Source organism: Salvelinus sp. IW2-2015, linkage group LG23 (genome assembly GCF_002910315.2).
Source record: "Salvelinus sp. IW2-2015 linkage group LG23, ASM291031v2, whole genome shotgun sequence".
NCBI lineage: Eukaryota > Metazoa > Chordata > Actinopteri > Salmoniformes > Salmonidae > Salvelinus > Salvelinus sp. IW2-2015.
Genome location: NC_036863.1, coordinates 31,234,728 through 31,306,816, shown reverse-complemented (window position 1 = coordinate 31,306,816; position 72,089 = coordinate 31,234,728). Strand labels below are relative to the sequence as shown.

The 72,089-nt window shown below is 41.2% G+C and overlaps 2 protein-coding genes across 2 annotated transcripts; both read right to left on the bottom strand.

The window, feature by feature from the left end:
* Window positions 1-3,132: 3,132 nt before the first annotated feature.
* On the bottom strand, window positions 3,133-5,033 carry fdx1b (ferredoxin 1b). Its single transcript, XM_023968977.2, has 4 exons — window positions 4,764-5,033; window positions 4,290-4,417; window positions 4,003-4,132; window positions 3,133-3,722 (listed from the first exon to the last, which is right to left on the bottom strand). The coding sequence occupies exons 1-4, from the start codon at window positions 4,928-4,930 to the stop codon at window positions 3,617-3,619; spliced, it is 531 nt and encodes a 176-aa protein (XP_023824745.1). The 5' UTR covers window positions 4,931-5,033; the 3' UTR covers window positions 3,133-3,616.
* A 13,721-nt stretch (window positions 5,034-18,754) lies between these two features.
* LOC111950434 (moesin-like) lies at window positions 18,755-53,919 on the bottom strand. The gene is given in 14 exon segments (XM_023968016.2): window positions 18,755-19,610; window positions 19,747-19,977; window positions 21,880-21,972; window positions 22,319-22,479; window positions 22,751-22,880; window positions 23,285-23,433; window positions 23,436-23,451; window positions 24,127-24,223; window positions 24,382-24,528; window positions 30,716-30,799; window positions 30,905-31,179; window positions 31,290-31,385; window positions 37,712-37,795; window positions 53,619-53,919. Coding segments are annotated over 14 exon segments (1,740 nt in total). The 5' UTR covers window positions 53,631-53,919; the 3' UTR covers window positions 18,755-19,445.
* Window positions 53,920-72,089: the final 18,170 nt, after the last annotated feature.

Genomic DNA, 72,089 nt, shown 5'->3' with positions numbered 1-72,089 from the left:
AAGTTTGGAACTACCAAGACTCTTCCTAGAGCTGGCCGCCCAGCCAATGTCCTTGAGTAGCCCAGCCAGGGCCCGGACTTGAACCCGATCTAACATCTCTGGAGAGACCTGAAAACAGCTGTACAGCGACACTCCCCATCCAACCTCCCAGAGCTTGAGAGGATCTGCAGAGAAGAATGGGAGAAACTCCCCAAATACAGTGGTGCCAAGCTTGTAGCACCTTGAAGACTCAAGGCTGTAATCGCTGCCAAAGGTGCTTCAACAAAGTACTGAGTAAAGCGTCTGAATACTTATGTAAATATGATATTTCAGTTTTTTCTCTGTTATGCATTTGCAAAGAATTCTAAAAACCTGTTTTTGCTTAGTCATTATGGGGTATTGTYTGAAMATTGYGGGGGGGGATGATTTAATCAATTTTAGAATACAGCTGTAACGTCACAAAATGTGGAAAAAGTCAAGGGGTCTGAGTACTTTCCGAATGCACTGTATAACAGTCTTAAACACACACAGTAATAACTAGGACCCTGTGTTTTGTGTAATCATGTGACATGCCTGGATTTTAACCTTTATTTATAACGCATGTATACTGCACCACTTTAATCATTGTCTGTTTTTATGCATGTTTTATCCTAGAACACTAAGAACAGCAACTGTTAACGAGAATCCAATATGGCGTGAACCTTCATATCACTGTAACAATCAGGGGGGGAAATAATTGCCTTTTCAGATCTTGTAGCAACTGATAATGAAATAACTGCCAATAATGTAATAGCGGTTCATAATTTWTACATTTGTAATGCTGATAATGTAATAAATTGCCAATAAACAAATAAATATGCAGAACGCATAACGTAATAACGTTTTTGCACATAATGTAATCATTATTATCGATTATTACATTATAAAGTGTGTAAAAAAACATCTATATTGTAATAACTTAATACAATACTGTAATAACACACTTGAGGAACAGTTTGTATTTGCATCCATTGCCACAAAAGGGAGGGTGTAACTATTACACTTCCATTCTGACCTTATTAACATCCAATGTCTTCAGAGAGAAAAAACAACAACACTCCTCAATTTGAAGACAAACCTTGCAGTCATGTGATTAGCCAAATTCTAATGATCACAAAAATATTCAACAGGAGTTTCACTCCTCCTTATCCCAGGATTGACCAGGCTACTTTGCCTTACAGAGTGGAGATGGAACCAGACTCATGTCAGACAGACAGACAAACTCACTGATTCACTCACAGACTGACTGACTGACTGGCTGACTGATTCACTCACTTACTCATTCACTCACTCACTCACACATAACCCATTGGACCAAGGCCAAAATCTGTGTTTTTTTCCACTACTTTAATTTATTTACCTTTACAGTCCCCTTATGAGCCACATATGGAAGTGTTACACATTTTTATTTTTCAGGTCAACCAGTACAAGAAACGTTTTAATACAAAGTTACTTTCACAGCTTCATTTTACATGTTCTGGTAGATATGACAACATTTTGGGACTGTATTATCTGCAATATCTAAGTGTGTCAGGATTTAAATACCACGATCTGCCCGTTTATGTCTGTTGAGAAACATGAGTATGAGCTCTCCAACATTAGCCCACTGGTTACATTCCCTTAGTAATATCAAATAACGACTCAGGAATGTGGTTTGGTGTGTAGTCAGCTATTACACATGACACTTGATATGCATGAAAAAGAGTGAATATAGATTTAGTATTTATTTTTAAGGTTGTTATTACATCATTGGTTAAAAGTTATTACACTATTAATGAAAAAACTTTTACCCACTCCATAATGTATTCATCAATGCATAATGTAATAAAAGCTTTTTAGCRATATAACGTTATTAGGTTATTGGCAATTTATTACATTATGAATGCAAAATGTATTACATTATTAGCAGCTATTACATCATTGGCAGTTATTACATTATCAGTTGCTACAAACCTGTATATGCCTATGTTTATTGCACCACCTATAATAAATCACATTTCTCCTCAAAACTCTCTGCATATGTTTTTCCATGCATTCTCAGTCCCAACTTTCTAGACATCATATTTAAAATATGCAGGGTTATTAATTGCAACAACTTATTGTTTTGCACAAAGATTAGTGGGTCAAATTTCACACAATGTAGTTGGATGAAAACACATTTGTTTTACTTACTTAAAGGGAATTTTATGTGGTTTAGAAAGTGCCTTCAAAAAGTATTAATTCCCCTTGACTTAGTCCACATTTTGTTGTGTTACAGCCTAAATTAAAAAGGAATTAAAAATAATAATACTTCTCACCCATCTACACACAATACACCATAATGACAAAGTGAAAGCATGTTTTAATTTTTGAACATTTATTGAAGATGAAATACAGAAATATCGCATTTACCTAATTGCTTTGCCACATTTTTTACAGTATTAATTTAGAACTTGTCGCAAACAGAATGCATATTTTGGATAATTGTTATTCTGTACAAGCTTACTTCCTTTCTCTTTGTCAATTATGTTAGTTTTGTTGAGTAACTAGAATGTTGTTCATCCATCCTCAGTTTTCTCCTATCACAGCCATTAAACTCTGTAATTGTTTTAAAGTCACAATTGACACCATGCTGAAATCCCTGAGCAGTTTCCTTCCTCTCCGGCAACTGAGTTAGGAATGACGCGTGTATCTTTGTAGCAACCGGGTGTATTGATACACCAGTGTAATTAATAACTTCACCATACTCAAAGGGATATTCAATGTCTGCTTTTTTTTATTTTTACCCATCTACTAATAGGTGCCCTTCTTTGCGAGGCATTCAAAAACCTCCCTGTTTTTTTTTGGTTGAATCTGTGTTTGAAATTCACTGCTCGACTGAGGGACCTTACAGATAATTGTATGTGTGGGGTACAAAGATGAGGTAGTGATTCAAAAATCATGTTAAACACTATTATTGAACACAGAGTGAGTCCATGCTACTTATTATGTGACTTGGTAAGCAAATGTTTACTCCTGAACTTATTTAGGCTTGCCATAACAAAGGAATTTAAATACTTATTGACTCATTCAACTTTTAAAAAATGTATTAATTTGTACAATTGTTTTTCAATTAAAAATCATAATGCCACTTTGACATTTTGGGGTATTGGATGTAGGCCAGTGACAAAACATCTCAATTGAATCAATTTTAAATTCAGGCTGTAACACAACACATTTAGGAAAAAGTCAAGGAGTGTGAATACTTTCTGAAGGCACTTTGCAGAGAACTGCTGAATAAAGATAGTCCACTTTAATGTGCTTCCATATTTCCAATGGTTTCCTTTTATAAAGCCAGCATGCTAGGTGACATGTCATTGAACTACAGGCAATGTTTGTAACATTTAATAACTTACTATTTATAATTACAGGAATGTCTTCTTAAGGCCATTTTGTATGCAATGTACAGGTAATATGTAATTGTTACAACCGATTCTCCAACAGAAGCTAGTTGATTGGTAGAGCAAAAGGGTAATACATGTCAGAGTGGTCCTGAGTGATATGTTTCTGGAGATGTTTGATTATGATGATGATTAGACTTGGTACAGTAGGTGAGAGGTGTAGCAGGTTGCATGAAGGATCACTGGCTGCCTTTAGATCCCACAGCATCCCTCACCTCTTGGGGCACTTGGACAGTCATACCATCCATCCACTTCTGCACTGTCACCTGGCAACCAAGACGGGACCTGTCAATCAGAAGCAGATTAGAGGCAGACAGATGATTTCAGAGCATTTATATAAACTACTCCAGATTTGTTTTACTGAACTACCGAATTTCCTGCACTTTGTTGTGTCTATGTCAGTTCAGCAGTGAGGCCCTACCACTTGTTTCTGTTTTGACCGGATTAAATCAACATTTATTGTGTGTGCCTGTTTTGATTGAGCTGTGATTGCGTATGTAAATCATAACATTTCCACAAGRGAAGGACAGCGAAGGACACTTTATCATTTCAAAATGAAACTCACGTCTTGGTAAGCCCGTAAGCTAGATCTAGCATATCCATCTCCTCATCCACCGTTGGTTCCATCTTCTCATAAAATGTCTTGTCAAAAATGAGATGACAGGTGGAGCATGCTAATGTCCCCTCACATGCACCTGAAGAACAACAGACGAGACAATAAAGGGACATATGTGAAAATCCTTAAAGACACCTGGATAGTAGATGGCATTTATACTGTAAATGCAACATACAGTGATACATATTTGCTAAAGATATTCATATTTTACTTGTCTATTTTTCCTGTTTACATACCAAAACCACTTATGTCCAAGTTTTTGTTTACGACAACATCCAACAGGGTCTGTCCTTCAGTAACAGCAGTGGTGGTCTTGATGCCATCTTGGTTAATAAAGTGTATAATGACTTTTTCCTCCGACAAGCTGTAAAAATCAGAGCTTGTTATAAGCCATGACTTTCCAGATAAAGAGTACATATAATTTATCTTAATCAAWATGTTTGAAAAGGTCGAACATTTAGCGGTCTTTCTGGATGTATTGTATCAAAGCCTATTAAAATATTTTAATCTTCAGCCAACTGAATTAACATTTATCAGCAGTTATTATATTATCACCCATATAATATGGCTCTGGGTAAGAACAGAGAAAGAACAGTATGAATACATAATTAAAATGTACAGTAGATGATAAAATATATGGTTTCAAGAGACCTATAAACTAACCTTAGCAGATAATGTTATGGTCCTACAAGCAATTTCAAATCACTTACCTGTTATTTTCAGAGTCGGAGTGTATGGCCGAGTGGATGCTGATGGCTTTGCCTTGGCTGTGTGGGGTCCAGATTTTAATGAGGCAAGTTTTGACTCCCATTGAGATACGGGGTGTATTGACCATCTTAGTGAAAAGGAAGGAGCCGAGATGCAAACACCTTGCCATGTTGGCCTGTGGCGTGTCGATTGTGGACTGAGTGGTAAGGGGGCCTCTGGTGAATACCACCAGCCTTGAGTAGAACTCAGCCCACAAGAAGGGCCAAGGCCTAGCATAGATAACCTAACCTCAGCTCTGCAGGTGGCAGAGAATGGTTTAGCTAACATCTATAAGAATTACACATCTCATCAACCCTAAGGTCAAACTGTAAGTCATCGTAGATCTTCAAGTATGCCTCCTCAATGACTTATGATGAGAGCTATTTGTTCCTCATAAGAATATGCTGTTGTTTTTCATTGAAAAAAGAATGCCATCTCTGTCCAGAAAACTTAGTTATAAACCTAATTTAATTTCATTTGGAGCAGCCACCTGTATGTGACTATATGGATAACCTATAAGACGTTATTACCTACAAGATGTTGAYCATCTGTCTCATCTACTGTCTGTATAATGATGTGTGGCCATTGTAAACCTGCTTTAAGTTTTAGAATGTCTTACAAAAATGTAACGTTTTATAATTTCATTTAGTTCTACTCTTGTTGCTGGAGGGAACACATTTTTACAGGAGCTCACAGAAAACTGGCCCACATATCATCCTCTAGGAATGTATATACAAGTACATTATGTGCACATTAGGTTGTACAATGGTCAGGGTTAGCTCTTAATGTTTGTTAAGGCTAGACAATATACACACATCCACACAAAGGTTGGAGCAGGGTCAGCCATAGGGTCAACCACAGTGCAGCACCCCTGGAGGAGTTTAGGGGTTAAGTGCCTTGAGCAAGTACACAGTGGCAGGAGAAGGCAACTAGAATCTCAAACAACTAAACAAATTACCTTATTGTTCTTTAACTTACGAGGTCAAGAAATGTTTTATTATGGTCCTCACACCGAGGGTGTCTCTGACCTTTACGAGCTCACAGCAAATCTGACCACATCATTTTAGAAAATGCATGTCTAACAACAAAGTTATTCCACTAAGCCAACTGCTTTGTGAGTGGATGAACATGTCATGCTCAATGTGAGAGCAGTATTGTGTCAATACATTTTGTCTAAGGACAGGTTTGCATGGCAACCAATGATGTATACAAACCCTGAATTGCTGATGTTATGTTTTGGCCATGGAGAGGCTTTGAAGCCACCGGTCAGCCATATTGGTACTGCCCGGAYCGGTCCTCCATAGGAATGAATGGAATTCTACAGTTTTTCAATTAAATGTTTCAAGGACAGAATTACATATATTTAAGTATTTTTTGTTGTCACGGGGACAGTAACATTTGTACTTTCAAAACATTATACTTTAAGGAAAATATTTTTATATATATAAAAAAAAATATTGGTATGTTTAGCATATCATTTAAAAGTATGCATTAAGGTGTCTGTAATAGAATAAARMTTGCAAAAACAAATGTAGCCATTAATAAGTTAATTTCTATAATATTATTTACAATAGTGGGGGAGTGCCAAGATGGAGGCGCAGTGGCTTCAAAACAGCAAACCCTAACAGTCATCTAGTATATACAGTACCAGTCAAAAGTTTGGACACATTTATTCATTCAAGAGTTTTTCTTTATTTTTACTATTTTCTACATTGTAGAATAATAGTTAAGACATTAAAACTATGAAGTACACATATAGATTCATGTAGTAACCAAAAAAAGTGTTAAACAAATCAAAATATATTTTATATTTGAGATTCTTCAAAGTAGCCACTCTTTGCCTTGATGACAGCTTTGCACACTCTTGGCATTCTCTCAACCAGCTTCACCTGGAATAATTTTCCAACAGTCTTGAAGGAGTTCCCACATATGTTGAGCACTTCTTGGCTGCTTTTCCTTCACTCTACGGTCCAACTCATCCCAAACCATCTCAATTTGGTTGAGGTCAGATGATTGTGGAGGCCAGGTCATCTGATGCAGCACTCCATCACTCTCCTTCTTGGTCTCCTACTTGGTCAAATAGCCCTGTTTTGGGTCATTGTCCTGTTGAAAAACAAATGATACTCCCACTAAGCGCAAACCAGATGGGATGACGTATCGCTGCAGAATGCTGTGGTAGTCATGCTGGTTAAGTGGGCCTTGAATTCMAAATAAATCACAGACAGTGTCACCAGCAAAGCACCCCCACACCATCACACCTCCTCCTCCATGCTTCACGGTGGGAACCACACATGCGGAGATCCTCCGTTCACCTACAAAGACACTGCGGTGGAACCAAAAATCTCAAATTTGGACTCCAGACCACTGGTCTAATGTCCATTGCTTGTGTTTCTTGGCCCAGGCAAGTCTCTTCTTATTATTGGTGTCTTTTAGTAGTGGTTTATTTGCAGCATTTCGACCATGAAGGCCTGATTCACGCAGTCTCKTCTGAACAGTTGATGTTGTGATGTGTCTGTTACTTGAACTCTGTGAATAATTTATTTGGGCTGCAATTTCTGAGGCTGGTAACTCTATAATGAACTTATCCTCTTCAGCAGAGGTAACTCTGGGTCTTCCTTTCCTGTGGCGGTCTTCATGAGAGCCAGTTTCATCATAGCGCTTGTTTTTGTGACTGCACTTGAAGAAACTTTCAAAGTTCTTGAAATGTTCCGGATTGACTGACCTTCATATCTTAAAGTAATGATGGGCTGTCGTTTCTCTTTGCTTATTTGAGCTGTTCTTGCCTTAATATGGACTTGGTCTTTTACCAAATAGGGTTATCTTCTGTATATCACCCCTACCTTGTCACAACAGAACTGATTGGCTCAAATGCATTAAAAAGGAAAGAAATTCCACAAATTAACTTTGAACAAGGCACAGCTGTTAATTGAAATGCATTCCAGGTGACCACCTCATGAAGCTGGTTGAGAGAATGTCAAGAGTGTGCAAAGCGGTCATCAAGGTAAAGGGTGGCTACTTAAAATAATATATTTTGATTTGTTTAACACTTTTTTGGTTACTACATGATTCCATATGTGTTATTTCATAGTTTTGACGTCTTCACTATTATTCTACAATGTAGAAAATAGTCCAAATAAAGAAAAACCCTTGAATGAGTAGGTGTGTCCTAACTTTTGACTGGTACTGTATATAAATCATTGATGGCCACTGGTGTCCTTGTTACCATGCAACCCTGTCCTTCATGACCAAGGTCTCTGGAGTTCTCAGTATCCCTGACAAACTTGCTCAATGATAACAACATCCTAACAAAACATTGATTTTACACTTCATTAGGTAATTATAGTTGAGTACAGTCTTTATATTTTGACTTTGCGGGACATCAACTGTAGGCGGTGATTTTAATAAATTGGCAAAGCATGGACTTTTAATAGAAGTATGTTTATGTTTTTCACCTCTCCCCTCTCATAAATAGGAGACTCATTACAGCAAGATTTGCTAAAGGTTAACAACACGAGGCAGCATAAGCAAAACATAATTTACGTACAAATTACAGCTGTGTATATGTGATGCCCAATGACGTGTGGAAATATGCACATGCTACCATATATGCTACAACAGGCTGCGATGCAGGATATTGAATGCAATAACCTTCAAAGACAGACATCAGATAACACAGCCCTGTGTTTCAGCTTGTTGAAAAATGATCTCCAGTTATGTTTTTCCATTCAACTCACTGCAAAACAAAAAATAACTACAGGAGAGTATCTTTCTGGGTGCAGATCTTATGCACACATCTTATGCACACATCTTATGCACCTATATACCAGTGTCTGTAACACTGGATCAACTACTCTCATCCTACCAGGTAAAAATGCATGATTGAATCAACATTCTCTGTGTCATATTTAATTTCCCCCCCAACATACGGATGTTTACCATCCATTGAAGAAGTAGTAAACGTACATAGTTTGTGTTGTTATGTTGCTTTGATGATAACACTTTATATGAAGTGTATCCATAAGTTATTCACAACATTTTTATAAAACCAGTCATGATACCTTTATGAATGTTGCAGTATCATTCATGCATTTATTCAACATAATTCATAKGTTTTTAAAKTAAAAGTCCCTTTTCATTATAGTGCAACAACAAAAAACCTGGTTGATGGTGGTACAGGAGATGGTTGCTAGGTTACTGACTAGGTGGGTTCAAGCTCAGGTCTTCTGCGTACCACAAGACTGTGTTCGCCGGCTGAGCTAGGGGCTAGGCATTCGTTTGTGGAGCTAGTGTATGTCTTCAGGTCTCAGCTAAGGTTGTATACTACCACATTACAATGGCAAATAATTGCTCTGTTGCCACCCAGACGTTGGTTCAAATAGTACTTGAAATCTTTCAAATACTTTTAGCGTTTGCTTGAGCCTGCCTGGATTGCCAGATGGGCGGGTGGGGTTTGCACTTTTGGGACTTATCAATTGATCCATTGTGCCAAGCAAGCTCAATCAAGCCCAGCTAGCTAATGTATGTAAAAGATCTACACCCAGGGCTGGTGCCATTCCATACCACCCTTGTGGCCTTGAGCAAGGCATTTAACACCTACACTACTACAAGGGTTATGCTATAAGGCCTACCCTGTGCTTCTCCCAGCCTCCCAGCCTTCTCCCAACCGTAAGTCAACAAGTCATCTGTCCAAGTGTTAAAACAGGATTTGATTTAGGGGTTTAACGTATTCTGGTAGCCTACATGCAAACAAGAGAAGACTTTTCTGAGATTCCACAGCGTGCTGAGAATTAAACACTTTCTGAAGTTTTGAATACAATTCTTGGTCAACCAAGGACCTCTAGTGTCCCTGCAGGATATTGCATTCCTTGAAGAATATTGCATCTACACTGAACAAAAATATAAATTGAACATGTAAAGTGTTGGTCCCATGTTTCATGAGCTGAAATAAAAGATGTCATAAATGTTCCATACGCACAAAAAGCTTATTTCTCTCAAATGTTGTGCACAAATTTATTTACGTCCTTGTTAGTGAACATTTCTCCTTTGCCAAGATAATCCATCCACCTGACAGGTGTGGCATATCAAGAAGCTGATTAAACCGCATGATCATTACACAGGTGCACCTTGTGCGGGGGACAATAAAAGACCACGCTTAAATGTGCAGTTTTGTCACACAAAACAATGCCACAGATGTCTCAAATTTTGAGGGAGCATGCAAATTGGTATGCTGACTGCAGGAATGTCCACCAGAGCTGTTGCCAGATAATWAAATTTCTCTACCATAAGCTGTCTTCAATTTTGTTTTAGAGAATTTGGCAGTACATCCAACCAGCCTCACAACTGCAGACCACATGTATGGTGTTGTGTGGACGAGCGGTTTGATGATGTCAAAGTTGTGAACAGAGTGCCCCACGGTGGCGGTGGGGTTATGGTATGGGAAGGCATAAGCTACAGACAACGAACACAATTGCATTTTATCGATGGCAATTTGAATGCACAAAAATACCGCAATGAGATCCTGAGGCCCATTGTGAGGTATTTTTTTAATACACATCTGTATTCCCAGTCATGTGAAATCCATAGATTAAGACCTAATTAATTTACTTAAATTGACAGATTTCCTCATATGAACTGTAACACAGTAAAATCTTTGAAATTGTTGCATTGCGTTTATATTTTTGTTCAGTTTATTTCAAGGGCTTTCTTACATGCAGGCCAAAATGAAAGCAGACAGGGACGGACTGGGACCAGAAATCGGTCCGGACATTTCTAAGGGCATTTRCACACATAGTTCTGAGCTATAATTCAAATCAGAGTTTGATAATATGTTACATTGTATTGGTTTCACATTGCCATTGATTCAACCAAACCCCCAACTCCACGCTACTTAAACACACAGGTAGTAAGGCTACTGACACATAACATAGGCAGTACACTATAGTACAGCGTTTATCAACTTTTACTGTACCAGGGACCGGTGAAACATAGTCCTCCTCTTTTTTTAACCACTTATTTTTGACCAGCTCCTGTTTTAAGACAAATACAACAGGTAAAAACACAGCTGGAGATACAACTCACAACTATAACTGTGTCTCTGTTGCCTCCCTGTAGTGTAATCTGTCTCTGCATCTTCTCTGCAGTCACTCTGTCTCTATCTGTCTGTGCTTCTCCTTGTGCTCTTCTGTTGTCACTCTTTGACACTGTCATGCTGTCTGTCTCACTCTGTCTGTCACTCCTAAGTGTTCATTGCTATTACATATAGAGCCAACATTTTAAGGAACTGGCAGTACATCTGTGTCTATGTTTTTTCCTACACTCTTAGAAAAAAAGGGTTTCAAAAAGGTTCTTCAGCTGTCCCCATAGGAGAACTAGTTTTTTGGTTCCAGATAGAACCCTCCATGGAAAGGTTCTACATAGAACCCAAAAGGGTTCTACATGGAACCAAATATTGTTCTTCAAAGGGTTATCCTATGGGGACAGCCAAAATAACCCTTTTAGGTTCTAGATAGCACCTTTTTTTCAATACAACTTAATTGCAGTTCACCTGTGGTAAYTTCAATTGATTGGACATGATTTGGAAAGACACACACCTGTCTATATAAGGTCCCACAGTTGACAGTGCATGTCAGAGCAAAAACCAAGTCATGAGGTCGAAGGAATTGGTTGTAGAGCTCCGAGACAGGATTGTGATTGGAGGAAGTGTACCACAGAAATGTCTACAACATTGAAGGTCCGCAAGAACACAGTGGCCTCCATCATTCTTAAATGGAAGAAGTTTGGAACCACCAAGACTCTTCCTAGAGCTGGCCGSCGGCCAAACTGAGGAATCGGAGGACAAAGGCCTTAGTCAGGGAGGTGACCAGAAACCCGATGGTCACTCTGACAGAGCTCCGGAGTTCTTCTGAGGAGATGGAAGAGCCTTCCAGAAGGACACCCATCTCTGCAGCACTCCACCTATCAGGCCTTATGCTAGAGTGGCCAAACAGAAGCCACACCTCAGTAAAAGGCACATGACAGCCCGCTTGGAGTTTGCCAAAAGGCACCTAAATACTCTCAGACCATGAGAAACAACATTCTCTGGTCTGATGAAAAAAATTAACTCTTTGGCCTGAATGCCAAGCGTCACGTCTGGAGGAAACCTGGCACCATCACTACGGTGAAGCATGATAGAGGCAGCATCATGCTGTGGGAATGTTTTTCAGTGACATGGACTGGGAGACTAGATAGGATCGAGGGAAAGATGAATGGAGCAAAGTWCAGAGAGATCCTTGATGAAAACCTGCACCAGAGCGCTCAGGACCTCAGACTGGGGRGAAGGTTCACCTTCCAACAGGACACCGACCCTAAGCACATAGCCAAGACAACACAGGAGAGGCTTTGGGACAAGTCTCTGAATATACTTGAGTGGCCCAGCCAGAGCCCAGACTTGAACCCAATCGAACATCTCTGGAGAGACCTGAAAATAGCTGTGCAGCGACGCTCCCCATCCAACGTGACAAAGCTTGAGAGGATCTGCAGAGAAAAATGGGAGAAACTCCCCAAATACACGTGTGCCAAGCTTGTAGCGTCATACCCAAGAAAACTCGAGGCTGTAATTGCTGCCAAAGGTGCTTCAACAAAGTACTGAATAAAGGGTTTGATACTTATGTAAATGTGATATTTCAGTGTTTTATTTTTAATACATTTGCTAAAATTCCTAAAAAGCTGATTTTGCTTTGTCATTATGGAGTATTGTGTGTAGATTGATGAGAAAAAAACGATTTAATACATTTTAGAATAAGGCTGTAACGTAACAAAATGTGGAAAATGTCTGAATACTTTCTGAATGTACTGTACTTCCATGGCATAAGGGAATGATGAGCGGATAAGAGGCTATCCGTAATTTCAATTAAGACATTAATGAGCGTGCTAGGYTGGACGTAGGCAATATAACTATTTGTTTAGCACTTTTGAAATGTACAGCGAAAGAATCCAAAACATGGGCCGTTCTTACAGTATTCTCCATCTACAGCAAGTCAGAACCATAGGATAAATAAAGGGGTKWTGTAAGCAGATAATAAAAGCTCTCAATGATTACATTTCTCTGAAACAGGCTATAGACTACATGTGCACCACCAAGTCAGAACAGTAGGCTAAGTTAAGAGGGGGAAAGGGATCAAATGATTAGGGTGAGGCACATGGGCTACTAACAGCTTACTACACAACATACACTTAGTATTACTTTCTTAGCTACAGTATATCTTGTTATGGCTGCAGGGGCGTATTGAAAAACTGGAAAATATGTGCCAATTTTCAAACGGCCTCTTAATCAATTTTTGCTCTTACAATATGCATATTATTATTACTATTGGATAGAAAACAGTCTCTAGTTTCTAAAACCGTTTTAATTATTTCTCTAAGTGGAACAGAACTATTTTTACAGCCCATTTCCTATCCGGAAGTGAGATTTCCAAAATCGATGTCGCTCTTCAAGACCTTGTCTATAAAAGGGCATGTCACTTAGGACTGTAGAAACACGTCATACGCCTTCCTCTGGGTGTCATGCGGAAGTGAGAGCAGAAATGACTTGATTATCTCGTCCTGGGATTGAACACAACCTCTTGGAGTGAGACTTGCGCACCTAATTTTTTTTTCTGGGCGCGAAGTAGGACCTGGACTCGGCTCCTGGAAAACACTCGTTAAAGGTGAATATGATCTCTGGCTTCGATTTATTTGATACATGTCACAATATCATCCTAAAGTATGTTTTTTCAATATAGTTTCATTATATATTGAAATTTATTCTGGACTTTAGACGTGATGCGACGCAAGAATTGGTTCAAGAACGAGAGGTTAGAACGCACGGCCAGTGTGCTTGCTAATTCAAGAGGGAAATCGTTCGTTCTGGATCGAAATAAAGACGTTTCTGAACAAAGACCCCTTGGAGAACATTCTGAGGAAAGATCAACAAAGATAAGGACCCAATTTGGGATGCTTTTCATATATCTGTCGAACTGTGCTATGCTACCGTTTGACTAGAATCAATGCTGCTGTGTGCTAGCTATTGTAGTAAGCTATATAACGATATATGTGTTTTCGCTGTAAAACACTTCAAAAAACGGAAAATATGGCTCTATTCACAAGATCTTTGTCTTTCTTTAGCTATCCACATATATTGTTCTGAAATGTTTTATGATTGTTAATTAGTAGTTGACGTGGTGTCTGTATTTTCTCTGGCTACTCCCTGCGATTTCTGACTGTAGCTATGATGGTAGCAGTAATGTAAAACTGATTTATAGCTAAATATGCACATTTTTTGAACAAAACATAGATTTATTGTGTAACATGTATAGAGACTGTCATCTGAGGTAGTTTTTTCTAGGTATTTAGGTTGGTTCTAGTTAGTTAGGTTGGCTTGTGCAGCTACTTGATCCACTTGTGCTGTGAAAAATGTCTGTCCTCTTTTTATTTGGTGGTGAGCTAACATAAATATATGTGGTGTTTTCTCTGTAAAACATTTAAAAAAATCGGACATGTTGGCTGGATTGACAAGATGTTTATCTTTCAAATGCTGTATTGGACTTGTTAATGTGTGAAAGTTAAATATAAAAAAAATAGATTTTGAATTTCGCGCCCTGCACTTGAGCTGGATGTTGTCATAGGTGTACCGGCGACGGGCTGCAGCCATAACAGGATATATATCTCCCTGGCATATTACATAATTTATGCAGCAGAATACAATACCTTTTTGGACTCACCTTGTTGTGCTGTGCTCACTTGAATAGGAAGGTGGTGTGGCGGTCCTTTGTGCACAAACTTTGTCTTCAAAGTCTGGCATTCTCAAGATTTATGGTGCTTTCAAGACAACTGGGAACTATGAAAAACAAGGTCAAATCATGACGTCAGTGATCTTCAGGTCTGAGCTCTAGAAATAGGCCCAAGTTCACGACTTGGAATTCTGAGCTGGATGACTGTTCAAAACGTATTTTCCCAGTTGGAGCTCATTTTCCCAGTTGTCTTGAACTAACTGAAGTCTGAGATTTCGCAGTTCCGAATTTTCAGTTGTTTTGAACGCTGCAGAAGTCATCCTGGATTGACAGCGTGCCCAATGTATTCAACCTTTTCTAATGTAAATCTATGGCAGCACCCAAGGGAGTTGAATTCTTTAGCTATCCCCGTAGATTTTGCGGTGACGTAGTGTCCCCATGAGTGACAGAACACTGACCTAATCACGGCGCAACTAGAGAACATTACCAACCCTTACGCTCCGTATTTTCCACCACCACAAAAAGCACTGAGCTAGGCTGAAACACCTGCATTTCGGAGCTGCCTTACTCAAGAAAGCAAAAAAGAGACCATGTCGGCTTTATTAACTTTATTAACTCAATTTTTTTACATTGTTTGCAAAGTMATATGTGAAATGTATGAATGCCAAAATAAAATGGAAAGCAGGCAACAAAAATACAAAAAACAGGCTCTGCCCCACCTGTCCTGAATGATGGGTTGCCACTGCTTGTATTTAATAAAAAGCAGTAGCACCGTATATAATGTATAAAAGATGGCTATTGGCTTATGTGATATTAAAGTATATCTAACAACTTTTTACGCTATTGCAAGTTAGTGTCTGTCATATGTGTTCTCCCAAATCCCCCGTTCCCTAATTAGGCCTACGTGTTAATTAGCCTACTATTTCATACAATATACAGCAAAAATATCAACTGGCAGCAGTAGGCTTAATCTGTGTCAGTATGTGTGTCTTTCTGTTTTTTCCCTACCTCAACTGCACGGTTTTTTGCAGCAGCTGCTGATCTGTCACTGCTAAACCTAGCATAATTTCTCAGCACAGACACAGTCACAGCACTTGGATCAGCAGAATCTTTTGATACGGTAGACCATTCCATTCTTGTGGGCCGGCTAACGAGTATTGGTGTCTCTGAGGGGTCTTTGGCCTGAATTSTTAACAACATCTCTCAAAGAGTGCAGTGTATAAAGTCAGAACATCTACTATCTCAGCCACTGCCTGCACCAAGGGAGTACCCGAAGACTCGATCCTAGGCACCACACTCTTCTCAATTTACATCAACAACACAGCTCGGGCAATAGGAAGCTCTCTAAACCATTTATATGCAGTTGATACAGTGTTATACTCAGCTGGTCCCTCCCCTGATTTTGTGTTAAACGCTCTACAACAAATCTTTCTTAGTGTCCAACAAGCTTTCTCTGCCCTTAACCTTGTTCTGAACACCTCCAAAACAAAGAGCATATGGTTGGTAAGAAMAATCCCCCTCTCCCCACCGGTGCGATTACTACCTCTGAGGGTTTAGAGCTTGAGATAGTCACCTCATACAAGTACTTGGGAGTGTGGCTAGATGGCACACTGTCCTTCTCTCAGCACATATCAAAGCTGCAGGCTAAAGTTAAATCTAGACTTGGTTTCCTCTATCTTAATCGCTCCTCTTTCACCCCAGCTGCCAAAATAACCCTGATTCAGATGACCATCCTACCCATGTTAGATTACGGAGATGTAATTTATAGATCGGCAGGTAAGGGTGGGCTAGATGTTCTTTACCATTCAGCCATCAGATTTGCCACCAATGCTCCTTGTAGGACACATCACTGCACTCTACTCCTCTGCAAACTGGTCATACGTGGTCATACGTCTCTCTTTATGTAGTGTTGTGGTGTCTCTCTTGTCGTGATGTGTGTTTTGTCCTATTTTTTTTATTTTATCCCAGCCCCCGTCTCCGCAGGAGGCCTTTTGGTAGGCCATCATTGTAAATAAGAATTTGTTAACTGACTTGCCTAGTTAAATAATGATTCAATAAAAAAATATAAGAACTTTTAGAAAATAAAAATGTCACATATTTAGCAGCGTCGGCCTCAAGAAAATGCACCCCCTTTCCGTGCTTCATGATACATTATCTGAGCTGATGCGCGTTTGACTATGAATGTGAATTTTTTGCGCATCCTCAGCTCAGCCAATCGGAAAACCGAGCCGGCCCATCTGATCACGGCAAATGTTCAATATATATATATATATTATAACAGAGAAAACCACGCAGATATAATAAAAAAAATACCTTTTTGTTTTTTGTCCATTTTTTATTTTATATGACCTGCCCACCAAACAAAAAGATGGTCCATCTTGGATTTGCCAGATGGCCAATCACCCATGCAGTAGCCTATATCCCCGGTATAGCCCCCATCTCCCCTAATCTACATCAGATGCACTCATATATGCCCTGCTTTTACAGTCTATGGCTGCTACTCACAGAATGTTTCAGTGCAGGCAGAGGCAAGAGCGACTTTGAAATTGAAGGTCTATCCATGTCCCGAGGACGTCGGGAAATACCTTCAAAACCGGTCACTAGGGGCAACTGTGAGCYCTATTACCATCAAGTAGGCTTGACTCTGGATCTGAAGGTTGTGTGTTTGATCCCACAGGTTGACACTTGTTTATTTTTATTTTTTTTACCCTATCCAAAACCTTTACTCATAACCTATTAAATTCGATGGTTGGAGCAACTAAAAAAATTGACGTTTGGAGAAATTGAATGATACTGAGCAGGAGTCAACCCACGGTGTCAAAAACATGTTGAAATMTGACATTTGGAGCAACCTCGAAATTTGACATTACAAACCATTTTTCTTTTCATTGAGGCCCCAATTATCAGCCAAATAATGATACATCTGCACAAAAACACATATTTGGACGTTCCCACTTGGCTAAAGATGGACCAGCCCATCCGGCATTTTCCCAAAATTCCTGTTTCTGAGATCATACAAAAAAATAAGGAAAAGGGAAAACATAACACATAAAACTGTGTCGTTTCTGCTTTTAATGACATTTGAAATGAAGACTAGCAGCAAATGTTTGCTGAAGAGAAAGCACTGCCTTGTACTGTAACATCCTTGTTTTGATTCTGGCTGGTGGCTTCCAGTCATGCATATAATTGAATRGACAAAAGGCTACATCTGCATACTAGGTTCGGTTTGCTCCTAGCCAAACTCAGCTCGGCGAAGTGAAAGTCTGTGCCTCGCATACTCCCTTAAAAGACCTTCGCTTGAAAAATGAAAAGTAGCGGCAATATGGGCGCGTGGCATGTAAGCGCGTTCCTATTTGACGTTGAGATGCAAGTCACGCGAGGATGCGCTCTTTGAAAGGAGGGAGTAGTGTAACGACCCTGGGTTTATAATGTAATGAAACAGGCAGGGAGCAGGTCTCGAACCCTCGACCTTCTAGCCCGAAGTCCAGCGCGCTATCGACTGTGCCGCAAAAACATGCTCAAGCGGCAGAGTCGATATCCGCTCTTATAAACCCAGGGTCGTTACACTACTCGTTGTCCCTCTTGAGGCGCTGTAGCCAGTGTACACTTCCTCAAAATAATCGGAATTAATCTAAAATAAGGTTTTAGTGGCGCAATTTTACATCTAAAATGTTTGTTGTAGTATTTCTCAAGTGATTTTGTTTTGCATGAAAACGAGTTGTCTCACGCTGACTGACAACAAACGCTTGATTGAATAATCCCTACTGTTGACCAATGATGAAGACGCATAGACTTCAGTTACCCAATTTCAGTTTACCTCAAGAAACWAAAATTGTGTTCACGAACAGCCCAAAAAACAAACATTGCAGAAGACCAAAACGTCACAACATGTCGTCATAATATATACACAAACTATTTTGAACTGTTTCGGATGGGAAGCATGCAGACAACTTTACATTTCATAAGACATCCATCTTTTTACACATCAACCTGTTTTATTGAAAAATCCAAATTACAAAATAAATCCTTCAAGGCAGGCCTTAGAACCATATTTCTTCAAATTCCATATAATAAAATATTTAGCAAAGGATTGATATACAAAAAGAAACTCCTAATCATGGTAGCTACTAGTGTGCATGGCTATATGGAATAGCAGATACACTTGGTCTATAAAGAGTCATTCAGAGGTATGTGTCTCTCTGAAAATGGAACATGTGGTATTCCAGCGCTTATTTCATATGGACTTAATAAAATCTTATGTAAAAGTAATACTGTTGAGTTTCCAAACAAAGATGTCCTTCTCTTAGAAAGACAACAATCTCTTTAAATGCCTAAGATTAGAATATAATAAAAAACTAAAATCTAATTACAGTTTGATGTTCTCTTAATTTGTGGAAAATGCTTACAGTAATAGGTCCACTTCAAAACAAACAAACCTGCTCTGAAATAATGACACCTAAAATGTGGCCAACCATAACGTAATTGCAGCTGTCCTGCATTGAGTTGTTTTGTTCATTTTTAGTTTAAAACAGTGTGAGAGATGAATCACAAAAATAACTAAATTATAGTCAATAAAAACACGCTCCATCTATAACCCAAATTCAAAGGCTGGAAAAATGTATTATCAAATTGTATTCACTTTAAAACATTCTTCTATAAAAAAATGTCCCTGATACATCCACTTATTTCATAATTCTGAATAACATTACTTGTAATGTGATTTGTGCACCATTATTCATATACATTTTGCTGTACTTTTTTTTGTTGCTTTTTGATATGTATTCTGGTCTTGTTTGGGTAAAAGGCACTGTAGCTTGTGTGAGGCAGGTCTGCAGTCTAGAATGAATGGACCAAGTATGGCACCGCTGTGGGGGTTATAGTAGTTGCAAACAAGATACATCACATACACTCAAACTCGTCTATACGCTGCTTGGTGTTGCCCGACCGAATCTGCCGGAGGGTCTTGTACTTGTCCCGTCCCGCTTTCACATTATCCGCATGGATGATGTCATTTGCGGTTTTCTTGGTCTCATCTCGAGCGATGGCCAACTCCGAGCTCAAAGCCTGMWAGAGGAAAGATAACATTACTGCCAAGTCTCACTACGGCTCACACAACAACACAGGCATACCGGGACATGTTTATAGGCCCCATTCTTGTAATCTCTACAATATCACAAAGAGTGATGCAACCCTCACTCACCAGCAGGTGTTGCTGCACYCGCTCGTTCTTCTCGGCTTCGGTCATACGCTCCTCCTCGCTGCGGTCTTTGTAGGAGATGCCGCCCGTGAACTCGGCACTGGCCTGGTCGCTGGTCTCGTCGTTCTCGTCATGCTCGTTCTCGGCCTGCATAGGCTCCTGTATGTGTGATGCCATTATTTTGCTGTTCAGCTCCTCTTTGGTCTTCTCCAGGTCCTCCTGCACCATGCAGGCCTAAGGGGGGCAGCCACAAATGTTAATGACTCATGGTATGTATGAACTGATTCAGGAGAAGGAATATCAATCAATACAGTCAATCACGGATTATAAAAAGAAAACCATCCCCGTCGCGGACCAGGATGTCTCTGCTCCCAGACAGACTAAATCACTTTTTTGCTCGTCTGAGGACAATACAGTGCCACTGACACGGACAGCTACCAAACCTGCGGGCTCTCCTTCACTGCAGCCGAGGTGAGTAAAACATTTAAACGTGTTAACCCTCGCATGGCTGCAGGCCCAGACGGCATTCCCAGCCGCGTCCTCAGAGCATGCGCAGACCAGCTGGCTGGTGTGTTTACGGACATATTCAATCATTCCTTATACCAGGCTGCTGTTCCCACATGCTTCAAGAGGGCCACCATTGTTCCTGTTCCCAAGAAAGCTAAGGTAACTGAGCTAAACGACTACCGCCCCGTAGCACTCACTTCCGTCATCATGAAGTGCTTTGAGAGACTAGTCAAGGACCATATCACCTCCACCCTACCTGACACCCTAGACCCACTCCAATTTGCTTACCAACCAATAGGTCCACAGACGACGCAATCGGTGATACCCGGGTGATACCCGGCGTGACAATAACCGACGAGAATTCTCTTGGGATAATATGGTCGCATTGATTGTGAGGAATTCTAGGTTAGGTGAACAAAAGGACTTGGGTTCCTGTATGTTGTTATGTTACACCATGAATCGTTAATCATGAAGCATAGACCCCCGCCCTTCTTCCCAGAGAGATCTTTATTTCTGTCGTTGCGACGCATAAAGAATCCCGGTGGCTGTACCGACTCCGACAACATATCTCGAGAGAGCCATGTTTCTGTGAAACAGAGTATGTTACAATCCCTGATGTCTCTCTGGAAAGCAACCCTTACCCTAATTTCGTCCACCTTGTTATCTAGAGACTGGACATTGGCGAGTAATATACTCAGAAGCGGTGGGTGGAGTGCACACCTCCGAAGTCTGACCAGGAGGCCGCTCGGTTTACCTCTTCTGCGGCAACGTTGCCTCTAGGATCACATCAAATGCTCTGGGTGGTGGTGCGAACAAAGGATCCGCTTCGGGATAGTCATATTCCTGGTCGTAATGTTGGTAAGTTGACGTCGCTTTGATATCAAACAGATCTTCCCGGCTGTATGTAATAAAACGTACAATTTTCTGGGCTAACAATGTAAGAAATAAAACATTAAAAAACAAAATACTGCATAGTTTCGTAAGGACTAGAAGCGAGGCGACCCTCTCTGGCGGCGCCATCTGCTGTTGCCCCCTGGCAGAAGAAATATGACGTCCATAAGATTCTACAGTCCTAATGGACCCAAAATGTACATTCATTCCCTGGGTGACAGGTGCACCAATCAGTGACAGTCTAAGATCATAAATCCATCGCATGAAAATGGGTTTGTTCTAGACAGCACAATCACAGGACATTTGGGACCTGCCATTTAGATTTGCTTTCTTTCAAATGCTAAAATAGGGAAAAAAGCACAATGGGGAAAGATATCCTCCCAGGCAAACAGGATTTCCCTAACGTAAAGACAGAGAACCCTCCCCTTTACAACCAGGCCCACACCACAGCATGAGTCACCATGCCCACAGGGAGGAGAGGAGCGGCCTTCCTATGGAGCCATGCCCTGCACCAGAGGAGTCTAAGTATCGTATCTTAAAACAAACAGTGCCCAACTGCTATAACTTCAGAACAGCAAATCAGGGCTAAGCTTAATGTTAGGCTATGGTTCATCCTAATTTTTACTTTTTTCTAATGGATGAATTACTGTAACATTGACTATAGTTTAATGACACATGGGACTAAACCATTTGAGAAGGTGGGGAGGTGAATGAAGAGAGCAGTAGCTGAGACCACACCTTCTGTTGCCACTGCGTTGCCTCATCCTCCTTTTTCTGCTTGGCGTCCTCCAGTAAGGAGATCTTTGAGGTCAGCTCAGCCAGTTCCGTGGCCTGTGGAAACAATTTTTTTATTTTCACTTTCTTTCCATGAATTTGGATTTGAAAGTTTCAACAGATGTTAGCTTATTTTAATTTCCAAACCATGTGAAGACTACCACAGTTAGAAAGCTAGAAGTTAAACAATGATTTTCGTACATTTCACAATTTCTAGATAATAATATGAACTATCATGATAATACATGTTTCTATACAATACAAATAATAATTGATGTGTTATATTCCAATGAATGAACTACAGTAATTAATAATCATCACTTTACTCAGCTCATCACTCTGTAGCACAATGCTACGTGCTGACACTGCGTGTGGTGTTCATTAATGTGTGTGTGTAACTCACCAAGTGTTCCTGGTTCTTCATCTGGTTCTCAGACTGCTGGAGCAGGGCGGTCTTGGCCTCCTCAGCCATCCTGCGTTCCTTCTCCAGACGCTCCGCCTCCTCCTGAGCACCCTTCCTCTCCTGCTCCAACTCCAGGGCCCTCCGTGTCTGCTCCTCCAACTCTGCACACACAGTAATGAGATAATAGACTGAATGAATTACGTGTACTGTAGCTAGGGCTTCATTAATCTCTCTGAGAAATATGTTTTACCTCAACAAGACTAAAGGTTAAATTAGGCCTTACAGTGCTTTACATTGTATTGGTGAACACACACAACTTGTGTATTTCGACAACAATCAATAAAAAGCTATGAACAACCACACTTATAAGACTCCTAGCTTTAAGAGTAAAGATAATAGTTTGTTCATACTACAGAAATAGGGTGTTCCAACCTTGCTGAGCTTTTTTTGTCTGTTCCTCAATCTGTTTCAGTCTCTCCATAAGCTCCTCCTTCTCCTTTTCAATCTTTTCCTTTTCATTTTCAGCAAGTTCTCTCTTCTTCTTTTCATTCTCCAGCATGCCCTGGTGGACAGAGGCCGTAGAGTAAACAGGGTTATAGAAGGGAGGGAACATGGACAACTTCCTAACATTGTCAAGCCTTCTTTATCAGACAATAGGCCAACCTAAACATTAGCTAAATAGATCTGTCATTGTTCTGATGGCTACTTTCTAAGAAAAATCCACTCATAACAAAGACCCTCATGTGTGGCCAGTGGCCACCAGTTGACACCCACAACAGTCTGCTGATTTTAATCTTCGAAACTATCAATTGATGCACAAATGCCCTTCATGTTCAGCTTTCTTTTGAGCATTGCTGTTGGGCTTGTACAAGGATGACACAAATACAGAGGCAGGAGTAACCAAAGGTCTGATGTCTTGAAATAGACTCATGTTAGCAGTAGCTGAGTGTGTGGTGGTGGTGACACTGACCTCTCCATCTTCTTGTGGTTCTTCTCCTCTCTGGCCTGGGCCTTCATCTGCTGTACCTCGATGGTGTCTGGTTTGCGGCGACGCATATACAGCTCATGGTTGCCCATGCAAAGTGCCAGGATGCGCTTGTTGATACGCAGTCGTGAGCATAGAATACAAAGTCCTAGAAGAGAAAGCATGTGTTGACTATCCAACGTGGTCTCAGAGCATTTCGTATTATTTTATACATAAATCTCAGACACTCCATTTAGTATGAATTGTTACATTCTGTATGGTATGTATTAAATTGTGGATGTCCATCATCCATTTTGTATAATATGTAACGAATTGCAATTCGTACAATATGTTACGAATTTCCAAAATGTACAATATGTTACAAATTTGCTAAATGTATATGTTAAGAATTCCATTTGTTTGTGGCCAATGTTAGCTAGGTGGCTAACGCTAACATTAGCTGGCGCTAGGGTTAGGGGTAGGAGTTAGGTTAAGGTTAGGGTAAAGGGTTAGCTAAAAGGGTTAAGATTAGGGGAACATGCTAAGTAGCTAAAAAGTAGTAGCTAAGTAGCTAAAGTTGTCTTTGATGAGATTCGAACATGCAACCTTTGGGTTGCTAGACATTCGTTTTTTCCTCAAGTAACTTATGTAACCATACCAAATGTAACATATACTAATTACAGTGTCCGAGATGTATGTTTACTATGTTATGTCTGATCTATGAGACCAGTCCATACCAGTAATCTTTCTAAATATAATTATGGCAACAATAATTATTTTTTGTCCCTAGGAGATACTGTATAATCTTATAAACTATGGATGAGTATAGAGAGGTGGTACATACTGGTGCTTTTTTGTCAATGGGTTTGATGACAAACTTCTTGTCGTTGAAGGAAATATTCCTGATTTCACTCCATGGGAATCCAATTTTAGGCGTCATCCTGTTGAGGCAAAAAAAACATATAAACAGTGATATTTGCACTATTTTGCACTTAGTCATAATCAGAAAACAACCATTGTACCTAAGTTTGTACAGCATATGTTTAACATATTTCAGTCCCATATGTTTGAGTACCCCTGTGGGGTATATTTCACTCACTTATCATTCTGTTCGTAAATGTTGAGTCCCAGGGCGTCCACTCCTAACCACAGCTCTGATCCTTTCTTGTTCTTGATGCTGAAGTAGTTGACACCGTACATCTCCAGGTCCTGGGCGATCTTCAGGTACTCCATCATTGAATCCTCTCTGTGAAGTATTACAAATTACATTAAATCCTTTTTTTTTTTTTTCAATGACTGGTGGCAATGTTCACAAGTATGTGGTAAATTTTCACAACTAGAGCACAAAATCAAAACAGATGTTTCAAAAACAAGTACATTTTCAATTGATTGAGTACAAAAAAACGAAATCAAAGTAATTTGTTCACTGCACCAAATCACTCTTTCAATTTGCACATACATATTCAATCTAGGTATCTGCTTTTCAAAATGTAATATTCACATTACTTTTGATATAATTGCTTGTCATTTGTTAACAATACCTTTAACTATCACTTAATCAAACTGTTCTAAACTGATAACTACTGAACAAAAATTATGTAGTGCCTAGTTTACGTACATGTATATAGTTTGATAACTGCTGAACACTGTAAAATAAATGTATCAATTTGACATCAATTTATGTTGGAAGGTAAAACCAAATCATATATGGATGTGGCTGTAAATACTATATCATAATTCTCCATCAGCCAGTGTGTTTCAATAGGACAAAGTGGAACGAGTCACTGTATGTGCTACCATTTGGAATTATAGTGTTAGTGTACAATGCACTGCTGAAATAAATGGTTGTATATAGCAATATATTCCACAAATCTGAATTTCATTGATGAATCAATTAGAGAGAAAGGCGATACTGTATCAGTTGTCAAGTCATGTGGAAAAGGTGATCTTGTACAATGTTGCATAGGCAGAAATGGCATTCAACACCATGCTACACCAACATACATCTTTTAAAATCACTTATTTAAGTTTTTTTACAATCATAATAGGCTAGTTCATATAAATACAATTTAGCTTCTACATCAATACATGCGTTCATAATTACATTACATAGTTTACAGATTTAATAGTGTCCATGGAGGTTTCTGTAGGCCAGCTTTCTTCTTTTTAGTTTACATTTAAATCATTTAGCAGATGCTCTTATCCAGAGCAACTTACAGGAGCAATTAGGGTTAAGTTCCTTGCTCAACGGGACATCGACAGATGTCAGCTCAGGGATTTGAACCAGCAACTTTCCGGTTACTGGCCCAACGCTCTTAACCGCTAGGCTACCTGCCGCCCTAGTTCTGTTTTGATTTGTTAAAAATAGGAGTTTGAGGGACAAAAAGTTGTTTCATAGTCAATGCAGCTTGTCTTCCAAATCTTATTGTTCACAATGCATATTATTGTCCACCATCATTCTTTAGTATTGTCATCTATATGAGTATCGAAGACACCTACATCAAAATCAAAACTTCTCATCAGATCCCATATTTCTTTAGTTTTGTAGCAGTTGCATAAAAAGTGTTCTAAACTCTCTTCATCAAGACAATTAGGCATAAGACAAAATGTACTTTTAGCAAAACAGCTCCACTTTACTACAGCACGCACTGGTAAACGTCATACAGAAATCAACCATGCAGTATCTCTGTCAATTGTGTACTGAGTAGATTTTGAATGCACTCTTAATCAGATATCACTTTATAAATAGTTTTGTTCGAGTCACTGTTCCAGAATCCTTAAGAGTCTATTGACACACGCGTGCCACGGGACTTGTCTGAAGGTAAACGGTACCAGTTTTAAAAAATGAATGGACGTACAGTGCCTTCGGAAAGTATTCAGACCCCTTGACCTTTTCAATATTTTCTTACATTACAGTCTTAATCTAAAAAAATAATTGTTTATCCTCATTAATCTACAACACAATACCCCATAATGACAAAGCGAAAACAGGTTTTTAGAAATGTTTGCACATTTATATAAAAAACAAAACAGAAATACCTTATTTATATACTGTGAGAAGAAAAAGAATGTGAACCCTTTGGAATGACCTGAATTTCTCCATATCAAATTTGATCTGAACTTCATTTATTTTTAATTGAATCTTTATTTAACTAGGCAAGCCAGTTAAGAACAAATTCTTATTTATACAACCCGGACGACGCTGGGCCAATTGTGCGCCGTTCTATGGGATCCCAATCACAACTGGATGTGATGCAGCCTGGATTCAGCACTGTTGCTACTCTCCCTAGGAGTGGCCGTCCTGCAAAGATGACTGCAAGAGCACAGCGCAGAATGCTCAATGAGGTTAAGAAGAATTCTAGAGTGTCAGCTAAAGACTTACAGAAATCTCTGGAACATGCTAACATCTCTGTTGACGAGTCTACGATACGTACAACACTAAACAATAATGGTGTTCATGGGAGGACACCATGGAAGAAGCCACTGCTGTCCAAAAAAAACATTGCTGCACGTCTGAAGTTTGCAAAAGTGCACCTGGATGTTCCACAGCGCTACTGGCAAAATATTCTGTGGACAGATGAAACTACAGTTCAGTTGTTTGGAAGGAACACACAACACTATATGTGGATAAAAAAGGCACAACACACCAAAATCAAATCCTTATCCCAACTGTAAAGTATGGTGGAGGGAGCGTCATGGTTTGGGGCTGCTTTGCTGCCTCAAGGCCTGGACAACTTMCTATCATCGACGGAATAATGAATTCCCAAGTATATAAAGACTTTTTACAGGAGAATGTTAGACTATCTGTCCGCCAATTGAAGCTCAACAGAAGTTGGGTGATGCAACAGGACAATGACCCAAAACACAGAAGTAAATCAAAAACAGAATAGCTTCAACAGAAGAAAATACGCCTTCTGGAGTGGCCCAGTCAGAGTCCTGACCTCAACCCGATTGAGATGCTGTGGCATGACCTCAAGAGAGCAGTTCACACCAGACATCCCAAAAATATTGCTGAACTGAAACAGTTTTGTGAAGAGGAAATGTCCAAAATGTACTTTTCCCACCCTACACTGTGAATGTTTACACGGTGTGTTCAATAAAGACCTGAACACGTATAATTGTTTGTGTGTTGTTAGTTTAAGCAGACTGTGTTTGTCTATTGTTGTGACCTAGATGAAGATCAGATCAAATTTTATGACAAATTTACACAGAAATCCAGGTATTTCCAAAGGGTTCACATACTTTTTTTTGCTTCTGTAGGTATTCAGACCCTTTGCTATGAGACTCGAAATTGAGCTCAGGTGCATCCTGTTTTCATTGATCATCCTTGAAATGTTTCTACAACATGATTGGAGTCAACTGTGGTAAATTCAATTGATTGGAAATTATTTGGATAGGCACACACCTGTCTATATAAGGTCTCACAGTTGACCGTGCATGTCAGAACAAAAACCAAGCCATGAGGTCAAAGGAATTATCCGTAGAGCTCTGAGACTGGATTATGTCTAGGAACAGACCTGGGGAAGAACACAGTAGCAGAGGTTTGGAACAACCAAGAAAAAGCTGGCCACCTGGCCAAACTGAGCAATCGGGGGAGAAGGGCCTTTGTCAGCGAGGTGACCAAGAACCCGATGGTGACTGACAGAGCTCCAYAGTTCCTCTGTGGAGATGGGAGAACCTTCCAGAAGGACAACCATCTCTGCAGCACTCCACCAATCAGGCCTTTATAGAAGAATGGCCAGACGGAAGKCACTCCTCAGTAAAAGGCACATGACAGCCCGCTTGGAGTTTGCCAAAAGGCACCTAAAGGATTCTCAGACCATGAGAAACAAGATTATCTGGTCTCATGAAACCAAGAATGAACTKTTTGGCCTGAATGCCAAGCGTCACATCTGGAGGAAACCTGGCACCATCCCTACGGTGAAGCATGGTGGAGGCAGCATCATTCTGTGGGAAGGTTTTTCAGGGGCAGGGGCAGGGACTGGAAGGCTTTGGGACAAGTCTTTGAATATAGTTGAGTGGCCCAGCCAGAGCCCYGACTTAAACCAGATCAAACATCTCTGGAGAGATGTGAAAATAGCTGTGCAGCAACGCTCCCCATCCAACCTTAAAGAGCTTGAGAGGATCTGCAGTGAAGAATGTGAGAAACATCAAAATACAGGTGTGCCAAGCTTGTATCGTCATACCCAAGAAGYCTCGAGGCTGTAATRGCTGACAAAGGTCCTTCAACAACGTACAGAGTAAAGGGTCTGAATAGTTATGTAAATGTCATATTTCCGGCAAAAAAAATGGAAGYAAAAAAATCGCTAAAACAGTTTTTCTTTTGTCATTATGGGGTATTGTGTGTAGATTGAGGGGGGGGGGACATTTTAATCAATTTTACAATCAGGCTGTAACCTATCAAAATGTGGAAAAAGTCAAGGGGTCTGAATACTTTRCGAAGGCATTGTATATAGATCCCGAGTAATTTCATGTCATATTTAATTTCTATATGGATGGGAGTTTTAGAAAGCTCATCAGCCATTCAAACTCCTTCTGTTTTTACCATAGCCAACTACTTAACAATACCCCTAGTAGGATAATGAAACTGTATTTCTCAACATGCTCACAACATGCCATTGGATTAAAATGAAACAAATTGTGGTTTGCAAACAAATAAATGTGCATTTCAAGTTATGGTAAAATGCTCTCATGATATTTCACAAAAGACTCACGAAAAACCTAGATTTTGCATGAATGACTCAAGGGTGAAAGATGTGTTAAACMCCAATGAATACACAATCAAATGTTCTGAACATAACATAGGGGGCATTACAAGTTTTATCAGTTTAGAGTAGTGATTGGACGATTGATACCAGAGCTCCGACGCTTGTATCAAAGTAACAATACCACGTGATGATGACGTTTGAAGCTTCGAACGTCACACTACTGATTTATTACTAGTTTCGAAGCATATACCATTGACGGATRATTTCAAAGTAACATTACCACATGATCAATGGCGTCTGAAGCTTCGGTTGATCACATGCTTTTTCGAAACTGTTGTTGCAAAATGCGAGATCCCACTGATTTCGCCGTGGTGCTTTCTTTGATACAAAGTTGCTTTCAAACACCAACCTCTACTGGACACCTTATTTACCAATTTACTTAGATGTTTTTCAGTTTATAGCACCTAAACGGTAGCTCAGCAGGTAGGGATTGAGATTTGGGATAAGACACCAGCATAGGCACAAGATTGAATCTTGGCTATAGTTWAAAAATTATTTACTGTGAACCCATCTTCCCACTGTTGTTCAAATAATTAGTTTTATTTAGTGTAGCCTATGATCATCTTTTGTCTTCAGCATCCTAAATAATACCACGGATGCACAGTTTTAGAAAACATAGCGTACCTGGAGGCAAATAGGGGAAGTAGAATGTGGGATGCAAACCCCATATTCMAACTAAATTTAGTTTACCAACACTCACACCCATCCATTGCGCCACAAAGTTTTGATAGATGCAATGGGAAAACAAGTCTATATAAACATTTTAAAAAACGGTAATTTATTCCTGTTCAGCAGATGTCAATAATGTGTTAAAAGATCAGTGTAATAAAAAAAAATGGCACCACAATTTGGTGAAAGCCCCAAAAGGGTTTAGAAAGCCTTGGTTTCCCATCACTAGTTTCCAGTTTTTAAAAGGTCCAATGCAGACGTTTTTATCTCAATATCAAATCCTTTCCGGGTAACAATTAAGTACATTACTGTGATTGATTTAAATTCAAATGGTAAAAATAAATTACAAAATCTGGGAGTGGTCTAAGTGGGGAGGGAAAAACTGAAATCTAGCTGTTATTGGCAAAGAGATTTGGAACACTCTTTCTTATTGGTCTATTAACTAATTTACCACCTGGTGATGTCACCAGGAAGGCCAAAACTCCATCCCACCAAAACAGGCAGAAATTTCAGCCGGTCTTTTCAAACAYCTCTTACACTAAAAGGGCATTATCATTATTTTCACAATTTCACAACCTCATAGTGTGGAAATATACTGTACATATAACACAGGAATATCAKGTTATTGACTGCACTGGGCCTTCAAGAGTTTTGAAAATACGCCACAACATCTAAAAAATGCACCAAAGTAAGCACAGAAGGAACACAAGCAGTTAAGTTATTTGAAGACTTACAGCTAGGTAGCTGCCATAGTTGTTAATAGGAGTTGATGGTCAGGATGCTTCAAAACATCACAGCACATGCTTTCACATCATCAAGCTCTCAGAGTGCAAATCTATTCACTCTATGACAGAAGCTTAAGCAATTTTCACCATGATGTGGTATGTCCTACTGTGCAGAGATACTCAACTTTCAATTGAAACCAATAGAGATGTTTCTCAGGCCAGGGACAACAGAGCTAGGAGGGGTGAGTAAGTAATGTGTGTGATTCAGTACCTGAGCATGCCCTTGTGTTCCTCATGCCACACCTGGATTCTCTCCTCCCACTGCTCCTTGTTGAGCTTGTGTTGGTCCAAGACCCTAAAAACACAAAGACAAAATTATATGACACCATAAAAACATGAGAGAGTACGAAGGTGCAATCAAAAGGTGTTATGTAGACTCTAGAGATGGTGGAGGCCTCACCTCTGAGGCAGCAGTTTTTCACTGGACAGGTATCCTGGCAAGTGAATCTCCTTGTTGTAATCGGCGTACTTGGCCTGCACGGCGTAGGAGGCCAGCAGCACAGCCGTCTCCGGGGGGCAGTAGATGTCATCGTTGAGGATCCCTTCCTTTACTTGCAGGAAGAACAGCCTCTGGGTGGCCTCCTGGATCAGCTCCTCTGACACATCCTCAGGGAAGAACTTGGCCCGGAACTTGAACAGCAGTGGGCTCTCCTTCCTTACATCCTGGGCTGTCACCTAGGGCCAGGGGTRAAAGATGAGTGGAGGCGCCAGGAGCAGTTTCTCTTTTACTTAAGGTGGCACGGAAGCCTTGTTCACTATATCCTTGTTTAAATGGAGGCGCTCACCTTCTTATTGAGCTTGAGCCATGTCGAGAAACCCTTTGTATCCTGGTACTGCAGACCAAAGAACCACACCTCCCGCAGTCCGATTGTCTTCACAACCTTAGGGCACACATTTTTTTTTAAATGTAACCCAACTCTTAACAGGGGTTAACTGTGTTAAATTGTTTGTGAAAACAGTGTTACATGACATTCTTGTTTCAGGTCAGGTTTTAACTTAGGTAATGGTGCATGATGGTTGAGTCATTCATTTAAAAGAATCTGAAGATTTAATCCTCTCAAGTTTAGTCTTTCTATACAGTTATATCAAATTATACTGAGGAAATGAATACAGAAACATCTTAGCTTAGTACTTAGATATTCAACTTAGTTACCTCAGTACAAAGTCGCTACAGATAAGGTAGTCAAGCGCAGGAGAGCAGAGATGTCAAAGTAGCGTCTTTAATAGGCAAGTCCAAATTGGGTCAGGTACAATACCAATAAACAGCCAAGACATAGGAACACACAGTCACTCACGGAAGGAGAAAAAACAATGCTCCTTACTTTCCTACAACACTGTGCACACGTGAATAAACTGAGGAAAACCTCAACGAGCAACATGAAAATAATCCTGCACAAACCTAAGCGGGAAACAGGAGTAAATATACACACAGAAATTAAAGCAAATGAAAACCAGGTGTGAATGAACCAAAGACAAAACAAACGGAAAAAGAAAAATGGATCGGTGATGGCTAGTAGGCCGGCGACGCCGACCGCCGAGCACCGCCTGAACAAGGAGAGGAATCTTTATTTTTAAAATGAATAACGTGCTTGATTTCATTTTCAGATAAAAAAAAATACAGAATCAAATACCCATTTCAAAGCTAAACCTATCGACAATGCTAAAATAGTAAGCTAACTGCTTGAATTTTTAAACACACTGAACTCATTCACAAAATTGGATATAAATGAATAAATGCTGGCCTGAGGGATAATGCAGTTGCCAGCCATTTCCTAAGAGTAATTGCTTGAACCTACGTGGTGAACAACAGTTTAAGCTCAACATAACTTAACTCCTCATGTTCTACCCTAAACATTGGTACTCTTTTTTTGTTATATCAGTAGATCATCTCTCTCTCACACACAAACAAACAGAAGATTTGGATCCATTAGGCTAACTAGTGAAAGGTACCCATTGTATGTATTATCAAAACTAGATTGAAATAAGAATTGAGTCACACGTTAAACTTTGTGCTCCAGCATTTCTGCCCACTACAGCTCACTGTCTGATAGACCCGAGTAAAAATACAGTGGAAACTCTTATCTAATGGCTGTGGAGGGAGTCATCTAGTCCTCTGCCCAGATTGCCCACTACACCAACTGCCACTTACAGGGAGGGGTCTGTGGGCCGCCCTGACATAGATATGTCAGGACAGCAAAGTCCACACTTCATATAAAAATCTATCATAATAAATGTAAGAGAAACAAAAAATKTATGTGATTATAAGCATGAAGTGAAATAGGGATGACACAACAGCCATAATAACATTGGTGATGGATGCCTTGGGGGTGATTCAAGAGTCTGGCACTTTTTCTAAAACAATACAGACATTCTCTGAGGCCAGGCTGGCCTGCCATACAGCCATGACATATTTCTGTCTGAGAGAGCCACTGTAAAACTGGTGGGACCAAAACCTCTCCTCTCCTCACACAAACAGGCATGGCAGAAAAGTTTGAAACGGTTAGGGACTGATAACCACTCATGCATTAAATTCCTTGGAGAAAGGAAAGGGGGATACCTAGTCAGTTGTACAACTGAATGCCTTCAAGAAACATCTGCTGTGTTTACATTGGCTGTGTCAGCAGCCTGGTAGGGGTGTTTCCCATTAAGAAGACAATGTTTATACACACCACCACTGCCTGCACATCACACCATCACCAAACCTCAGTCAAGGCAGTTTAGAATCACGATGTACAATATATATATACTAAAGTATGTGGACACCCCTTCAAATTATTGGATTTGGCTATTTCAGCCACATCCGTTGCTGGAAGGTTTATAAAATTGAGCACAAAGCCATGCAATCTCCATAGACAACCATTGGCAGAAGAATGGCCTTACTGAAGAGCTTAGTGACTTTCAACGTGGCACCATCATAGGATGCCACCTTTCCAACTGGTCAGTTCGTCAAATTTCTGCCCTGGTCAACTGTAAGTGCTGTTATTGTAAAGTGGAAACYTCTAGGAGAAACAATGGCTAAGCTGCAAAGTGGTAGGCCATACAAGCTCACAGAACGGGACCACTGAGTGCTGAAGCACGTAAAAATCATCTGTCCTCAGTTYCAACACTCACTATGTTCGTGGGCAATGAATAATTAATTACATCATATCCACCCCTCAACCAGTATTCTACAAGAGAACAGACACAAGGGACAACAGGCACACCGGTCTCTACTAGAGGTCGACCGATTAATCGGAATGGCCGATTTCAAGTTTTCATAACAATCGGAAATCGGTCATTTTGGACACCGATTTTCTTTAAAAAAAAWTTACATCTTTATTTAACTAGGCAAGTCAGTTAAGAACACATTCTTATTTTCAACGACGGCCTAGGAACYGTGGGTTAACTGCCTTGTTCAGAGGTAGAACGACAGATGTTTACCTTGTCAGCTCAGGGATTCAATCTTGCAACCTTACGGTTAACTAGTCCAACGCTCTAACCACCTGCCTCACGAGGAGCCCGCCTGTTACGCGAATGTAGTAAGAAGCCAAGGTAAGTTGCTAGCTAGCATTAAACTTATCTTATAAAAAACAATCAATCAATCAATCATAATCACTAGTTATAACTACACATGGTTGAAATTATATATCTAGAGTGTCCTGTGTTGCATATAATCGATGCAGTGCGCATTCGCGAAAAAGGACTGTCGTTGCTCCAACATGTACCTAACCATAAACATCAATGCCTTTCTTAAAATCAATACACATAAGTATATATTTTTAAACCTGCATATTTAGCTAAAATAAATCCAGGTTAGCAGCAATATTAACCAGGTGAAATTGTGTCACTTCTTGCGTTCATTGCACGCAGATCAGAGTCATATTGCAACATTTTGGGGCCGCCTGGCTCATTGCGAACTAATTTGCCAGAATTTTACGTAATATGACATAACATTGAAGGTTTGTGCAATGTAACAGGAATTTTTAGACTAGATGCCACCGGTTAGATAAAAACGTAACGGTTCCGTTTTTCACTGAAATAAACGTTTTGTTTACGAGATGATAGTTTCTGGATTTGACCATATTAATGACCTAAGGCTCGTATTTCTGTGTGTATTATTATAATTAAGTCTATATTTGATAGAGCAGTCTGACTGAGCGATGGTAGGCACCAGCATGCTCGTAAGCATTCATTCCAAACACACTTTCGTGCGTTTTGCCAGCAGCTCTTCGCTGTGCTTCAAGCATTGCGCTGTTTATGACTTCAAGCCTATCAACTCCGAGATTACTGGGTAAACGATGTGAAATGGCTAGCTAGTTAGCGGGCGGGTCCCTAATAGCGTTCTTCAAACGTCACTCGCTCTGAGACTTGGAGTAGTTGTTCCCCTTGCTCTGCATGGGTAACGCTGCTTCGGAGGTGGCTGTTGTCGATGTGTCCTGGTTCGAGCCCAGGTAGCGCGAGGAGAGAGGATGGAAGACTATACTTGTTACACTGGCAATACTAAAGTCCTATAAGAACATACCAATAGTCAAAGGTATATGAAATACAAAATCGTATAGAGAGAAATAGTCCTTAATTCCATAATAACTACAACCTAAAACTTCTTACCTGGGAATATGAAGACCTCATGTTAAAAGGAACCACCAGCTTTCATATGTTCTCATGTTCTGAGAAGGAAGCTTAAACATTAGCTTTCTTACATGGCACATATTGCACTTTTACTTCTCTCCAACACTGTGTTTTGCATTAACTAAACCAAATTGAACATTTCATTATATTTGAGGCTAAATAGATTTTATATGTATTATATTAAGTTAAATTAAGTGTTCATTCAGTATGTTGTAATTGTCATTATTACAAAAATAATAAAAAATTGGCAGATTTATCGGCACCGGCTTTTTTTGGTCCTCCAATAATCGGTATCGATCGGCTTGAAAAATCATAATCGGTCGACCTCTAGTCTCTACATGCAGATGAGCTGAAGATCATCAATGACCATGGACCACAGAAGGTATTTTAAATGTGACAGACAACGATGCGAACATGAAGGCTGCTTGTCAAAGTGGAGGAGTCCTACCCTCACATCACACCCATTGGCTGTGCTGCTCATGCATTGAATCTGCCCCTGAAAACTGAAACAATGGATATACTCTACAAGAGAGCCAAGGAAATGTAAGGTATGTGAAGGGTCATCAAAGTATTAGCAGCAATCTAACTCACCAAGCAAATGAGAAGAATAAGAGCACCACATTGAAGCTCCCCAGCAACACCCGTTGGGGTGGTGTTGTCATCATGTTTGACAGTCTCCTGGAGGGGAAGGAGTCTCTAAGAAATGGCCATATCACAGTCTGCCAATATGGACAGCCCCATCAAGAGGATCTTCCTGGATTATGTATTTTGGGAGAGAGTGGTAAGCAGCCTGAAACTCCTGAAACATATAGCAGTAGCCATTGCATGGATTGAGGGAGACAATGCCATCCTGTCTGGTGTTCAGAATCTGCTTGCAGATGTAAGAGAAGAAATCCGTAGTGCCCTGCCCACTGTTGCTCCAAGCAGAGGAAACTGCAGTTCTGAAATACATCAAAAAGCGTGAAGACTTCTGCCTGAAGCCCATACACGCCGGAGCATACATGTTGGACCCCAAGTATGCTGGCAAGAGCATCCTGTCTGGTGCGGAAATCAACAAGGCCTATGGTGTCATCACTACTGTGTCTCGCCACCTTGACCTGGATGAGGGCACGGTTCTTGGCATTCTGGAGAAGTACACTTCCAAGCAAGGGCTTTGTGATGGAGATGCAATATGGCAGTCGTGCTATCTCATCTGCCACCTGGTGGAAGTGACTTTGTGGATCTGAGGCTCTTTACCCTGTTGCCTCCATTCATCCTCCAAATCCCACCAACATCAGCTGCCTCAGAGCGCAACTGGTCCTTGTTTGGGAACACACAACAAGCTGACCAATACAAGGGCTGAAAAATTGGTGGCCATCCGGGCGAATTTGAGGCTTTTTGAGCCTGATAACGAGCCATCCTCAACAGGGTTGGAAAGTGACAGTGAACATGAGGCCTCAGAGTCTGATGTTCAAGAGGTGAACATTGAAGAGGTCCAGGGAGAAGACATGAGAGGAAGACAACCAAAGCTTTAGTTTCTAGACTATCATTTTACAGATGTATGTTGAAAACGTTTTTGGGAGATACAATGGATCATTGGGGATCATTCAATATTCTCTTTCTTTTGTTGTTCAGTGAAATCATCCCATGTGAAGAGTCAACTCACTTAATTAAAGTTTAATTCGTAACTAAAATGTWTTTTWAATTATTTCTATTGGAAGGATTTCATCATTTGCAATTATGTCTACTTATGATAAGGTAAAAGGTTTATGTTTCTGTCTCTATATGATATGATAAATATATCCAKTGCAAAAAACATCTACATTTAAATGGTACTGATATTCATTTGCATTTATTTCTGTTAATTCCCATATATTCCAGTTACTTCCCATATATTCCCGTTAATTCCCACGGAAAGTTTCCACCTCTGAATATTCRCCAAAATGTACAACCCTAGGTGTGACACTAAATCTCGTGGCTGAATGGAAGCAAGTCCCTGCAGCAATGTTCCAACATCTAGTGGAAAGCCTTCCCAAAAGAGTGGAGGCTGTTATAGCTGCAAAGGGTGTACTGTATTGTAAAATAAGAATTTGTTCTTAACTGACTTGCCAAGTTAAAGGTTAAATAAAAAATACAAATAAATAAAATAGGGGACCATATTAATGCCCATGATTTTGGAATGAGATGTTCGACGAGCAGGTGTCCACATACTTTTGGTCATGTAGTGTATTTCTAATGGTGTAATTTCAATGAGAGAGCACATGTTCACCAGGGGAAATTACTCTGCCCACTTGGAAAGCAAGTGCAAATGAAAAGTTAACAGGACAAAGCGTGCCTTTATTGTCTTGGAAATGGAGTTCCTTTGTGCTGCCAGTGGATTCTATGACTAACATTCTGTCTGCAGCTGAAGAGAGACTAGAGCCTACGCCATAGAGCACAGCTTGACTCAATGAAAGGAACAGTGAGAGGGTGAGAGTTCCTCTTAAAATAGACCCTCCACTCCAGTCCCACAACTGGGCTTCCATTCCCCTGCTTGCAATTTACACTGATTGGCAATGAATGAAAGCACAGCAATAACATGTAATTTGCCTTGTTTCAGTAGAGCAAGCAATGTTCTTACCTGATCGAAGAGTTGCTTTCCCGTTGTGTTGGCCTGGATGGCAAACTCCAACTCTGCATCCATGGTGGTAACTCGCACACTAATCTGTTGAGGAAACCAAAATAATAGAGTTAGTACGCTATGACTGACAACCAATGAATTCCATCAAAATAAATGTTACTTTTTACATGTGATGGTATAACTGATTTACAACAAATGTGCTTATAAATTTGATGCCTCCGATTGAGAATTTGAGATTGATTTGAGAATCAATCTACATTATAGAGACTGTTATTGAGTTCCTTACAGTGATTTATGCAAATACAAAAGTAATGTTTTGATTGATCAATGGGGAATAGGCCTTATAGGCATTAGAATGAACCATCATCTGCCTATGACCCCAGGCATTAGGGTTTTCACAGCAGGTCAGGAGTGAACCTACATGACAATACAGGGCCAGGAAAATAAGCACACTAACTTCGCAAAAACTATTTTTGATTAAACATTTTGTCAGAGTAACTTATAACATCTCTTGAAAGATTTTGAGTTATAGCAGGGTGGATACACATAGTTTCAGAATAAATGGTGTCCAAAATATCACAGTGGAACAGATTAATGAGCAGGCAGCTAATGCATCATAGTACATCAGTTAGGTTCCAAATACTACTTCGACGGCGGTAACCAAAAGCCATTATACAACCATAATACAGATATCCCTCTAGTGGTGTGGGGACTGTGCTTTGGCAAAGTGGGTGGGGTTATATCCTGCCTGTTTGGCACTGTCCGGGTGTATCGTCGGATGGTCATCTATGAACATTTGAACATCTTGGCCATGTTCTGTTATAATCTCCACCCGGCACAGCCAGAAGAGGACTGGCCACCCCTCATAGCCTGGTTCCTCTCTAGGTTTCTTCCTAGGTTCTGGCCTTTCTAGGGAGTTTTTCCTAGCCACGGTGCTTCTACACCTGCATTGCTTGCTGTTTGGGGTTTTAGGCTGGGTTTCTGTACAGCACTTTGAGATATCAGCTGATGTAAGAAGGGCTTTATAAATTGATTTGATTTGATACAACGATTTAGGCTGATATTCAACCACAACTTTTATCAAAGCAGCGTGAAACATTTTTGTCTTAATTCYAGATACTTTTTGCATGTTCATACTATTCCATTAAATACTACTTGCATGTTAATTTACACTCCCTTACTCACTAGAGAGGGGAGGGTGGGGCAGACAATAACAATGTTTCAAAGGTATGGGAGAGAGGCGATTGCACAAGGGGACAAAAATTATTGATCAGCCTCAAACCCCCCAAAAATGTTATAATAATAATGTCAGGAAACCTACTGATGGAGGTATTATCAGCTTATATTAGAAAAAGAGGCACACTGACTCCACAGAAACCAAAGGGAAAATATATCAGTCTTTTCTCTTAATGATGCATTAAAACTTGTTCACTAACAGAAWGWTTTTACWRKMYWGTAAAAWCWATCTCTAWATAGCTACTATACTGGCACTGTGTCAAATGAAAGAGTTGAGCCACTGAGTATACCTCTCTGAATGAGTAGCTGCAGCAGAAAAACGTTTTTGGTTTTAGCATACTAAGGGGACATGTTTTCCCCCAGCTCTCTTTCTCTACTAAGCTGCTCCACTACAGGAAGTAACCACATCCTCTGGTAGCTGGGCCTCGCAAGGCGAGGGCGAGCCACCCAACATGCGGCTCACTGAGACTGCATCCTGTAATTCATCACATTTCTGCTTGCCTGCCTGCCTCTCAGAGATCACTTGATTGATGTGATTACACCAGCACAATTTCTCTTTTAGATTTTTTAACACCCACACACACGTACATGCATGCAAAGAGGATAGCTCTCTATCTCACGGTTCTGCTCTCATTCGACATTTACTGTAGGCTAATATGTGATTATGATAWAACGTTGCTCTAATACCTGTGCAGTAACACAGTAATAATATGAACATTTTTGTAACAGCAAGCTTGAAATGACACAAGTGTTATAAGGAATAGTAGCCTATTTAAAGACTTGGTTTTTACCTCTGGAATGTTGAAACACATGATGAAAGACTATCTACAGATTCATATAAATGAGCAAAGTAGCTGGTCATGTACAGAAAAACACTTGCATATACTAGCTTTGGGTTATTCAACACATATACTAGTACTGGGTTATCTTAATCATGATACCAAAACTMSKAGTTTTGGTATCATGAACAAATTGATTGAACAAATTGAACAAATTGATTGAAGAATGATTCATATAACAGCAGGCATACAAAACCTGATGAGTTAGCCATCATCACCTCAGTCCAGACAACTAGTGCATTTGGAAAGTATGCAGAAACTTTGACTTTTTCTAAATGTTGTTACGTTACAGCCTTATTKAAAAATGTATTTAAAAAAAAATCCTCATCAATCTACATACAATACCGCATAATGATGCAACACCCCAAAGCAAAGCAAAATACCAGTCTTTTTTTTTGTTGCAAATATATATAAAAAACAGAAATCATCAAAACTATGAAATAACACATATGGAATCATGTAGTAACCAAAAAAGTGTTAGATAAATCAAAATATATTTTAGATTTTTCAAAGTTGCCACCCTTTGCCTTGATGACAGCTTTATACACACTTGGCATTCTCTCAACCAACTTTTTTTTAACCTTTATTTATCTAGGCAAGTCAATTAAATTAAGAACAAATTCTTATTTACAATGACGGCCTACCCCGGCCAAACCCAGACGACGCAGGGCCAATTTTGCACCGCCCTACGGGACTCCCAATCACGGCCGGATGTGATACAGCCTGGAATCCCAACCAGGGACTGTAGTGACGCCTCTTGCACTGAGATGGAGTGCCTTAGACCGCTGCGCCACTCAGGAACACTGAGGTTCATGAGGTAGTCACCTGGAATGCATTTCAATTAACAGATGTGCCTTGTTAAAAGTTAATTTTTGGAATTTCTTTCCTTCTTTAATGCTTTAGAGCCAAACAGTTGTGTTCTGACAAGGTAGGGGTGGTATACAGAAGATAGCCCTATTTGGTAAAAGACCAAGTCCATATTAAGGCAAGAACAGCTCAAATAAGCAAAGAGAAACGACACTCCATCATTACTTTAAGACATGAAGGTCAGTCAATACGGAACATTTCAAGAACTTTGAACGTTTCTTCAAGTGCAGTCGCAAAAACCATCAAGCCCTATGATGAAACTGGCTGTCATGAGGACAGCCACAAGAAAGGAAGACCCAGAGTTACTTCTGCTGCAGAGGATAAGTTCATTAGAGTTACCAGCCTCAGATTGCAGCCCAAATAAATGCTTCACAGAGTTCAAGTAACAGACACATCTCAACATTAACTGTTCAGAGGAGGCTGCGTGAATCAGGCCTTCAAGGTCGAATTGCTGCAAAGAAACCACTACTAAACAACACCAAAAAGAAGAAGAGACTTGCTTGAGCCAAGAAACACGAGCCATGGACATTACACCGGTGGAAATCTGTCCTGTGGTCCAAATGTTTTATTTTTGGTTCCAACCGCCGTGTCTTTGTGAGACACAGAGTAGTGTGGTGTGGTTCCCACGTGAAGCATGGAGGAGGTGGTTTGATGGTGTGGGGTGCTTTGCTGGTGACACTGTCTGTGATTTATTTAGAATTCAAGGCCCACTTAACCAGCATGGCTACAACAGCATTCTGCAGTGATACACCATCCCACCTGGTTTGCGCATAGTGGGACTATCATTTGTTTTTCAACAGGACAATGACCCAAAACACACCTCCAGGCTGTGTAAGGGCTATTTGACCAAGAAGGAGAGTGATGGAGTGCTGCATCAGATGACCTGGCCTCCACAATCACCCAACCTCAACTCAATTGAGATGGTTTGGGATGAGTTGGACCYCAGAGTGAAGGAAAAGCAGCCAACAAGTGTTCAGCATATGTGGGAACTCCTTCAAGACTGTTGGAAAAGCATTCCTCGTGAAGCTGGTTGAGAGAATGCCAAGAGTGTGTAAAGCTGTCATCAAGGCAAAGGATGGCTACTTTGAAGAATCTCAAAAATAAATATATTTTGATTTGTTTAACACTAGTGTTGGTTAATGAATGATTCCATTTGTGTTATTTCATAGTTTTGATGTCTTCAATATTATTCTATTGTAGAAAATAGTATGAATAAAGAAAAACCCTTGAATGAGTAGGTGTGTCCAAACTTTTGACTGGTACTGTAAGTATTCAGACCCTTTACTCAGTCCTTTGTAGCACCTTTGACAGCAATTACAGCCTCACGTCTTCTTGGGTATGACACTACAAAACTTGGCACACCTGTATTTTTGGAGTTCCTCCCATTATTCTCTGCAGATCCTCTCAAGCTATGTCAGGTTGGATGGGGAGCGTCGCAGCACAGCTATTTTAAGGTCTCTACCGAGATTTTCGATCGGTTTCAAATCCAGGCTTTGGCTGGGCCACTCAAGGACATTCAGAGACTTGTCCCGAAGCCACTCCTGCGTTGTCTTGGATGTGTGCTTAGGGTCATTGTCCTGTTGGAAGGGGAACCTTTGCCACAGTCTGAGGTCCTGAGCAAGTTTTCATCAAGGATCTCTCTGTACTTTGCCCCGTTGATCTTCCCACGATTCTGACTAGTCTCCCAGTCACTGCCGCTGAAAAACATCCCCACAGCGTGATGCTGCCACCACCATGCTTCACCGTAGGGATGGTGCCAGGTTCTCTAGATGTGACGCTTGGCATTCAGGCCAAAGAGTTCATTCTTGGTTCTCATGGTCTGAGAATCCTTTGGGTGCCTTTTGGCAAACTCCAAGCAGGCTGTCATGTGCTTTTTACTGAGGAGTGGCTTCGGTCTGGCCACTCTACCATGAAGGCCTGATTGGTGGAGTGCTGCAGAGATGGTTGTCATTCTGGAAGGTTCTCCCATCTCCTCAGAGGAACTCTGGAGCTCTGTCAGAGTGACCATCAGGTTCTTGGTCACCTCCCTGACCAAGGCCCTTCTCCCCCGATTGCTCAGTTTGGCCGGGCGGCCAGCTCTAGGAAGAGTCTTGGTTGTTCCAAGCTTCTTCCATTTAAGAATGATGGAGGCCACTGTGTTCTTGGACCTTCAATGCTGTAGACATTTATTGATACCTCTTCCCCAAGATCTGTGCCTCGACACAATCGTCTCGGAGCTCTACAGACAATTCCTTCGACCCCATGGCTTGGTTTTTGGTCTGACATGCACTGTCAATTGTGGGACCTTATATAGACAGGTTGGTGCCTTTCCAAGTCATGACCAATCAATTGAATTTACCACAGGTGGACTCCAATCAAGTTGTAGAAACATCTCAAGGATGATCAATGGAAACAGGATGCACCGGAGCTCAATTTCGAGTCTCATAGCAAAGGGTCTAAATACTTACGTAAATAAGATATGTTTTTTATTTGTAATACATTAGCAAAAATGTCTAAAAACCTGTTTTTGCTTTGACATTATGGGGTATTGTGTGTAAATTGACGAGGATTTTTTTCTATCCACTTTAGAATAAGGCTGTAACGTAACAAAATGTGGAAAAAGTAAAGGGGTCTGAATACTTTCCGAATGCACTGTACATCATGGCCRAACACTCACAGCAGACTTATAGCCAGTATGCCCATAAAAGGAATGCAAAAAAAGTGTGTAAGTCTTATGTCTGTTTTATGATGTTTTATGGTATACAAGCTTTCTCCTGCTGTGTACCCTAAACATATTTCCTATGCTGTGAGAGTGATTAATACAGCTATATTGACAAGGCTCCATGTTCTCTTTCCTCTCAAAAAGGTAAATGCACAATCAGCCAGCCTGTATTTCAGTGTGTGTGGAGTGGACGGGGGGTGACAGTACGCCTGAGCTGAGCCACAACAGCATGCCTTATTTTCCAGTTGTGTGGCTGATTAGGGCTGCGTTCTTTCCCCTCTGTGTCAGCAGGCCCCGATTCGCTGGTCAGGCCACTTGTCACCCTGCCACTTCCTATCATCACCGGCGGGCCGGTGGGACAGAGCAGGGAGCTGGAGAGAGTAAAYCTTTGGCTGGAATGAGGCCTGGCGGCGTCACACAGACAAGAGGGCTGTATAGTAGAGCTGTGACTGGGCCAAGGTCTGTAGGAGCAGGAACTAACTAGGACCCAGACACATTCAGCCATCTACAAGTGAATAGTACAAACCCTTGACATGGTTGGTTTTCAAACAAATACAACTCTACTTCAACAGTGCATATTTGAATTCCTTTTTTTTTTTTTTTAATGTATGATTTAACAATATCTGGGACACATTTCTCATAAAGATTTTACCTAACTTTGTAGGGCGAGAGATGAATAAAGCAACTGTGTATTTCTGACAAAGTCAGAGCCCAGTTTTCTATGGAGTGGTTAGCCTGATGATATTTCATATTTTCCTCTATCCATGTCTTGGCAACATGAACATAACATTTGCCAGTGAAATTAAGCTTTAAGTGCATTTGCAGAGCACTGGGAAATATTTCACCATGATTAAGATACAAGGCTATTCCATGAGTGACAACTTATATTTGTAAACAAGTTAGTGCCTATAACTATCTATTACCATAGCCATTTATTTTATGGTATAAACTATGAACTGAGTCACACCACAAATGTGAGTTGAATCTAACTTCAGTGATTCTTTGAACTTTGTTAATTGCCCTACAAGATCCAGTAAAACATTGAAAGTAGATTGCATGTAAGGCCTACATTGTGTCTCTGTCACTATGCTAAAAATGGATTTGCATTAATGATTTGATGAATCACCTAAATCATACACTATACTGTCTATTTTCCCAGCCAACCAAACAGACTGCTTAACATGACATAGCCTACTGATTAGACATAATTTCATTGTGTAGTTCAGGCCAACAGGTTCTTGGCTGCCAGTCATTGTTAAGAAGTGACTTTTCTGGGTAAAAATAGTTCATCTCTCACATGAAAAGGGAACTAAGAATGTGCAGTTCTGCCCGGTAAGGGTGGGTCTCGCATGGCCAGAGTTCAAAAAACTTCTCACACACTATTATTAGAACAGCAGCAAAACATCACTCATCATAACAGGACCAAGGATACATGTTTATGTTTCCATTTTGCCCTTCGGAACATTCAATGCCTTTTCTGTCTTGTAAAGGGAGTTTGTTCATACTGAGCAGAAAACAAAGCTATAAAAAACCTTAGCTATAGACTGTATTTCAGTAAAGTATGCACACTTTATGACAGCAAATTATTATAAACTGGGACACCAATCACTAGAAGAAAAGAAAAAAGATTATTTCCAACATTTCGGAATGCCTCCTCCTTTAACTATCTCCTCGAGACATCTGTCTTTTTCAATTCGGCAAAGCCAAAAAGCCAAATATTTCACTGATATGATGATTGAAATACAAACAAATAAACATTGAAGGGGATTTTAAAAATCCTAAATATGTGGAAATCAGGAACTGATGGATAATCCCTATACAGTACTATGTGGTTAGATTCGTGGTAACATATACTTGTATCTGTTTTGGGGTGAATTTTAACCATTCACAAAGTAGAAGCTGAAAGCTCACTCTAATTCCACGAAATTCTGAGATTTAGGTTAGCCTCAAACTATTACCTCTCTTCTCCATAGAGCAAACATGTTCTAAACTACCACTAAAGTCAGTTTTACAGAATCACTACATTTTCAATATTGTAGATATTTTTCAGGTTGAACGTGTGAGTCTCTATTAGATTCAAGTTAGTTAAACTCACTGTACTATGACTTATCCTTTTTTCTAAACAGGTTCATGAATCACAGATAATGCCATCTCCTGTGTATTCAAACATCTTAAAAGCAACTACTTCAGCACATATTGACAAGGTCATTATCAGAATCATTATTGTTCACTTACTTAGTAATACTGCAGTGCTTTATGCTAACCAAGGGTGAGATCCTATGTAAAACACGAGGTTTGTTAGAAACAAAATGACACCTAAATKAACAACAACAAAAAACACAAAAAACAACTCACTGGTTGGTTTTCTGCAGCCAGGGAGACGTGTCAGACCTGCCACACAGTTACTCTCCATTTACGGGCTAAAGCCCCCAAAGGTTTGCATAATTTCTGCCTTTCACACACTCTACCGCCTGTGGCTTAGTTTATTACAAATTGTTAATCTCAACTCTGCTATGTGCATTTACAGAGCTGCTTAATCCCTTTCTTACATAGCACTGGTCTTTCCACTTCATTTGTTTCTGTTTCTTGTTGTTTGTGAAGAACTAACACTTTTCAGCTAACACAATTATACTCAAGCCAATATAGTAGTTCACTGCATGGACGGTAAGAAGTAGAAATGGCTGTTGATTAGAATATCATATTTCTGAAGGAAAGTAACCTCATAGAATACCAACACATTTCTTAGTGATGTGTAGAGTTATATAGTCTAAAGGTACATCAAAAGGAAAGTTAACCAGAGTGCAAGTAACGTTTTATTGATGAAAGGGTCTTATAATGTAATAAGAAGTAAAATTTTATGTAAAATAGCATATTGTAACATATGTACTATAATATTATCTGGGTAATCTGTTAACGAGACAGGATTCAATTTGGTTTCTGACATGGGGTGACCTATAGAAGTGCTTAAAAACATCAAGAGTCATTCCACATCAAAAAAGCACAAGAGGCTTGACGCCAACCATCTCAGATTGTGCTGAAATCGTTTCTGTAGTTAGAGAAAAAAATAAGATTAGCATTTTATTTAAATATAATTTGATCTCTGAGAAATTAAGCTAATTGATTTGCACCTAGGGATGCACGGTATATCAGTGAACATATCGGAATCGGCCYATGTCTAGTTTAACGCCCCGATGTGCAAAACCAATGTCAAAGCTGACGTGCATACCTATATAACGTAGGCACATGACGTAATGACGCCACGTAAAATGGTGCGCTATACGTGTAACACAGCATTCCTAAACTAGCCCACAATGTCTGCTGTGTGGATCGAGCAGTCATTTGAAACAAAATTTAGTAACAAAATTTCAGCGAGACAACTCAAAGGCGAAACCCATTAAAGCCAAGATATTGCCCTTGACAATCAACCATTCTCTGTCGTGGGTGATGTTGGCTTTCGCTGACTGGTCGAGCACCGGTACACACTACCAAGTGAGCTATTTTTCAGATGTTGCCCTACCGGAGTTACACAGTAATGGCGTCACTGCTATTAGCTTCACGACATACACACTACGGAACGCCGTTTGGGTCTATGAGTMTCAAAAAAGATACTGTAGCACTGTCAAAGCAGTACAAAAAAGTCTGCAAACAAGCAAACACCGGCCACGATGTGTTTACAATACCCCGTTGGTAATAAAGAATAATTTGTTCAACCGCAACTTCTGAAGTAGCTAGCTTTAGCTTGGTACCTAGCTAGCACCAATACAACCAGCCTGAAAACAATGACCAGTAGAACCTGCAGTCATTTTCATTATTTTTAGCAATGATTTAGGAATCCTCGTGAGTAAGTATTAGCTAGGTTCCCACTTGATGTTCGCCTATTGAAGTTGAACTTCAGTTCATGAAAATAAATAGCTAGTCAGCAACTTAACTCTGTTGCCCAAAGCTAACGTTATAAGCAGCCAGCTAGCTTCATCTAGCTAGTGAGGCTCCACAGCACCAGGTTATGTGTTGTGAAGCTAGCCACAACAGTGGAATTTAGGAATTTAGGCACAACAGTGGAATTTGCGGTTTGCCTTCCAAGTAAAAGTATGTCATTGACAGTAATGCAAATGAATACAAATAGTAGAATTATGCCATACTTTTATTTTTAAGTCCACTATTGTGTCTAATCCTTATTGTGGCAAGCTTCACATAGATGGGTCCGACCACCATTAATCAAATAAGAACTGTCTTATAAACTAGGGTTATTTTAGATGATGACACCTAGCTAAATAGTTAGCTAGCTAACTATAGCTACTGAAACAGATGTTGCGTTATTTGACATGCAAAGACCCAAATGGCATTCCATAGAATTCCTGGTTGAGAATGAAACAACTGAACTAGAGGTCGACCGATTAATCGGAATGGCCGATAAATTAGGTCCGATTTCAAGTTTTCATAAGAATCGGAAATCGGTATTTTTGGACACCGATTTGGCCTAATTATTATTATAATATTTTTTTTACACCTTTATTTATCCTTTATTTAACTAGGCAACTCAGTTAAGAACACATTCTTATTTTCAATGACGGCCTAGGAACGGTGGGTTAACTGCCTTGTTCAMMGGCAGAATGACAGATTTTTACCTTGTCAGCTCGGGGATTCAATCTTGCAACCTTACAGTTAACTGGTCCAACGCTCTAACCACCTGATTACATTGCACTCCACGAGGAGACTGCCTGTTACGTGAATGCAGTAAAAAGCCAAGGTAAGTTGCTAGCTAGCATTAAACTTATCTTATAAAAAACAATCAATCAATCATAATCACTAGTTAACTACACATGGTTGATGATATTACTGGTTTATCTAGCGTGTCCTGCGTTGCATTGAATCGATGCGGTGCGTATTCGCGAAAAAGTACTGTCTTGCTCCAATGTGTACCTAACCATAAACATCAATGCCTTTCTTAAAATCAATACACATAAGTATATATTTTTAAACCTGCATATTTAGCTCAAAGAAATCCAGGTTAGCAGGCAATATTAACTAGGTGAAATTTTGTCACTTCTCTTGCGTTCATTGCACGCAGAGTCAGGGTATATGCAACAGTTTGGGCCGCCTAATTRGCCAGAATTTTACGTAATTATGACATAACATTGAAGGTTGTGCAATGTAACAGGAATATTTAGACTTATGGATGCCACCCGTTAGATAAAATACGGAACGGTTCCGTATTTCACTGAAAGAATAAACGTCTTGTTTTCAAGATTATAGTTTCCGGATTCGACCATATTAATGACCTAAGGCTCGTATTTCTGTGTGTTATTATGTTATAATTAAGTCTATGATTTGATAGAGCAGTCTGACTGAGCGATGGTAGGCACCAGCAGGCTCGTAAGCATTCATTCAAACAGCACTTTCGTGCATTTGCCAGCAGCTCGTCGCTGTGCTTCAAGCATTGAGCTGTTTATGACTTCAAGCCTATCAACTCCCGAGATTAGGCTGGTGTAACCGATGTGAAATGGCTAGCTAGTTAGCGGGGTGCGCGCTAATAGCGTTTCAAACGTCACTCGCTCTGAGACTTGGAGTGGTTGTTCCCCTTGCTCTGCAAGGGCCGCGGCTTTTGTGGAGCGATGGGTAACGCTGCTTCGAGGGTGGCTGTTGTCGATGTGTTCCTGGTTCGAGCCCAGGTAGGGGCGAGGAGAGGGACGGAAGCTATACTGTTACACTGGCAATACTAAAGTGCCTATAAGAACATCCAATAGTCAAAGGTATATGAAATACAAATTGTATAGAGAGAAATTGTCCTATAATTCCTATAATAACTACAACCTAAAACTTCTTACCTGGGAATATTGAAGACTCCTGTTAAAAGGAACCACCATCTTTCATATGTTCTCATGTTCTGAGCAAGGAACTTAAACGTTAGCTTTTTTACATGGCACATATTGCACTTTTACTTTCTTCTCCAACACTTTGTTTTTGCATTATTTAAACCAAATTGAACATGTTTCATTTTATTTGAGGCTAAATTGATTTTATTGATGTATTAAGTTAAAATAAAGTGTTCATTCAGTATTGTTGTAATTGTCATTATTACAAATACATTTTATTTTTATTTATTTATTTTTTATTTTAAATCGGCATCGGCTTTTTTTGGCCCTCCAATAATCGTATCGCTTTGAAAAATCATAATCGGTCGACCTCTAAACTGAACAAATGAACAACGAAACAGCACAGCAAGTAAGTGAAAGAAATAGTTTTGATTATGTTTACTGGTAATGGGGACAATACGTAAATGCCAACAAAATAACTTTTTGGTCAGTGTGGTGTGTGTGTGTGTGTGTGTGTGTGTGTGTGTGTGTGTGTGTGTGTGTGGTTGTGTGTGTGTGTGTGTGTGTGTGTGTGTGTGTGTGTGTGTTGTGTGTGTAAACTTTATTTAAACTAGGCAAGTCAGTTAAGAACAAATTCTTATTTACAATGACGGCCCGGACGACGCTGGGCCAATTGTGCGCCGCACTATGGGACTCCCAATCACGGCCGGATGTGATACAGCCTGGATTCAAACCAGGGACTGTAGTGACGCCTCTTGCACTGAGATGCAGTGCCTTAGACCGCTGCGTCCGTGTGTGTGTGTTAACTATTTAACTGTACTAGAATGCTTAAAAAGGCCACTAAAATTGTAAATATCGGTTATCCGTATTGTTTTTTTTGTCAAGGAAAATATCGGATATCGGCCAAAAATGTTATATCAGTGCACCTCTATTTGCACCCAAATTGTCCTTTTAATTTATAGGATTCTTAAGTAATCTTAAATAAATATAGCACCTAACATCTGATTRTCAACAATGAATAAGACTTGAGGAAGCCAATAAAATTTCCAAAAACCAACCCCGGACACACCACACCACATGCCAAACCCACCACAACAACCAGTATACAGTATCAGTTCGCTATGTCTAACAAATAGTATAGAGCTGCGGCTTGAAGGATTGGTCTTCATCTTATGTAATGTATTCCCTGTGAATCTGGTGATGGTTTCATGGAGGAACTAAAATGTTTTCATGGAGGACTGGCTTGACTTGTGAGGATGACTACACAATTTATTTTCATCATTAGCAAAAGCTATTTGTTTTCTGCCCAAAGTCGCAAAGAAAATGTTGTGTTCCATTTAATAAACACAAAAGACCAGCAACATTGATAAAATGATGTAGCGGTAGGAGGAACAGCAGCACTTAGTGGGCAAAAACTGGTACTTTCACACTAATGCGAATACAATGGCTAATCTCTCTTAACAGGAGAAAAAAACAACAACACCATATTCAAAGGAAATACATTACACAGGATGAAGAAGTAATACTCCAAGCTGCAGCTCCATACTACTTGTCAGACATAGAGACCTACTATACTGTATACTGGTTGTTGGGGTGGGATAGGTGTGGGTGTCCACTGGTGGCCATTTTATTGTATTCCTCGTGTCTTACTCAATAGTAGGAAGAAGTTTGATCCAAATCAGATGTTGAGTACTATAATTATTAAATATTATGGGAATCCTATAAATTAACCCAATGAATCCCACTATTGTGCGGGCGTGATTTAAGACTTTTAACCACTTTTAAACATTGTGTGTTTGAGCTACAGACTTATTGGTTGTACAATTGGATTCGTCTTTTTCTTCTGTATCCATTGGGGGCTGAGATAGAGAGGTGTTTGTGAGACAATGGCTGATCCCGAAGGAGCCCGGGGCGGGGTCTTTTTACAAAAATGTCTGTTGAGTCTTTGAGCTAAAAACTATTACGCTATCTATGAAAAGCTGAGACTCTCACAAACACGCACGTGTAACATGTTTGCTCTATGACGCTCACAAGCTACACAAGAATTATTACAAGGTAAGGGGTTCTTKTACATAGAACACAATAGGAAATCTCAGGACAGAGTGTCATAATACTGTAATAAGCTCACATAGTTGCTGTCATAAACTCCGCACAGTTGTCACTGACTGGATATTAATTTCCGACTGAGCAAACTATTTCTGTACTTACAGCATTCATATTCATGTATTTTTATCAGGTTTTTGCTTTGGCAGACCATGACTGCAACTGTTTATGTCAAATTGTTTTGCYTTCTACTAGTAACCCAATCTTATCTCGATCTCTTTATTCAAAGATTCAATCATGGACACTCTTACTGACAGTTGTGGCTGCTTTGCGTGATGTATTGTTGTCTCTACCTTCTTGCACTTTGTGCTGTTGTCTGTGCCCAACAATGTTTGTACCCTGTTTTGTGCTGCTACCATGTTGTGCTGCTGCCATGTTGTGTAGTGTTGTGTTGTCTCTTGTCATGATGTGTGTTTTGTCCCATATTTTTATTTAATTTATTTGTATTTTTAATCCCAGCCCCCATCCCCGCAGGAGGCCTTTTGCCTTTTGGTAGGCCGTCATTGTAAATAAGAATTTGTTCTTAACTGACTTGACTAGTTAAATAATGGTTAAATAAAAATAAAAAACCCTGGCTGTCCTAGAAAGAAAATGGTAAAACACTTCATTGTGAGGCTAAATATAAGGGCTGCAGATGAATGAAAAGCCTGGGTTTTTCTGGGGTATCGGGACTGATACGGTTAAAAYGGACAATTCGGGGACAATCAACTACCTTAAAGTTATGGTAAATAATGCAATAAATAATGTTGCAGGAATGCCAATCTTATCTGTTTCTAACTACAGAAGCAATTTCAGAACAATCTGAGATGGTGGGCGTCATGGCTTGCTGAAATTACTAGAACGACTCTCAAGTGCTGAAACGATGGCTGAGGACCATGCAGTTGCAGTTGTGCAGGGCGGAGAAGGGGGAGTCTGTGCTGTGAAACACCAAATAAGGCTTTCAGTGGCAGTGTCAAGAGACTGCAGGCCAGGAAATAGCTAAAAAGGAACTGACGTAATCTCAGAAACCTTGAGTCACTAGATTACAGTTCCTTGGGAAACTGTAACAATGCCAAAAGAAGACACTAATGGTAGGGGGACACATGAATGACATGTTAATACAAATACAAAGATAACAAATAAATAAAACTATAATCTTCTCATGAGTTAAAAGTCTTAAAAGCTAAATGTCACAACACCGCACTGTATTTTACTGTCATTACCTGAGGCGCATTTGATCGCAGTGATTTTTTTTAAATCCTGATGTCTTACTTTTCTGTCTTGCGAATCATGTAGTAGGCCTATGCTACACAGAATAGCATATTCAATGTTCCTAATTTGATGTAAATACTTGATAAAGATAATGTAGAAATGATATCAATTACAGATGCAATGCAATGTAACATCAATAGAACTGATTCAGTGGATTCTACATTGAACAAAATTTCCCTGGGCTCGGCTATGTAGGAAAAACCTAATCACACAGGCCTGGTAAACTTAACAAAGGTTTGCCATAGATCAAACTTTAAGTACTATTAGATTCTGTATAGACTACATTTTGATAGAGCAGATTGCATGTGACCTGACCTGCATCATTCAATAGCACAGACTACCATAGGAGTTCACTGTTGAAGAGTGCATCTGTCAGGCTAGCTGTTGTACTACTGGGTACCACAAAGACAAACACAACGTCAACGAATGGGCCATGGGAACCTCCGGTAAACCCACAGCAAACAAAACCCAAACTAATAGGCCGCATTGATATGAATAATAACGTAAAAAATGTCTGACATAATTGTTTATGAACAGGGATAGAGATGATATGAACACAACGAAGCGCCATTCAACTTCTTTTAAAGTTCATTCGGAAGCCAATCACGTTCAAGGAAGGGGGGATTGTCGATAGCGCATAGGTTGACACAAAATAACGGTTAATAGAATTGACACAAACATAGGTTAACAAAAAATWACTTTGGGCAACATTGTAAGCTATCAATTCATTGAAATCGTTAATAAAACAAGTTTTGGAGATGCTGCAGGGAAAATATAGGTGACAGCGATTTAGACAATAAACGTTTCATTCATTTGATGCGCGCGAAACTTTTTCGGAACCTATAGCCCTAGGCTACTTTAGGATACAAAGTCAGACAAATTCAGTATCCTAATTTAGTTCATTGCGTCGAATAGATGCTTATGAAGACATATAGTGTAGTCAATCCAAACAGTTGACCTTCTATCATGGGCTAAATTATCTTTCTCGACCTAACAAGACCGGAATACATTTTGACCAGAGTGGCGTTTTAAATAACGTCTATGTATATGTGAACGTTGGAAATAAACTGTTCCCAAACACAAAAAAAATTACTCACCGTCTTTGGCATTTTTGCAGTTCTCGGTCTTCAGTCACTGATGTCAGGAATTGGATGATGGCAACAATGGAGTCAACTAAAACGTTTGTCCATTAGATAAGGTGCGCAATCTGAAATAGCGTCAGTCACGTTCAGTTAATGTTTGATTTCAAACTTTTCCCACAACCTAAAGAAGGCTACTCGTATTTTACTATTTCTGTGTTTCGCCTCAAAGTCGTGGTCCAGAGCTTGATTTCCTGCTAATAGCACTGTGACTGAAAAACCACACCCAACGCAATGAAGACATACTAAAAGTAGTTTTCAGCAGACTCCGCCTGTATTCTCATGACCCGTTATGCCTTTGTAAAACAGTTAAACGTAAATAGTTTAACTATACTGAACAAAAATATAAGAGCAACTTGCAACAATGTCAACGATTTTACTGAGTTACAGTTCATATAAGGAAATCGGTCAATTGAAATAAATAAATTATGGATCTATGGATTACGGATTAAATAAAGGTTAAAAAAAATTACAAAAATATATAATAATCTATGGATTTCACATAACTGGCAGTGGTGTAAAGTACTTACGTACTTATTTTTGACAACTTTTACTTTACTACATTCCTAAAGAAAATAATGTTATTTTTACTCCATACATTTCCCCTGACACCTAAAAGTACTCGTTACATTTTGAATGCTTAGCAGGGCAGGAAAATGGTCTAATTCACACACTTCTCAAGAGAACATCCCTGGTCATCTACTGCCTCTGATCTGGCGGACTCACTAAACACAAATGCTTTGTAAATTATGTCTGAGTGTTGGCGTCGTGTGCCCCTGGCTATCCGTCAATTAAAAATTAAAAATTAAAATTAAAAATGGTGCCATCTGGTTTGTTTATTGTAAAGGATTTTAAATGATTTATACTTTTACTTTTGATACTTAAATACATGTTATCAATTACATTTACTTTTGATACTTAAGTATATCTAAAACCAAATACTTTGACTTTTACTGAGTAGTATTTTACAGGGTGACTTTCACTTTRACATTTACATTACATTTAAGTCATTTAGCAGACGCTCTTATCCAGAGCGACTTACAAATTGGTGCATTCACCTTATGATATCCAGTGGAACAACCACTTTACAATAGTGCATCTAACTCTTTTAAGGGGGGGGGGTTAGAAGGATTACTTTATCCTATCCTAGGTATTCCTTAAAGAGGTGGGGTTTCAGGTGTCTCCGGAAGGTGGTGATTGACTCCGCTGACCTGGCGTCGTGAGGGAGTTTGTTCCACCATTGGGGTGCCAGAGCAGCGAACAGTTTTGACTGGGCTGAGGGGAACTTACTTCCTCAGAGGTAGGGAGGCGAGCAGGCCAGAGGTGGATGAACGCAGTGCCCTTGTTTGGGTGTAGGGCCTGATCAGAGCCTGAAGGTACGGAGGTGCCGTTCCCCTCACAGCTCGTAGGCAAGCACCATGGTCTTTGTAGCGGATGCGAGCTTCAACTGGAAGCCAGTGGAGAGAGCGGAGGAGCGGGGTGACGTGAGAGAACTTGGGAAGGTTGAACACCAGACGGGCTTCGCGTTCTGGATGAGTTGTAGGGTTTAATGCACAGGCAGGGAGCCCAGCCAACAGCGAGTTGCATAACCAGACGGGAGATGACAAGTCCTGGATTAGGACCTGCGCCGCTCCTGTGTGAGGCAGGGTCGTACTCTGCGAATGTTGAGAGCATGAACCTACAGGAACGAGTCACCGCCTTGGTTAGTTGAGAACGACAGGGTGTTGTCCAGGATCACGCCAAGGTTCTTAGCATTCTGGGGAGGAGGACACAATGGAGTGTCAACCGTGATGGCGAGATCATGGAACGGGCAGTCCTTCCCCGGGAGGAAAGCAGCTCCGTCTTGCCGAGGTTCAGCTTGAGTGGTGATCCGTCATCCACACTGATATGTCTGCCAGACATGCAGAGATGTGATTCGCCACCTGGTTATCAGAAGGGGGAAAGGAGAAGATTAATTGTGTGTCGTCTGCATAGCAATGATAGGAGAGACCATGTGAGGATATGACAGAGCCAAGTGACTTGGTTATAGCGAGAATAGGAGAGGCCTAGAACAAAGCCCTGGGGGACACCAGTGGTGAGAGCACGTGGTGCGGAGACAGATTCTCGCCACGCCACCTGGTAGGAGCGACCTGTCAGGTAGGACGCAATCCAAGCTGTGGGCCGCGCCGGAGATGCCCAACTCGGAGAGGGTGGAGAGGAGGATCTGATGGTTCACAGTATCAAAGGCAGCCGATAGGTCTAGAGGATGAGAGCAGAGGAGAGAGAGTTAGCTTTAGCAGCGGAGCGCCTCCGTGACACAGAGAAGAGCAGTCTCAGTTGAATGACTAGTCTTGAAACCTGACTGATTTGGATCAAGAAGGTCATTCTGAGAGAGATAGCAGGAGAGCTGGCCAAGGACGGCACGTTCAAGAGTTTTGGAGAGAAAAGAAAGAAGGGATACTGGTCTGTAGTTGTTGACATCGGAGGGATCGAGTGTAGGTTTTTTCAGAAGGGGTGCAACTCTCGCTCTCTTGAAGACGGAAGGGACGTAGCCAGTGGTCAAGGATGAGTTGATGAGCGAGGTGAGGTAAGGGAGAAGGTCTCCGGAAATGGTCTGGAGAGAGAGGAGGGATAGGGCAAGCGGGCAGGTTGTTGGGCGGCCGGCCGTCACAAGACGCGAGATTTCATCTGGAGAGAGAGGGGAGAAAGAGGTCAAAGCACAGGGTAGGGCAGTGTGAGCAGAACCAGCGGTGTCATTTGACTTAGCAAACGAGGATCGGATGTCGTCGACCTTCTTTTCAAAATGGTTGACGAAGTCATCCTCAGAGAGGGAGTGGGGGGAGGGGGAGGAGATTCAGGAGGGAGGAGAGGTGGCAAAGAGCTCCTAGGGTTAGAGGCAGATGCTTGGAATTTAGAGTGGTAGAAAGTGGCTTTAGCAGCAGAGACAGAAGAGGAGATGTAGAGAGGAGGAGTGAAAGGATGCCAGGTCCGCAGGAGGCGAGTTTTCCTCCATTTCGCTCGGCTGCCCGGAGCCCTGTTCTGTGAGCTCGCAATGAGTCGTCGAGCCACGGGACAGGAGGGGAGACCGAGCCGGCCTGGAGGATAGGGACATAGAGAGTCAAAGGATGCAGAAAGGGAGGAGAGAGGGTTGAGGAGGCAGAATCAGGAGATAGGTTGGAGAAGGTTTGAGCAGAGGAAGAGATGATAGATGGAAGAGGAGAGAGATAGCGGGGGAGAGAGAGCGAAGGTTGGACGGCGCGATACCATCCGAGTAGGGGCAGTGTGGGAAGTGTTGGATGAGAGCGAGAGGGAAAAGGATACAAGGTAGTGGTCGGAGACTTGGAGGGAGTTGCAATGAGATTAGTGGAAGAACAGCATCTAGTAAAGATGAGGTCAAGCGTATTGTCTGCCTTGTGGTGGGGGGGAAGGTATTTTATTTGAGTCATTTATAATAACATGTTTACTTTTACTCAAGTATGACAATTGGGTACTTTTCCCCCACTGGTAACTGGGCAGGAGCACAGCAATACTCTCAGGTTCATCTGCTGTCCAGGTGGCTGGTCTCAGACAATCCGGAGAAGCCGGATGTGGAGGTCCTGGGCTGGCGTGGTTACACATGGTCGGTTGTGAGGACGATTGGACATACTGCCAAATTCTCTAAAACGATGTTTGAGGTGGCATACGGTAGGAGAAATGAACATTCAATATTTGGCAACAATTCTGGTGGACATTCCTGCAGTCAGCATGCCAATTGAACGCTCCCTCAACACTTGAGAAATCTGTGGCATTGTGTTGTGTGACAAAACTGCACATTTTAGATGGTCTTTTATTGTCCCCAGCACAAGGTGCATCTGTGTAATTATCGTGCTGTTTAATAAGCTTCTTGATATGCCACACCTGGTCAGGTGGATGGATTATCTTGGCAAATGAGAAATGTTCACTAGAAGGGATGTAATAAAAATTTGTGCACAAAATTTGAGAGAAATACGTTTTTGTTGCGTATGTGTAACGGTTTTCTTCTGTGGAAGAAGGAGAGGACCAAAGCGCAGCGTGATTAGTGTTCATCATGTTTAATAAAAGACAATAAACTGAACATTTCCAAAAATACAAAACAACAAACGTGAAAACCGAAACAGTTCTATCTGGTGCAGACACACAAAGACTGAAGACAACCACCCACAAACCAAACACAAAACAGGCTACCTAAATATGGTTCCCAATCAGAGACAACACAAAACACCTGCCTCTGATTGAGAACCATATCAGGCCAAACACAGAAATAGGAAAACATAGAAATACAAAACTAGACTGCCCACCCCAACTCACGCCCTGACCATACTAAATAAAGACCAAACAAAGGAAATAACGGTCAGAACGTGACAGTACCCCCCTTTTTAGCGGCGACCCTCGCCGCCGACCTTGGCCTGGGAACCCTAATAAAGGGCCCCACTGGACTGAGGAGCACCTCTGGACTGAGGGCGCCTCTGGACTGAGGGCAGCTCCGGAACTGAGAGGCAGCTCCGGACTGAGGGGCAGCTCCGGACTGAGGGGCAACTCCGGACTGAGGGGCAACTCAGGACTGAGGGGTAGCTCCGGGCTGAAAGGCAGCTCCTGGCTGAAAGGCAGCTCCGGACTGACGGGCGGCCTCAGGCGGCTCCTGACTGGCGGGCGGCTCGCGGCTCCTGGACTGGCGGGCGGCTCTGGCGGCTCCTGACTGGCGGGCGGCTCTGCGGCTCCTGATGGCGGGCGGCTCTGGCGGCTCCTGACTGACGGACGGCTCTGGCGCTCCTGACTGACGGACGGTCTAGCGGCTCCTGACTGACGGACGGCTCTAGCGGCTCAGTACATACGGCGGCTCAGGACGGCTCAGGACAGACGGGCGGCTCAGACGGCGCTGTGCAGAACGGGCGGCTCAGACGGCGCTGGGCAGACGTGCGGCTCAGACGGCGCTGGGCAGACGGCGGCTCAGAACGGCGCTGGGCAGAGGGCGCTCAGGCGGCGCTGGGCAACGGGCGGCTCAGGCGGCGCTGGGCAGACGGGCGGCTCAGGCGGCGCTGGACAGACGGGCGGCTCTGGCCTGCTGAGGCGCACAGTAGGCCTAGTGCCTGGTGCCGGAACAGGGGTACTGGGCAGGGAACACGCCCCTAAGGTCGAGTGCGGGGAACAGGAACAGGGCAACTGGACCCTGGAGACGCACAGTAGGCTTGGTGCGTGGTGCCGAACTGGTGGTACCGGACTGGGGACACGCACCACAGGGCGAGTGCGGGGGCAGGAACAGGGCATACAGGACCCTGGAGAGACGCACAGTAGGCTTTAGTGCGGTGCCGGAACTGGTGGTACCGGACTGGGGACACGCACCACTGGGCGAGTGCGGGGAGCAGGAACAGGGCATACTGGACTCTGGAGACGCACAGGAAGCCTGGTGCGTGGTGTTGGCACTGGCGGTTACTGGGCTGGGAACACGCACCTCAGGGCGAGTGCGGGGAGCAGGAACAGAACACCCCGGGTTGTGAAGGTACTCTTGAGACCTGGTGTGTATAGCCCGCATCAATTGCTCCGGAACTTCAACACATGCCTCAGGATGAGCACTAGAAACTAAAACATGTGGCATCACACAGCTAACACGCTCCTCAGGGCGAATGCCGTGCATACTACGCCAAACCAACAGCTCTCTCTCTTCACTCTCCTCCAATTTTATCAACAACTCCTCGAATGTCTCATAATCTCCCCTCCATTCACTCTCCTCCAATCGGTCCAATAACTCCTCAACATTCTCCGACTCATACCTCAATTTCGCCAACTGCTCTGATTCCATCCTCTGCTCCTTACGGTAAGCACGGGGAGCTGGCTCAAGTCTCCTACTTGACCCAGCTACACTCCCCTGTGCCTCCCCCAATAAATATTTGGGGCTGCCTCTCGGGCTTCCAGCGCTCTGCCGTGCTAGCTCCTCATAATGCCGCCTCTCTGCTTTTGCTGCCTCCAGCTCTGCTTTTGGGCGGCGATATTCCCCTGGCTCTGCCCAGGGTCCTTTGCCGTCCAACTCGTCCTCCCATGTCCATTCCTTCTTCTTGCGCTGCTCCTGCTGCCGCTGCCTGTTACCACGCTGCTTGGTCCTTTTTTGGTGGGTGGGTTTCTGTAATGGTTTCTTCTGTGTAATAAGGAGAGGACCAAAGTGATTAGTGTTCATCATGTTTAATAAAAGACAATAAACTGAACATTTCCAAAAATACAAAACAACAAACGTGAACCGAACAACACAAAACACCTGCCTCTGATTGAGAACCATATCAGGCCAAAACACAGAAATAGGAAAAACATAGAAATACAAAACTAGACTGCCCACCCCAACTCACGCCCTGACCATACTAAATAAAGACACAACAATGGAAATAAAAGGTCAGAACGTGACAGTATGGAAAAATTTGGGGATCTTTTATTTCAACTCATGAAACATGGGATCAACACTTAACATGTTGCGTTTATATTTTTGTTCAGTATAAATTCCTGGACTATAAATTAAAGCCAGGATATCCCTCCGAATTCTGATTGATGTAATTTCCCACATACCCTAAAACTAGGCAGCTAGGCTACTATAAGTAGCCATTTGCAATTTTTAAAGTCACCTAAGCGACACTGTTTCTGGGACAGGCACACCGGATTGTTTATTTGATAACTGCCATTGCCTATTGCCTATTCTTTTCAACAAACATCTAGAGCTCAATTTCTATAATGGATTGAATATAAAGAACAGTTTTACAAAAATGATTCAACCTCAGAGGAGTTTTGTATTGTGACACATAGTCAGGCCTACACATGTGTACCACCCATATGAAAAACAGGCCTATTGAAGTCGACTTTCAAGCAATACAATCATTTGAATTTCATATGAAGTGAATTTTTGTGTATGCAAATACCTCATTGCATCCAGCCTCATTCCACTTCCCCTGACCCATGGACAAATATGGACACCTACTGAAATAATTACAGAAATAGGATAGCCCTGTAACCACTCATACAAATATGGGCCAGATGTCGATACCAGTAAGATAGACTGTACTGTACAAAAGCTATAATATTAGTAGCCTACAATATATTTGATTTCCTGTATAGGCCTATAATCCACAACAGCCAGCAGACGTATGAGAATAAATTACACCTCATTACTGTATGATTGAATAGCAGTCGGGGGTTTTATTCAAAATTCAAGAAATATTATTACATAGTGGACTACATTTTGTAGACTTTACCCTTTGCAAAAGTTTTTTTTAAATGGCGTTTAGTAGGCGTTCCCTAACGGAAATATGTAAATGTAAATATATATCTGGCCTGCCAGATAGCTAGTTCCTGCCGTCCGGCCAGATAGCTAGGTCCTGCCGGCCGGCATGCTGGAAAGCTAGGTCCGGCGGGCTGGGCATATAGACGTCAGACACCTAGTTCCGGCTGGCCGTCCACCATATCAGAAATCTAGGTCCAGCCGGCCAGCTAGATAGCTAGGTCTGGCTAGGTAAGGGATACACGTATTTGATCTTCAGATAATGTTATGCTGTTGCAAAATGACTATTTTGTTAGATAATCACAGAACAGTTGATCTGTGTTAGCTTAGCTTGTAGCTAGGTTGTGTTCAGTTGAGGTTGAGGTTCCGGTAAAAAAACAGCGGTTCCTTGATGTAAAATATTGGTATGCCGACAACACTCACATCGAACTAGAAAGCACAGCAAACCTGGTCAGATGTCAGATACTTGACAGATCAGGATAACTTCACACTGGCGACCTGGTTTTGCTTTATCGAACAGCGCTCGTGAGTTAGGAATCGCCATAGTGTCCTAACTCTATGTGAATTGCTTTGTTAACTTGTTTCAATATTCAAATGTTACATTATGTCACATGACAGGTTGGCAGCTGTATTGTTTGCAATCGTTGTTACAAATAATACTCACACAATCAACAATGTAGGGTGATTGCAGGGCCGGAGGCAGAATGAATCAGCTGGATTGTCACGCCCTGACCGTAGAGAGCCCTCGGGGTTCTCTATGGTGTTTTAGGTCAGGGCGTGACTAGGGGGTGTTCTTGTCTTTAATTTCTATGTTGGTGTGAGTATGGTTCCCAATTGGAGGCAGCTGATGATCGTTGCCTCTAATTGGGGATCATACTTAGTGTGGCCCTTTCCCACCTGCGTTGTAAGATATTGTTTTGTTTAGTGCTAATGTGCATTACGTACTGCACGTTCGTTTTATCATTGTTGTTGTTTTGAAGGTTTACTTTAATAAATATGTGGAACTCTACGCACGCTGCGCCTTGGTCCYCTCATTTCTATCACGAACCTGACATGGATGGGCATTTGATTTCCATAGGGGGGAACGGTTTTTTCACGGGGCCTCTTATTTGTACACTGCACAATAAAAAATAAAAGATAAACTAAAACCGCCCCTTCAAGCTAATTCTAACAGTGTAATTAATACATGTGATATTTGCTAAAGCAAAAATAAATATTTGGTTGTGTTTATGAAGGTCTTAGGTAACAGTAGAATACGATTTTTTACGCAAATAACACAAAAGCATTTTATTAGTTTACGTTAATGTAAGATATGTAAAAACAACACAAATTCAAGTGTTCAATATATTTTATTGCCTTTGTTACAACTATCAAACAGAAAGCATGTGTTGAAACACCAACCACCAAGAGTATGGTCTGCAAGATGCTCGGTCAAATTATGAAAACATCAGTAGCCTAAACATCATTACAGTATAAGTGCCAAGTGTGCTTGATTAATAGTGAAAATCATATACAAAAGCAATAATGGCATTATAATGAATATAAGTGTCAATATGACACGACAGCAATTATTGTCAGATTTTGTCTTCACGCAATGGTATCAGTTGGAGCATGTGCATGTTACAAACAACAAAATCTGGTGAGTGCATTGCTGATGTTGTTTTTTTTGCTTTATATGTAGGGCCTGCTCTCTCTTTTGAATAAAAGTGTGTGCTAAATGGCGTATATTATCCAGTGATGACATTTTGTGTTTATAATCCTGATAATCCAAACGGTGCCACAGTTGAATTTGTTGGTGGCACAGGCAGTGCGCACCGTTATGTCTTTTTTGTGCTAAGGCCTCGGAGGTGTATTTTATTAATTTAATTTATTATTAATTTATTAACTAGGCAAGTCAATTAAGAACAAATTCTTATTTACAATGATGGCCTACCCCGGCCTAATCACGTCCGGATGTGATACAGCCTGGATAGGTTCAGGCTGAGGCTCAGAATCCGAAATATAATCATCAGAGATATGATTAAGTATTCAGACCCCTTCCCTTTTTCCACATTTTGTTACGTTACAGCTTTATTCTAAAATTGATTAAATAAATAAAAATCCTCATCAATCTACACACAATACCCCATAATGACAAAGTGAAAACAGATTTTTTGAATTTTTGCAAATATATTAAAAATTTAAAAACAGATACCTTATTTCCATAAGTATTGAGACTTGATGAAAACCTGTTCCAGAGCGCTCAGGACCTCAGACTGGGGCAAAGGTTCACCTTCCAACAGGACAATGACCCTAAGCACATATCCAAGAAAATGCAGGAGTGGCTTCGGGACAAGTCTCTGAATGTCCTTGAGTGGCCCAGTCAAAGCCTGGACTTGAACCCGATCGAAAATCTCTGGAGAGACTTAAAAATTGCTGTGCTGCGACACTCCCCATCCAACCTGACAGAGCTTGAGAGGATCTGCAGAGAAAAATGGGAGAAACTTCACAAATACAGGTGTGCCAAGCTTATAGCGTCATACCCAAGAAGACTCGAGGCTGTAATCGCTGCCAAAGGTGCTTCAGCAAAGTATTGAGTAAAGAGATTGAATACTTATGTAAATGTGATTTTTAAAAACCAGTTTTTCCTTTGTCATTATGGGATATTGTGTGTATATTTATGAGGGGGGAAAACTATTTAATCCATTTTAGAAGAAGGCTGTAATGCACTGTGCCTTCAGAAAGTATTCACACCATTTTAATTTTTCCACATTTTGTTGTGTTACAGCCTGTTTTTAAAATGTTGATTTTGTGTCACTGATCTACACACAATTCCCCATAATGTCAAAGCGGAATTTTTGAAATTAACAAACAATTAAAAGCTGAAATGTCTTCAGTCAATAACTAATCAAATCCTTTGTTATGGCAAGCCTAAATAAATTCAGGAGTAAATATGTGCTTAACAAAGTTGCATGGACTCATTCCATGTTCAATAATAGTGGTTAACATGATTTTTGAATGACTACCCCATCTCTGTACCCCACACATACGCATATCTGTAAGGTCCCTCAATTGAATAGTGTATTTTAAGCACAGATTCAACCACAATGACAAGGAAGGTTTTTGATAGAATATTTAAAAAATAAATGCTGAATATCCCTTTGAGCATGGTGAAGTTATTAATTAGGCTTGGTATGGTGTATCAATACACCCAGTCACTAAAAAGGTACAGGCGTCCTTCCTAACTCAGTTGTCAGAGAGGAAGGAAATTGCTAAGGGATTTCACCATGAGGTCAATGGAGATTTTAAAACAGTTACAGAGTTTAATAGTTGTGATATGATAACTGAGGATGGATCAACAACATTGTTGTTACTCCACAATACTAACCTAAATGACCGAGGGAAAAGGAAGTCTGTACAGAATGAAAATATTCCAAAACATGCATCCTGTTTGCAACAAGGCACTTATTAAGTACTACTGCAAAAAATGTGGCAAAGAAATTTACTTTTTTTCCTGAATACAAAGCGTTATGTTTGGGGCAAATCCAACACAACACATCACTGAGTACCACTTCATATTTTCAAGCATAGTGGTGGCTACATCATGTTATGGGTAGGCTTGTCATCGGTAAGGACTAGGGAGTTTTTTAGGATACAAATAAATGGAATACAGCTATAAGCACAGGCAAAATTCTAGAGGAAAACCTGTTTGTCTGCTTTTCAACAGACACAAATTCACCTTTCAGCAGGATAATAACCTAAAACACAAGGCCAAATCTACACTGCTGTTGCTTACCAAGAAGACGACATTGAATGTTCTAGTTCTAGCCTAGCTACAGTTTTGACTTAAATCAGCTTGAAAATCTATGACAATTCAGGTGTGCAAAGCTCTTAGAGACTTATCCAAAAAGACACTGATATAATCACCACCAAAGGTGCTTCTACAAAGTATTGCTTCAATGGTATTGCAAATTAGATATTTAATTTTCAATAAATTTGCTAACATTTCTAAAAACATGTTTTCACTTTGTCATTATGGGGTATTGTGTGTAGATGGGTGAGAAACAATCTATTTAATCCATTTTAAATTCAGGCTGTACACAAAAAATGTGGAATAAGTCAAGGGGTACGAATACTTTCCTGAAGGCACATTATATTTATATTCCAGATTCTGACATTTCTCATTATAATACTTCTATATTTCTTTATTCCTTTCTTTTTATTTTTGGGATTTGTATGTATTGTTAAAAAAAAAATGTTTACCTTTATTTAACTAGGCAAGTCAGTTAAGAACAAATTCTTATTTACAATGACGGCCTACCCCAGCCAACGCTGGGCCAATTGTGTGCCGCCCTATGGGACTCCCAATCACAGCCGGATGTGATTCAGCCTGGTATTACTGTACCGTAGGAGCTAAGAACATAAGCATTTCGCTACACCCATGATAACATCTGCAAAATATGTGTACGTGACCAATAAAATGTCATTCATTTATAACCACATCATAACACTTTTCCTATGATTTGTGAGACTTGTGCACTCAACTCAATATACTATATTAATAGAGGGTCAAGACGTTCTGTCTGTTCTCTAGTCGTCACAGCATCTCCTCTCCCACATCTATACACAAGGGCCTCTCAAGAGAGACATTTTGTTATTAACATCACTGTAGAGTAATGTTTATAGCATATGGTTGTGTACTCATCCCAGCCTTTCACTGTGATGCCATTAAGTTGTGTTGAGGGGTAGGGTGGGTGCAATAAACAGGTGGCATGTGTGTTTTTCGGTTGTGATGCAATAGGGCTCAAAGCAATCATAGACTATACTTCTCTTTTCAATTCTATGATCTATACATTCGGTCCCAGAACATGAATTGTGAGCTTGGTCACCATTGCGGTGTTCTTTTGTTGTGTAGACGTTTGATTTTTCGTCATTTCCGGTCACAACTTGCAGACTTGTTTATGTGTTGCTGTGCGTTTTGTTTCCAACCTTACTTTGCTACCTGACAACTTTACGGTTTTTACTTTTTAATTACCGTTTATATTTTTTGTTTTTCCCTCACTGAACTTTTTTTCATTAAACTTTTTCACTCCGGACGCTTTATCTGGACATGGTTCGTCAGGACTTCCAACAGCCGAAGCTAAGTAGTAACATTAACATGATGCCTTCTAATTGCAGTCGCTGTACTCATAATATACAGGAGAACGATCGGCTTACGGCGAGGATAGCTGTGCTGCAAGCCCAACTTCAGACGCAATCGTTAGGCAAGGGTAATTTCAGTGTAGGAAAGGATGAAACAACGTCTGTGCCACCAGTAAGTACAGATAGTAACGTTAGTATAAATCCTCTCGCACGGTCCCCGCAGCCGGACAACTTTCTCATGYCTTCTGGAGGGAAATGCTGTAGGAATGCTCAACCGGTGTCGCTCATTCAGCCGACAGAAACTTTCAACCGGTTTTCCCCATTAAGCAACGGGTCGAAGTCTGAGGCCAAGCCTTCTCTGGTCCCTACTCCTCCCGTTACGGGGTCTGAGACGCCGAAGCTTCCCACCATTAGCTCTGACAAATTGAAAACCCTAGTCATTGGCGACTCCATTACCCGCAGTATTAGACTTAAAACGAATCATCCAGCGATCATACACTGTTTACCAGGGGGCAGGGCTACCGACGTTAAGGCTAATCTGTAGGTGGTGCTGGCTAAGGCTAAAACTGGCGAGTGTAGAAAATATAGAGATATTGTTATCCACGTCGGCACCAACGATGTGTCGGCATCGAGTAATTGTCTCTGGCCCCCTCCCAGTTAGGGGGAGTGATGAGCTCTACAGCAGTCTCACAACTCAATCGCTGGTTGAAAACTGTTTTCTGCCCCTCCCAAAAGATAGAATTTGTAGATAATTGGCCCTCTTTCTGGGACTCACCCACAAACAGGACCAAGCCTGGCCTGCTAAGGAGTGACGGACTCCATCCTAGCTGGAGGGGTGCACTCATCTTATCTACCAACATAGACAGGGCTCTAACTCCTCTAGCTCCACAATGAAATAGTGTGCAGGCCAAGCAGCAGGCTGTTAGCCAGCCTGCCAGCTTAGTGGAGTCTGCCACTAGCACAGTCAGTGTAGTCAGCTCAGCTATCCCCATTGAGACCGTGTCTGTGTCTCGACCTAGGTTGGGCAAAACTAAACATGGCGGTGTTCGCCTTAGCAATCTCACTAGAATAAAGACCTCCTCTATTCCTGCCATTATTGAAAGAGATCGTGATACCTCACATCTCAAAATAGGGCTACTTAATGTTAGATCCCTCACTTCAAAGGCAGTTATAGTCAATGAACTTATCACTGATCATAATCTTGATGTGATTGGCCTGACTGAAACATGGCTTAAGCCTGATGAATTTACTGTGTTAAATGAGGCCTCACCCCCTGGTTACACTAGTGACCAGCTGGTGTCTTCACGCATCGCGCCGACAGAAACAAGCATCTTTCTAGTAAGAAGAGGGGCGGGGGGGTATGCCTTATGATTAACGAGACGTGGTGTGATCATAACAACATACAGGAACTCAAGGCCTTCTGTTCACCTGACTTAGAATTTCTCACAATCAAATGTCGACCGCATTATCTACCAAGGGAATTCTCTTCAATCATAATCACAGCCGTATATATTCCCCCCCAAGCAGACACATCGATGGCCCTGAACGAACTTTATCTGACTCTTTGTAAACTGGAAACCACACACCCTGAGGCTGCATTCATCGTAGCTGGGGATTTTAACAAGGCAAATCTAAAAACAAGACTCCCTAAATTCTATCAGCATATCGATTGCGCAACCAGGGCTGGTAAAACCCTGGATCATTGTTATTCTAACTTCCACGTCGCAGAAGGCCCTCCCCCGCCCTCCTTTCGGAAAAGCTGACCACGACTCCATTTTGTTGATTCCAGCCTACAAACAGAAACTAAAACAACAAGCTCCCGCGCTCAGGTCTGTTCAACGCTGGTCCGACCAATCTGATTCCACGCTTCAAGACTGCTTCGATCACGTGGATTGGGATTTGTTTCCGCATTGCGTCCAACAACAACATTGACGAATACGCTGATTCGGTGAGCGAGTTCATTAGAAAGTGCATCGGCGATGTCGTACCCACAACAACTATTAAAACATTCCCAAACCAGAAACCGTGGATTGATGGCAGCATTTGCGCGAAACTGAAAGCGCGAACCACTGCTTTTAACCAGGGCAAGGTGACCGGAAACATGACCGAATACAAACAGTGTAGCTATTTCCTCCGCAAGGCAATCACACAAGCTAAGCGTCAGTATAGAGACAAAGTAGAGTTGCAATTCAACGGCTCAGACACAAGAGGTATGTGGCAGGGTCTACAGTCAATCACGGATTACAAAAGAAAAAACCAGCCCCGTCGCGGACCAGGATGTCTTGCTCCCAGACAGACTAAATAACTGCGGACTCTCCTTCACTGCATGAGTAAAACATTTAAACGTGTTAACCCTCGCAAGGCTGCAGGCCCAGACGGCATCCCCAGCCGCGTCCTCAGAGCATGCGCAGACCAGCTGGCTGGTGTGTTTACGGACATATTCAATCAATCCTTATCCCAGTCTGCTGTTCCCACATTTCCTGTTCCCAAGAAAGCTGAGGTAACTGAGCTAAACGACTACCGTCCCGTAGCACTCAATTCCGTCATCATGAAGTGCTTTGAGAGGCTAGTCAAGGACCATATCACCTCCACCCTACCTGACACCCTAGACCCACTCCAATTTGCTTACCGCCCCAATAGGTCCACAGATGACGCAATCGCAACCACACTGCACACTGCCCCTAACCCATCTGGACAAGAGGAATACCTATGTGAGAATGCTGTTCATTGACTACAGCTCAGCATTTAACACCATAGTACCCTCGTCATCAAGCTCGAGACCTGGGTCTCGCCCCGCCCTGTGCAACTGGGTACTGGACTTCCTGACGGGCCGCCCCAGGTGGTGAGGGTAGGTACAACATCTCCACCCCGCTGATCCTCAACACTGGGGCCCCACAAGGGTGCGTTCTGAGCCCTCTCCTGTACTCCCTGTTCACCCACGACTGCGTGGCCATGCACGCCTCCAACTCAATCATCAAGTTTGCGGACGACACTACAGTGGTAGGCTTGATTACTAACAATGACGAGACGGCTACAGGGAGGAGGTGAGGGCCTCGGAGTTGTGGTAGTCAGAAAAACCTCACACTCAACGTCAACAAAACAAAGGATGTTGTGGACTTCAGGAAACAGCAGAGGGAGCACCCCCCTATCCACATCGACGGGACAGTAGTGGAGAGGGTAGTAAGTTTTTAAGTCCTCGGCCTACACATCACGGACAAACTGAATTGGTCCACCCACACAGACAGCGTTGTGAAGAAGGTGCAGCAGCGCCTCTTCAACCTCAGGAGTCTGAAGAAATTCGGCTTGTCACCAAAAGCACTCACAAACTTCTACAGATGCACAATCGAGAGCATCCTGTCGGGCTGTATCACCGCCTGGTACGGCAACTGCTCCGCCCACAACCGTAAGGCTCTCCAGAGGGTAGTGAGGTCTGCACAACGCATCACTGGGGGCAAACTACCTGCCCTCCAGGACACCTACACCACCCGATGTCACAGGAAGGCCATAAAGATCATCAAGGACAACAACCACCCGATCCACTGCCTGTTCACCCGCTATCATCCAGAAGGCGAGGTCAGTACAGGTGCATCAAAGCAGGGACGAGAGACTGAAAAACTGCTTCTATCTCAAGGCCATCGACTGTTAAACAGCCACCACTAACATCGAGTGGCTGCTGCCAACATACTGACTCAACTCCAGCTCACTTTAATAATGGAAATTGATAAAAAATGTATCACTAGCCACTTTAAACAATGCCACTTAATATAATGTATATGTATATACTGTACTCTATATCATCTACTGCATCTTGCCATCTTTATGTAATACATGTATCACTAGCCACTTTAAACTATGCACTTTTATGTTTACATACCCTACATTACTCATCTCATATGTATATACTGTACTCGATACCATCTACTGCATCTTGCCTATGCCGTTCTGTACCATCACTCATCATATATCTTTATGTACATATTCTTTATCCCTTTACACTTGTGTGTATAAGGTAGTAGTTGTGGAATTGTTAGGTTAGATTACTCGTTGGTTATTACTGCATTGTCGGAACTAGAAGCACAAGCTTTCGCTACACTCGCATTAACATCTGCTAACCATGTGTATGTGACAAATAAAATTTGATTTGATTTGACCATATCCCCCGCGCATCCCGCAAAGGCGGAGGTGTTGCTAACATTTACGATAGCAAATTTCAATTTACCAACAAAAAAAAAGAAGTTTTTGTCTTTGAGCTTCTAGTCATGAAATCTATGCAGTCACTTTTTATAGCTACTGTTTACAGGCCTCCTGGGCCATATACAGTGTTCCTCACTGAGTTCCCTGAATTCCTATCGGACCTTGTACTCATAGCAGATAATATTCAAATTTTTGGTGATTTTAATATTCACATGGAAAAGTCCACAGACCCACTCCAAAAGGCTTTCGGAGCATCATCAACTCAGTGGGTTTTGTCCAACATGTCTCTGGACCTACTCACTGTCACAGTCATACTCTGGACCTAGTTTTGTCCCATGGAATAAATGTTGTGGATTTTAATGTTTTTCCTCATAATCCTGGACTATCGGACCACCATTTTATTACGTTTGCAATCGCAACAAATAATCTGCTCAGACCCCAACCAAGGAGCATCAAAAGTTGTGCAATAAATTCCCAAAGATTCCTTGATGCCCTTCCAGACTCCCTCTGCCTACTCAAGGACGTCAGAGGACAAAAATCAGTTAACCACCTAACTGAGGAACTCAATTTAACCTTGCGCAATACCCTAGATGCAATTGCACCCCTAAAAACTAAAAACATTTGTCATAAGAAACTAGCTCCCTGGTATACAGAAAATACCGAGCTCTGAAGCAAGCTTCCAGAAAATTGGAACGGAAATGGCGCCACACCAAACTGGAAGTCTTCCGACTAGCTTGGAAAGACAGTACCGTGCAGTATCGAAGAGCCCTCACTGTGCTCGGTCATCCTATTTTTCCAACTTAATTGAGGAAAATAAGAACAATCCAAAATGTATTTTTGATACTGTCGCAAAGCTAACTAAAAAGCAGCATTCCCCAAGAGAGGATGGCTTTCACTTCAGCAGTAATAAATTCATGAACTTCTTTGAGGAAAAGATCATGATCATTAGAAAGCAAATTACGGACTCCTCTTTAAATCTGCGTATTACTCCAAAGCTCAGGTTGTCCTGAGTCTGCACAATTCTGCCAGGACCTAGGATCAAGAGAGACACTCAAGTGTTTTAGTATTATATCTCTTGACACAATGATGAAAATAATCATGGCCTCTAAACCTTCAAGCTGCATACTGGACCCTATTCCAACTAAACTACTGAAATAGCTGCTTCCTGTGCTTGGCCCTCCTATGTTGAACATAATAAACTGCTCTCTATCCACCGGATGTGTACCAAACTCACTAAAAGTGCGTCAGTAATAAAGCCTCTCTTGAAAAAGCCAAACCTTGCCCAGAAAATATAAAAAAACTATCGGCTTATATCGAATCTTCCATTCCTCTCAAAAAAATTGAAAAAGCTGTTGCACAGCAACTCACTGCCTTCCTGAAGACAAAACAATGTATACGAAATGTTCAGTCTGGTTTTAGACTCCATCATAGCACTGAGACTGCACTTGTGAAGGTGGTAAATGACCTTTTAATGGCGTCAGACCGAGGCTCTGCATTTGTCCTCGTGTCCTAGACCTTAGTGCTGCTTTTGATACCATCAATCACCACCTTGAAAGAGATTGGAAACCCAAATTGGTCTACACGGTCAAGTTCTGGCCTGGTTTAGATCTTATCTGTCGGAAAGATATCAGTTTGTCTCTGTGAATGGTTTGTCCTCTGACAAATCAACTGTACATTTCGGTGTTCCTCAAGGTTCCGTTTTAGGACCACTATTGTTTTTCACTATATATTTTACCTCTTGGGGATGTCATTCGAAAACATAATGTTACTTTCACTGCTATGCGGATGACACACAGCTGTACATTCAATGAAACATGGTGAAGCCCCAAAATTGCCCTTGCTAGAAGCCTGTGTTTCAGACA

Coding starts and splice junctions, on each gene's coding strand:
- fdx1b (XM_023968977.2), bottom strand. CDS start 4,930: ATGGCAAGGTGTTTGCATCTCGGCTCCTTCCTTTTCACTAAGATGGTC. Junction 4,133..4,289: donor CTTGGACATAAGTGGTTTTG/GTATGTAAACAG, acceptor GTTGTTCTTCAG/GTGCATGTGAGGGGACATTA. Junction 3,723..4,002: donor GCTTACGGGCTTACCAAGAC/GTGAGTTTCATT, acceptor TCTGATTGACAG/GTCCCGTCTTGGTTGCCAGG.